Source organism: Microtus pennsylvanicus, chromosome 7, assembly GCF_037038515.1.
Source record: "Microtus pennsylvanicus isolate mMicPen1 chromosome 7, mMicPen1.hap1, whole genome shotgun sequence".
In the NCBI taxonomy this organism is placed as follows: Eukaryota; Metazoa; Chordata; class Mammalia; order Rodentia; family Cricetidae; genus Microtus; species Microtus pennsylvanicus.
The window spans coordinates 6,037,813-6,098,760 of record NC_134585.1 but is presented as its reverse complement, the minus strand read 5'-3'; the positions used below and the strand labels follow the sequence as shown (position 1 = coordinate 6,098,760).

The 60,948-nt window shown below is 50.4% G+C and overlaps 1 protein-coding gene across 1 annotated transcript; it reads right to left on the bottom strand.

Moving 5' to 3' along the window:
* Nucleotides 1-1,001: 1,001 nt before the first annotated feature.
* Tbc1d22b (TBC1 domain family member 22B) lies at nucleotides 1,002-57,741 on the bottom strand. The gene is made up of 13 exons (XM_075979744.1): nucleotides 57,530-57,741; nucleotides 41,623-41,679; nucleotides 38,116-38,423; nucleotides 35,425-35,604; nucleotides 34,519-34,589; nucleotides 33,242-33,370; nucleotides 30,834-30,899; nucleotides 27,773-27,887; nucleotides 15,360-15,466; nucleotides 14,562-14,637; nucleotides 12,070-12,197; nucleotides 11,779-11,874; nucleotides 1,002-3,028 (listed from the first exon to the last, which is right to left on the bottom strand). The coding sequence occupies exons 1-13, from the start codon at nucleotides 57,583-57,585 to the stop codon at nucleotides 2,900-2,902; spliced, it is 1,518 nt and encodes a 505-aa protein (XP_075835859.1). The 5' UTR covers nucleotides 57,586-57,741; the 3' UTR covers nucleotides 1,002-2,899.
* Between the last annotated feature and the right edge of the window lie 3,207 nt (nucleotides 57,742-60,948).

The following is a 60,948-nucleotide window of genomic DNA, read 5'->3' as shown; positions in this document are numbered from 1 at the left end:
TGCTTTACTTGGTTAGTGAATAAAGAAACAGCCTTGTCCTGGTTGACAGGGTGGAACTCAGGTAGGCAGAGAAAACAGAACTCAATGCTGGGAGGAAGAAGGGCAGAGTAAGAGACACTATGGATCCCCTGCCTGAGTCAGATGCAGGTTAGAATTTTATCCGGTAAGCCACTGCCGTGTGGCGATACACATATTAATGGAGATGGGTTAAACTAATATGTAAGAGTTAGCCAATAAGAACTTAGAGCTAATGGCCAAGCAGTGTTTTAATCAATACAGTTTCTGTGTGGTTATTTCGGGTGTAAGCTAGCCAGGCAGCCGGGACAAACAAGGGGCCTGCTCCACCAATACCGGTTCATTCTCTCACCTCCTCATGAGGTGCGCTCCTTCGGACATGAGAAATGCTCCACATGAAGGCTTTGACACAGCTGCACATGACCACGTGAGGTCACTCTGCCAGCACCCCCGGAGGAAATAGGTTACTCACTTGGCAGTCTCTTCCTGAGAGTAGGGGCTCAGCCTTTGCTGATGTCCCCTGGAAATGCCACTGGCCTATACAAGGCTTGACCCCATTTCTTTCATTTTTTTTTTTAGATTTTATTTATTGTGTATACAGTATTCTACTTGCATGCATGACTGCATGCCAGAAGAGGGCACTATAGATGGTTCTGAGACACCATTTGGTTGCTGGGAATTGAACTCAAGACCTCTGGAAGCCAGTGATCTTAACCTCTGAACTACCTCTCCAGCCACCCCCATTTTTTTTAAAGATTTGTGTGTGTGTGCACATGTGTACACATGTGAGCTACATGAGTAGTGCCTGCAGAGGGCAGAAGGGAGTGATGCCCCCGAGGCTGGACTATAGGCAACTGTGAATCAGCTGAGGTGGGTACGGGGAAGAAGAGTATACATTCCTAACCACGGAACCACTTCTCTAGCCCTTGACCCCTTTCCCACCCCCACCCCCAGCAAGAAAAACCCAGGGGAAAAGAAAAAAAGACACTTCATTGCAGGTTCCAGACCTCATGAGACGAAAGCTCACGATGGAGGAGGAAACACACCATTTATTTACAATCCACTCACTTTCTCCACAATTTCCCATACAAACATAAAACTAAAAAAATAAAACCACCACTTGGGAACACAAGTGTCTTTCTTTAGTTAATCTGTTTGAGGGAGGGCCATGAGTCCCCAGTCTGTGGAGACTACTGAGGCACACGGAAAGGTGGGTGGGGAACGGGGAAGAACGCCTGAGAAACAGCTTGGATGAGGGACCTAACTCACAAGGGCGAGGTGTGGCCTGCCGGTGGACTGACACAGGTAAGTGACCTCAGGGTGCCACCGAAAGGAACACTGCCTGGCTTCCCAAGTGGATGGATGGCTATTGGCCTCCACCCTGCCTTTCTCCACCAAACACCAAAACTCGAGCATGGGTCAGACACCTCACGAGCTGTGGGGAGTGTGATGGTGACAAGGGACACCTAGCGCCACTCTAGGAAGAGGCCCCCATCTTGGGGACACACAGGGATCCCTTCTCTTGGCACGGACTTGTCAGCCAGCCTCTGTCCTGACCACAGTGCTGACTTACACAGGGGAAGCCAAAGGATGGGGCCACAAAACCTGAGGGGGGGCTTCTGCCTCTGTGGTCCTTGCTGGGGAGGTGCTGGGGGTGAGTAGAAGGGAGCTCTGCCATGGAAGAGGGAAGGACAGGCCATGTGTTCAGAGGCCCAAAAAGGGACTGGAAACGGAAGGCGGAGACATTGACAGACAGCATGTCTGCTGGCCGCACCCTCCAGAGGGTCCCCAGGTCCCTCCCCTTTAAGCTACCAACCCAGCAAGTTCATCTGTGCTAATGACCTAGATTGCTTTCACATGTCAATGCACACTATAAATATAAAATCATATCTGCTACAAAGAGGACATAGATTTGTACACCTTTACCCATATACATAATAACACAATTTATACATAATATCTTGGAGTGGTTCACCCTGGAAAAGGGCTTGAAGAGGTGGTTAAAAAAAGAAGAAGAAGAAGAAAAAGAAAACAATAAAACAAAACCATCCTCTTTCTCCCTCCTCTGCCCTGGTCCCTCTCAAGGGACCATCAGATACTTGGTCCCTTCGGTCCTTCCCAAATAGTTCTGATGGGTTCGTCTGAACACAAATTCAGACATGTGGCAAAATGCTGATGGGCTTGCACACGCAAACACACACACACACCCGCGATCATTCGAGCACACACACATACACGCACACACACACAGACACATGCACACCATGTGAGATTCATAGGTGAGGAAAGGGGAGACGCAATCCCTAGCCCTTGCGTGTAGGCCTCTCCTCAGGGCTATGAACACGGTGTCTCCTCCACCTGAGAAGGAAGGGCTCACTCACTGGCTCAGCTGGGGCAGGGGGAGGCAGGGAGTGAGGGGGAGAAGGGTGGGTCCAGGGTCTTCGTCCCTGACCTGTGACCAGATCAAATGAGTCCCACAAAGCAACAGCACGAGAACGGAATACCCCATGCCGTGGGATGAGAATTTGTGTCTTTCCTGTTAAAAAGAAGAAAACAAAGTAAAAGAAAACCACACCAGCTGGGTCCTGGGCAGAGCCAGCGGTGCCTGGAGGGGCAGTGTGGGGCAAACCGGAGCCTCCTCTGTGTCCAGCGTCACCTCCTCCTCTGCCCCTCCACACGCACAGAATACTGACAGTGGTCCCAGACACATCCAGAGACACGACGTGGCGGATGCTGTGAAGTTAAGACCTGGGCGGTGGTGCCGGGGGTGAGCTTTGTACAGCAGGAGTGGTTCCTGGCCGGGGTCCACAGCTTGCACAGTGGCCACAGTGATGAAATTGCCATCAGAGATGGGGGCAGTCTGGGTCCCCGGGGGAGACAGCACCTATCGGCGGTAGTGGTTGGGGGCGTCTGCAAACATGTACTTGAGTCTGTATGCCTCAGCCAGCAGCAGCCCGATCTCCTCATTGCCCCAGTGGATCGTAGGCAGGTTCTGCAGCAGCATGAGGAGGCCCTGCAAGGCAAGGAAGGCCCTTCATCTCTTTACAGTCTGCAGCCGGAGGGAGGCCCAGAAGACCCTGCTGCAGGACCTGGAATGGAGCCCCCCTCCTGGGCCACATGAACCCCAGGGTCTAGCCTTTTGCCTCCTACACATCATGCAGCTCTGGGTCCCTTGCTCAGTCCAGGTGTTCAAATCCTCCAGAGTCTCCCACACACAACACTGCCTCTCCCATATATGATGAGCAGAGAATGACCACAGTAAAAAAAAAAGCAGAGGGTAAAATAAATACTCGCTCCCAGTTCAGTGACAGCCAAGGCTACACAGAGAAACCAAAACATGGGACTGGAGAGACAGCTCAGCGGTTAAGAGCACTGACTGTTTTTCCAGAGGACCCGGGTCCAATTCCCAGCACCCATATGGCAGCTAACAACTCTCTGTAACTCCAGGATCCAGCACCCTCACACAGGTATACATATAAGCTAAAACACCAATAAAATAAAATAATTTTTAAAAACCCAGAAAAACCAAGACAAACAAACAAAAACCACTGCTCTGGGGGCATCACTTTAGTCCTTTTCAATAGATCTGTTTCTTTTCTTTTTTTAGATTTATTTATTTATCGTGTATACAACATTCCTTCCATGTATGCTTACATGCCAGAAGAGGGTACCAGATCTCATTATAGATGGCTGTGAGCCACCATGTGGTTGCTGGGAATTGAACTCAGGACCTGTGGAAGAGCAGTCAGTGCTTTTAATCTCTGAACCATCTCTCCAGCCCCCATCTATCTGTTTCTTAATTGTACTTTGTTCCTTTTTCTTTTTCAGATTTTATTTATTTTGTTTTTTTGAGGCAGGGTTTCTCTGTGTATCCTTGGCTATACTGGAATTCACTCTATAAACCAGACTGAGAGATCATCTGTCTCTACCTCCAGAGTAAATCAGATTTTTTTTTTAATTTTTAAGTTTTATGTGCATTGATGTTTGCCTGCAAGGATGTCTGTGTGAGGGTGTCTGAAGTCCTAGAACTGAGTTACAGATGGCTGTGAGCCACTATGTGGATGCTGGGAATTGAACTTAGGACCTCTGGAACAGCAGCCAGTACTCTCAACTCCAGGCCCCAGATTTTGTGTGAATATGTGTGTGAGTATGTGTGAGTGTGTATATGAGTGTGTGTGAGTGTGTGTATGTGTGTGTGAGTGTATGTGTGTGTGAGTGTGTGTGAGTATGTGTGAGTGTGTGTGTGAGTGTGTGTGAGTATGGACCACCACAGAGGCTGTAGAGGGCACCAATCCTGTGCAGCGGGAGTTACAGTGGGTTGTGGGCCTCCTGACACGGTGCTGGGGTCCAGTCTGGATCCTCTGAGCGCAGGGCCTGCTCTAAACTGCTGGACCTTGCTCCAGGCTCTGCTTTATTTTCTGAGACAGGATCTCGTATATCCCAGACTAATATTGAGCTTGTTATGTAACTAAGGATGACTCTGAACTTCTGATCCTCCTGCCTCCAACTTGCAACCTGGAATTACAGATGTGTGTTCCACGTCTAGATTTGTCTGTTTCCTTTTTAGACGTTTTCATTGCGATTATTTCCTAAAGTAAGCACGTTTTTCTCCAGTGCTGGAAGTTGAACTCAGGGCTTCATCTATCATATGCTAGTTCTTTAATCACTTAAAAAGTATAGCCGGGTGGTGGCATACACCTTTAATCCCAGCACTTAGGAGGCAGAGACAGGTGGATCTCTGTCAGTTCAAGGCCAGCCTTGTCCACAAGAGCTAGTTCCAGAACAGGTTCCAAAGCTACAGAGAAACCCTGTCTTGAAAAACCAACCAACCAACCAAGTATAATCTTTTCTGGGCATAGTGGCTCACACTTGTGATTCCAGCACTTGGAAGACTGGCAGGAAAAAGGCCGCAAGACCCAAGTCAGCCTGGGCTGCAGAGTACAACTGTCTCAGAGAACTGTGGCCAACGACAGCCTTCCGGCTTCTTCTGTAGCATTCACGCTAAAACTGAAACAATACAAAGAAAACTAGTGTCGTGGTGGTGGTGGTGTGTGCGTGTGTGCATGCATATGTGAGAGAAAGAGAGAGAGAATTCTCATGGTTCTTTACTCAGCCTTCACAAATGAATATTTCAAAAGAAGCAATTGATCTACCCATCTTCCTTCCTTTTGTTAGATCCTTAATGGGTTCTTCATTTAAAATCATTCCTGTTGAGACTGCAGAGTTGCAACCCCTGCATTTAACGTGTCCCCTAATCTCACTGGGCACTAGCAGAATGTATTCACCTGCTACCAGCACCTGTCCCAAATGGTGAGTCCCAGTTCTCAGCTCTCTGTCAGGCTACTGCTCACTGCCTCCCCCTGCACACACATCCACACAGCCACACGCACTTGTTTCATGCTCATCGTGCCCCTGCCCCTGCACCCTTCCTGTCACGGGGACACCCGCGCCCCGGTCTCCACCTGCACCCTTCCTGTCACGGGGACACCCGCGCCCCGGTCTCCACCTGCACCCTTCCCGTCACGGGGACACCCGCGCCCCGGTCTCCACCTGCACCCTTCCTGTCACGGGGATACCCGCGCCTCGGTCTCCACCTGCACCCTTCCTGTCATGGGGATACCCGCGCCCCCGTCTCCACCTGCACCCTTCCCGTCACGGGGACACCCGCGCCCCCGTCTCCACCTGCACCGGTCCTGTCACCTGTCACCGGGACACTCTCTTCTCTACTTGGCAACCACTACTCAAGGCTTCAGCCCTGACCCCACAAACAACTCCATGGAGGTAGCCCTTGAAGGGACAGCATCAAAATAACAGTGAACATGGGACTTCAGTCATCAAATTACTGTTGCTGCTGCTTCATGCCCTGTCTGTATCTGTGTGTATATCTGTGCACCACGTGTGTGCCTGGTGCCTGCCGTAGGTCAAAGAGGACACCGGATTGCCAAGAACTGGAGATACAAGTTTTTAAGTCACCATGTGGGTACTGGGAACCAAACTGGAACATTCTTATTTTTCTAATTAAAGAAAGAATAGTCCTGGGGCTGGGGAGAAGGTGGTAAAGTGCTCCCTTGGGAAGCAGGAGACCCTGAGTTTGATCCCAGCACTGGGGGAAGCTGGTTAAAGTGGTGTGTCTATACTCCCAGCACTGTAGGCAGCAGAGACAGGACAATCCTGGGGCTTGGGGCCAAACAGCCTAGCCCAAACGGTGAGCCCTGGTTCTCAGTCAAAGAGCCTGCCTCAAGACACAAGGTGAGCTGGAGAGCTGATGCAGAGGCACTTGCTAGCCTCCCGGAAGAGCTGGGTTCGATTCCCAGCCCCTGCGTGGTAGCTTAAAACCGTAACTCCAGTCTCAGGGGACCCAATGCCCTCTTCTGGCCTCCAACGGGCATTAGGCACACATGACACACAAACATGAATGCAGGCAAACATTCACACATATGAAATAATAAATTTTCAAAACCAGAAATTAAACCAAGTGTGGTGGCATATGCCTTTAATTCCGGCAGGTAGAGCTCTCTAAGTTCAGACCAGCCTGGGTTAGACAGTGAGTTCCATAGCTAGTTCCAGGACAGTCAAGGCTACAAAAAGAGACCCTGTCTCAAAAACTTTCTTTAGGTTTGTTCATTCTGTGTGAGTGTGTACTTGAATGTGGAATGTGAAGGTCAAAGGACAGCCTTAGGACTAGCAGGTTCTCCCCTTCCACTGCATAGATTCCAGAGTTCGGTCTCAGTCAGGCTTGGCGGCAAGCACCTTTCTTTATCCACTGAGCCATCTCGCTGGCCTTCTTCACAGCCTCCTTAACAGAAACTTCTAGTATTTCCATAATGATTCCATGCTTTTATGTAACTTGCAAGCAAAACCAACCAACATGAGTGTTGCTCGGGAGAAGGGCGCCATTTCTGGGATGGGAGCCACCTCTGACTTCTAACTCTAGCTTTAGTAGAAGCTTTCTAGAAACTTCTCAATTCTATCCCTGGTCAAGCACAGAAAGAGGATTAGCTGTAAGGAGCCACTCTGCCACCTGGTGGAGCTCTTGGAACTGCAGCGTTCCACCTCTGCCTGCTCCCTGCCTCACAGCAGCTTAGCAGTGTTGAAAAAGTGAGAAACAGTCTTTCTTTCGATAAAAATGGTGAAACTGAATAACCACGGCAAGGGAGAGAGGTGCTGGTCACAAGTCAGGTGCGCTTAGCCCAGATAGCAGTCACTACCAGAGTCGGACTGAAGATTCTCTATAAAGCAGACCCTCAGGAGCCCTAAGCAGGATGCGCAGTCAGGTGAACTAGCACAGGCCTGGGCCTGTCTGCAGGGCAAGGCTGGAGGGAAGCCTGCAACTACCTTTCAGAGCTGAATGCAGAAGCGCCAGGCTCAGGCACCTGCTGGGAACCCAAGCATCCCAAAGAGAAGGGTACCGGACAAGGGCTGGAGTTGGAAACTAGACAGAAGGCCAGAGGAGCAAGCACTGGCTGCTCTCGCAAAGGACCCAGGTCCCAGCACCGATGTGATGGTTCACATCTGTAATTCTAGCTCCAGGGGATCTGATGCTCTTTTCTGAACAGCACAGGTACAGAAACACATGTGGTATATACAAACGTGCAGGCAAGACACTCACACAGAAAAATAAATCCAAATAAAAGCTTTTTAAAAATAATAAATCTTTTTTTTAAAGCTTTGTTTAATTTTCTGTATGAGTGCTCTGCATGTAGCTTGCATGCCAGAAGAGGGCATTAAATCCTGTTGTAGATGGTCGGGAGCCACCATGTGGGTGCTGGGAACTGAGCCCAGGTCCTCTGGAAGAGCAGCCAGTGCTCTTAACTGCTGAGCCACCTCTCCAGCCCATAATAAATCTGTTAAAAAGGAATTAAAAGCAAATGGAGTTAAAAGGTGAAAGACGGAGCTGGAGGGATGGCTCAGTGGTTAAGAGCACTGACTTCTCATCCAGAGGTCTTGGGCTCAATCCCAGCACCCACACGGCAGCTCACAATTGTCTGTAACTCCAAGATCTAACACCCTCACACAGACATACATGTAGGCAGAACACCAATGCACATAAAACAAAAATAATTTTTTAAAAGGTGGCAAAACTATCTGATTAAGTAAAATATCATGTATAGAATCACTGCACTGCAGTAGAAAATCTAGAAAAAAAAAAAGAATCACTGCACTGGGGGCTGGAGAGATGGCTCAGAAGTTAAGAGCATTGCCTACTTTTCACAGGAAGACCCTCTTGTAGTGATATTTCATTTGTATTTTAATAAATAAAGCTTGCGCCAGGTGATGGTGGCACACGCCTTTAATCCCAACACTCGGGAGGCAGGGGCAGGCGGATCTCTGCGAGTTCGAGGCCAGCCTGGTCTACAGAGCTAGTTCCAGGACAGGCTCCAAAGCCACAGAGAAACCCTGTCTCGAAAAACCAAAAATAAATAAATAAATAAATAAATAAATAAATAAATAAATAAATAAATAAAATAAATAAAGCTTGCCTGAAGATCAAACAGCCCCACAGGTCAGCCTTACAGAACAGGCAGTGGTGACACACACCTTTAATCCCAGTAGCCACACTAGTTTGCCATAGAAACCGGGCGGTGCACGCCTTTAATCTCAGTGGTGCACACCTTTAATCCCAGCCCTAGAGAAGAATATAAAAAGGGAGGAGACAGCTCACAGTCTCAGTCTCATTTTGAGATTCCTGGATCTCAGGATCCCAGGATCGACATTTCAGACTACGGTAGAGGTTAAGAGCCAGTGGCTGGCTGTCTTGCTTTTCTGAACTTCAGGCCAAACCCCAGTTTCTGTCTCTAGGTTTTTATTAGTCGTGTTACACCCTCCTTTCCCAGGGTTCCCTCCACCCTTCTTCTGGGCAGGATTCAAAGTAGCACTACACTTGGCCAGTGGTCCACGACTGTACCCTTGAGTCAAGGATGGATTTATTTACCTGCATTCTGTGGCTCAGGCCTAGTACATCCCACTGCCTTCCACTGTTTCGCTTAGGAATTCTGACTGGCCTAAGCCTGATAGTGCATCCCTGCAGCTCCAGCATTCTGGGAGCCTGGGGTGAAGTAGGGTGGGAGGAGAAGTTCAGGGCCATCCTTGGTTACATAGTCAGTTTGAGGTCAACCTGGGCTATACAAAACCCTATCTGAAAATGAGTAAATAAAACAAAGCCTCAATTCTCTCCTAGAAGAGGTCCTCTGTAGGGTGGGCATCTCCAAAGCTCGTGCACAGACAGAACGAGAAGCTCCCTGAGACTGACAGCAGCCCCATGACTCCCGGTTGATTCTTTAATGTGCATTTAAAGGGGCTCTGGTCCCTAGGCCTTGGCCTCTTGCTCAGTGTTTTCCATATGAGCACTAAGCATCTAAGGCCAGAGAGCACCTGCCTTGACCCATCCTCAAGTGACAAGATGGTTTCTTGGATCACAGAGCGAGCAGCCTCTGCCTGGTTTTGGGTGAGTTTCTTGTTCTGTCTAGGAGAGCTGTCTGCCAGCATGCCCATAGTCTGGCACGGCTCACACATTGCTGGATTTCTGATTTTTAGAGATGTTTCCCTCCTGCCCCAGTAGCTTACACATATCTGGCTGTGCTAAGGTGTGGTCGCACCACCCACAGGAGATGGTGACAGTGCCGACAGAGGCCAATCAATTTCCCAGGGCAGAGAACTCAGGGTTTCCGCTCAGGGTTTGAATCAACTACCTCTGAGAAGGCTTCCCCAGGGTCTCACATCCACAACCTGCCTTGGTGGTATATTCAGCTAAAGGGTCGGGAACAGAAACCAGAGGCTGCAGGGGGAATCCCTTGGCTCTCCCAGCACGGGTTGCTATTGCAGATGTAGGCAGCCTTAGCTCAGAAGAGCTGAAAATCCACCTTGACACTATGGACTTGGTGCCTAGTAGTGGGGCCTGACTCTCTGATGGGGTGGGACCAAAGTAACCCCCACCCCCATCTACCCCCAATCCCACATCCAAGAGTGAATGGGGCAGCTCAGGGCGGGATACACAGAGCCAGACTTTAGGACTGAGGCTGTGGATGTGGGATGAGGGAAGGGGGAAGGGGTGTTAGATAAACCCCAAGGTCTCCCAGAATCCAGCCCCTAGGATAGCGCATTTGCTAGTGAGTGGAGCCAGAGTTTAATTCCAGCATTGCAATAAACAATTTGTTTTTAACAAGCAGCTTTGTCCTGCTCCTGCATGGCCCACGACATGAGAGTGACCTCCTTTTCTCCTCCTCCCACACCCCTTACCCCTCTCACTCTCAGAGTCCTCCCTTGGACTGCGTTCCCTGCCGGACACAGAGCCTCCCCTAGGACTATGGTGTCTGCTGATGTCTGCACGGCTGGTTGGAGCTGTACTGACTGCTCCTCTATTTGGCAAACACCTGGCATAGTTCAGTCTGGGCCAAGTTCAGGATCTGGTGCGGCCTCTCCCCCAAGAGTCAGTCCCCTTTGCTTATATATGCTTCTAGGACCTGCACAGGCACCCAGAGGCCTTTCCAGGCCTCCTCCTGCCAGCCCAGACACCCCGAGCTAGGGCTCCCTACCTGCTATTATGACAATTAGGACATCTTAACTGCTGAGTCATCTCTCCAGGCCCCTAAACCAAAGGTTTCTAAACTCATGCATCCAGTCTGCCCCGTTTCTTAGACACTGGGACACTAACACTGACTTGCCTAGTCATCTCCACCTGTGTGTCTAAAGTTCTTTCTTTCTCTCCTTTTGCAGCAGGGCCTCCCATAGCCCAGGCTGACCTCAAACTTGCTATGAAGCCAGAGATATACTTGAAGCCTGCTACTTCCCTGAATGCTGGGATTACACCGTGGAGCACCACACCCAGCCTGAGACTTCACATTCAACACTCTCAGCACCAAAGCCCTGCTTTCCCTACATATCCGCCCCACTACACTCAGGAATCATTCTAGTGCATCTGTCTCAGTCAATCCAGATCCAGACAAAAGAAGCCGGCTCTACTTACAGAAGACCCCAAACATGGCCACTTCCACCTCCACTATCACTACCCACGACCAGTGCCCCTTGAGGAATTACAGCAGTGTCCAGGGTGGCTACCGTGGCCACACTCCCCACATCTGGTAGCCACCCAGAAACCGGGGCAGTCTCTAAGCTCACGCCCACTCCTATGACCCCTCTTCCCTCCAGGAGCGCCAGGGCGCCCTTCCTGATGGCTCAGACATGACCTCACCCACTTTTCACTGGCCACCTGCTTTAGGCCTCACTTCATGGTCCCTTAAATAGCCAGGCACGCAGCTGGCCTAAAGCCTCTACAGGGCCATTTCCTCCACCCTAGTGGCCATATGGCTCGCTCCCTTATCCTCCTCAAGTCTTTGCTAAAAGATTCCGTTCTTGGTGAGCTTACCCTGACTACTGCAGCCTCCCCTTCCCTGCCCCTGAGGGTCCCTGCTGCACCACGCGGGACCCAGAAGCAATGCTTACTATGGCCCAGCATCTCTAAGCCTCCTGCCTCACATCTGCTGCCTGTCTTCCCTCAGCACGTGTGCTCTGAGAATAGCTGCTTCACTTCCCAGGATGCCCTGGGTCTCAGGAGTGACTCTTAGAGCATGGACTCTTGTTCATGGCTGCATGAGAATCTCTCAGGCCTGGACAGCTACTCTGCAGCCTTCTGGGGACAAGAAACCTCCTCACTGGGAAGACCTCTGGCCCCACTGGAGGGCAGCCTCCCGAGTCCCCTGCCATCCCACTCCCAGACATGCATCCACAGCATCCATCCCTTCTGTCCTCACTCTCCTGGCCACGCACCTGAAAGTCTTCCTCGTCCAAAATCTCCTTCCTCCACTTGATCAAGAAGGCGGCGCACACATAGAGATGGAAGTGCGAGAACCCTTCTGGCTCAGACTGCAGAAGAAAAGAAGAGTCAGGCAGGGCTCCAAGCCCAGCAGGAGGCCACTGTGGGCCTCGCACTTCTGAGACATCTGGAAAGTGGAAAACCCGTGCCAGTGCCCGTTATGTGACAGAGCTGAAGATATTTCTGAAGACAGCGGCGGACAGAGTTGAAATGGACAGCCGGGAGAGCACGGGCTCCCTCCATACCTGGTACGTGTCCCACAGGCGGATGGTGCAGCGGAGAGGCAGCTCCCGCATCAGCAGGTTGTTCATCCACCGGAAGGCAAACTGCAGGTACTCCACCTCGTACCGCCTGAAGTGACTGTGTACCTGCTCTGAAAGGGACAGCAGTCAAGGGCCACCAGCAGGCCTCAGGGCCAGGTGCAGGTTCTGTTTCTTACCAGCCCCACCTCCTGCAGGCTGCCCTTCGGTCCCACCCTCTCAGTGTAGCTCACGGCTCACATCAGCACACAGCACCACCCCACTAGGCTATTCCCACGTGCCCTCTGCCTTCCTGGGGCTGTTCTGGCCACGAAACAAGGGACAGGAGGTAAATTCGGCGGCTGGGCCTAATAGAAAGGAACCCTGGAAGCCATCTTGGCCATTTCCCTTCAGCGTCCCCGACAGATGGCCAGCAAAGGTGAAGACTCACCAGAAGATTGGTTTTTTGAGGCAGGGTTTCTCTGTGTAGCCCTGGCTGTCCTGGAACTCACTCTGTAGACCAGGCTGGCCTCAAACTCACAGAGATCCTCCTGCCTTTGCCTCTGAGTGCATGGTGTATGCCACCATGCCTGGTTTTCTTTTTTTTTGGGGGGGGTGGTGGTGGTGGTGGTGGATTCTTCTGCATAGTTAGTAGAAACCAGCTGCCATCTGTCACTTAGCCCCTGCCCTTGGGCCTGTGTAGTACCCTGAGCAAATTAAACAAGCCACGTGTCTGCACATGGGTGTGTAAATGTAGGCGTCTGTGTCTGCACGTGGGTGTGTACAAAGGTAGGCGTGTGTCTGCACGTGGGCGTGTGCAAACGTAGGCGTATGTGTCTGCACATGGGTGTGCGCAAACGTAGGCGTATGTGTCTGCACATCGGTGTGTGCACATGAGTGCGGTCTGAGACATCAGATTCCCTGAGTCACAGAGAGTTTTGAGCCGTGTCCTGTGGGTGCTCAGAACTGAACCGGGTCCTCCGGAACAGCAACAACTGCTTGTAACCAATGAGCCGCCTCTCCGGCCCCCTTGAAGGATGGCTTTAAATCATTGTCTTCTCATTCATAAAATGGGATAATGTGGGGCCAGCAAGATGACTCCATGAGCAAAGGCATCCAGGACGTGAGGGGTGTGCTGTTGCTGCAGTCTTAGTTTTTATAGTGAAAAAGTACATAAGACAAAGATGTGGTGCACATTTATTTGGTTATGTGTGTGTGTGTATGTAGTTGGTTATGTGTGTATGTGTGTATGCACGCTTAGTTATGTGTATGTGGTTGTGTGTGTGTGGTTACGTGTATGAGATTGTTATGTGTGGTTAGTGTGTGTGTGTGTGTGTGTGTGTGTGTGTGTGGCCGGTTGGTATGTGTGTGGTTGGTGTGTGTGTGTGTGTGTGGTCTTGTGGGGTCAGAGGACAACTTAAGTTAGTCAGTTCTCTCCTACCGTGAGTATCAACTTGGCAGAAAGTTTAACCCAAAGAACCAGCTCTCTGGCCCAGTGTACACATTTTTAAGACTCCACTGTTTTTAAAGCCCCATGCCTTTATTTACTCGGGCCAGAAAAAAACAAAGAGATACAAGCAGCAGAAAGCGCTGACTCTGCCCTCCAGAATCCAACTGATGACTAATCCAGGAAGCCATAGAGCGCCCCAGAAGTTAGGACAGCAGGTGCCTCATACAATGCTCAGGGAAGTGATGGCCTGACCATGGAGGCTAGCAGCAGGGGCAGAGCAGTGAGACTCAAAGGAAAAAACATTCCGGCCACCACAGAACACAACTGTGAGAGACGTGGAGGTGAGCACTAAGACCGTAGGCCACGGGAAGATGGAGGGTGTTAGTCAGATTTGGAGAGCCTGTATCAAGCCTAGGATGCTGTTATGTCACCACTGACAGACAAGGTCAGCGCAAAGCCTGGATGCTAACGGCAATGGGAAGCCACTGGTGGTCCCAAACAGAAGAAGGGCACAGCCAGAACACTGCTCTAGAAAAACTAGTCCCAGGCTGGAGAGGTGGCCCAGCAGCTAAGAGCACTGGCTGCTCTTCCAGAGGACCCAGGTTCAGTTCCCAGCACCCACATGGCAGCTCACACTTGTCTGTGACTCCAGTTCCAGGGGATCTGACACCCTCACACAGACATACATGCAGGCAAAGCATCAATGCACATCAAATAAAAATAAATAAAACATTTTAAAAAGAAAACCAGACCCATGACAAGTAAAGAATGTAAGTCCTTCCAGGAGGAAGGTGTAGAGGAAAGGGCCCAGACCGGGGTTGTAGAGAGGGAAGGGGAGAGGGGGCGACTAGGACAGCGCTGTGGGAGAACTGAGAACCTGGTGACAGAAATGAGATGGGAAGACCTTGGGACAACAGCAGAGCTCACAGTCCTCCTGCAGAGCCCAGACAGGGCTGCAGAGGCAAGGTCACTGCAAGGACAAGCTGGGAAGGGAGCCGGGGAAGACCACATTGGCTACTGCTAGAGAAGTCTTGTTCTCTCAGCCTACCATCGATCCGGCTGACGAGCTCTTCCAGGGCCTTGACCTTCTTCTGGATCCCTGGCTGTGCAAAGGTGTAGTTATCCTGCAAAGGACACAGAGCCTGGGTGAGCAGAGTCCAAAGCAGCTGCCTACCACACAAGAGCTTGTGCAGACACAGGCCAGGTACTATCATCTCAGGTACCGTCCCTCCTCTCGTTTTTTGAGATCGGGTCTCACTGAGACTGGAGTTCACAGAGTGCGGTGAGCACCTCCCCAGTGCTAGGGATCAGGCCCAGGTTTACTTTATTAACTGAGTCTTCTCCCCAGTCCCTGAGGCACATTTAAAAGTAGACCAGGGGCTAGAGAGATGGCTCAGTGGTCAAGAGTGCATACTGTCTTCCAGAGGACCCACTGTGGTTCCCAGCATCACATGCAGTGGCTCCTGAAACTCCAGATGCAGCAATCCGACACGTCTGGCTCCCACTAGCACCTGCACCCATGCGCACATACCCATATAGACGCACGATTAAAAATAGAGGAAACAAAGCTCAGCAGTGCTACAGCTAGTGACAGCGTTTTCATAAAACTGTAGCACGTGGTGAAAGGCTGCTGGAGCCCTGCCCTGTGCTGGGCATAGTGAGAGCAAGGGCTAGGGCTAGGGTAACATGGTGCTCTCCTCAGACTCTGGGGGACACTAGACCAGTGTCTAGTGAAACTAATAGAAGAGGCAGAGAAGCACTGGCAGGGGCGGCCCTGCGGGACACAGAAGGGCTTATAAGGAAGTAAAAGACCTAAGGGAGCCCTGGACCAGCCGGGGCGGCTCACCTGGATCCCATCCAGCAGCTTGCTCATGCACCAAAAGCTGTCGGCTTCGATGCTTCGCAGCATGTCCTGAGACAAGTTGGTCACATCAAAGTTCTCCACATCCTCTTCTGTAAAACAAAAGGTGAAGAAAATCCAGAGCCTTATCTGAAAATGGAGAGAGAAAGTCGACTGTGGTCCATGGTGCATCTTGTAGTTCCCAGGGCTCTCACTGTACCACTGATGGCCATTTCTCACTCCAGCCCAGCATGCCTTGCTCTTCCTTGGCGTTTATCGTAAGAAAATGACCACTCAGGACTTTTGCTCAATGAGCTATCCCCAGCTCAACCCAAGGAACTCTGACTGCAGACGTTCAGTGAGCTGTCCGTCATACTCAGAGGACAACTGGGTCAGAGCCCCCATTCAACAGGGATGGACTCCCTTAACGCTGGCATTAGACTTGGTGTGGGTGGAAGCCTCTAGGATTTAATTCCATCATGCTGGTATTTCTCACTGATATAGGACACATACACACACAAGTTTTGTAGACAAACACCATTGAGAAACTCTGTATTTCTATACCATCATCTTGTAGATAAACACCATTGAGAAACACTGTATTTCTATACCATCATCTTGTAGACAAACACCATTGAGAAACACTGTATTTCTATACCATCATCTTGTAGACAAACACCATTGAGAAACACTGTATTTCTATACCATCATCTTGTAGACAAACACCATTGAGAAACACTGTATTTCTATACTATCATCTTGTAGACTCAGCCAAACTGTACATATAGCCATGCATGTGCAGGGACCTGCAGAGGCCAGACGATGGTGTCAGATCCCTGGCTGGAGTTCCAGGCAGGGCAGTTGTGGGCACTGAAACTGAACTCGGGTCCTCTAAAGAGCAGGGAGCTGTTTTAACACCGCATTCTCTCCAGCCCAAATGCCTACTAACTTCTCATGAAAATTCCAGCTAGTAGCAGGGATAAGGGGCAGGGTGTGGGACAGCTAGCTCACTGCACTTCCTCTGCCTACAGGAAGGATGGCTGAGCAGAGGGAGGAGTGTGCGCTCTGGAGGGCTTCATTCAGCATAAACAATCTGTTCAGAAGGATCATTAACCGTCCACTTGAGGAAACTCCACACATAATTGGAGCTCAACAGGAAAGCTCGCCAGCCTCGCTGCCCCAGGTGGGGACTGTGTCTGTGGTTGTCATGGAGTGTATGGCAGCCGGGACCGACTGCAGGGAGTGAGTTTAAGGGTGTTTTATGGCCATTTTAAGAGGCAATGCATCCAAAATGGGAAAACCAAAAAGCTCTTTATGAAAACAAAATTGGCCTCTCTGGGCTTGCCGAGAACACAGCTATTGATCAGCTGGTAAAATGCACTGGAGCCGCAGCTCCTCAGGCTGACTCTGCTCAGAACTCTTGGCCCCACAGCAGTCAGTGGCACACAAGCCTCACAAACAGTCTGGAAGCCCCGAGCAGAACTGCCTAGCTCTCCTCAAGCTGGTGGCTCACTGCTCCAGGCACTTCCAGGAGCCCTGGCAGGTCCTGGAGCAATCCCAGCCTCCACCATCAGGAAGGACTCAGACACTCAAAGCCATCAACTGCAGAGGCCTCACTGGTTCCCAGTTCATTCGTGTTCTCTCTCTCTCTCTCTCTCTCTCTCTCTCTCTCTCTCTCTCTCCCTCCCTTCCTCCCTTAGAACCCCTTGCATAAACTGAGCATGGCGGCACACATAGCACACACAGCACGTGGGAGGCAGATGAAGGAGGATCTCTGTGAGTTTGAGGCTAGCCTGGTTTACAGAGTGAGTTCCAGGACAGCCAGGGCTACATAGTGAGACCCTGCTCTAAAAAACTAAAAGTCCTTTGCATAGTACTTTTTCCTCACAGGAGTCCACTGGGGCTGGGGAGACAGCACAGGGTAAAGCACCTGCCGTGCAAGCGTGAGGGCCTGAGTGTGGAGCCCAGCACTGTCTAAGACTGTCAACAGTGAAAGCTCTCGACAGTGAGCACCCTCGACAGTGAGCACCCTCGACAGTGAGCACCCTCGACAGTGAGCGTCCTCGACAGTGAGCACCCTCGACAGTGAGCACCCTCGACAGTGAGCACCCTCGACAGTGAGCACCCTCGACAGTGAGCACCCTCGACAGTGAGCGTCCTCGACAGTGAGCACCCTCGACAGTGAGCACCCTCGACAGTGAGCGTCCTCGACAGTGAGCACCCTCGACAGTGAGCGTCCTCGACAGTGAGCACCCTCGACAGTGAGCACCCTCGACAGTGAGCACCCTCGACAGTGAGCACCCTCAATAGTGAGCACCCTCGACAGTGAGCACCCTCGACAGTGAGCACCCTCGACAGTGAGCGTCCTCGACAGTGAGCACCCTCGACAGTGAGCGTCCTCGACAGTGAGCACCCTCGACAGTGAGCACCCTCGACAGTGAGCGTCCTCGACAGTGAGCACCCTCGACAGTGAGCGTCCTCGACAGTGAGCACCCTCGACAGTGAGTGTCCTCGACAGTGAGCACCCTCGACAGTGAGCACCCTCGACAGTGAGCACCCTCGACAGTGAGCATCCTCGACAGTGAGCGTCCTCGACAGTGAGCACCCTCGACAGTGAGCACCCTCGACAGTGAGCACCCTCGACAGTGAGCACCCTCGACAGTGAGCACCCTCGACAGTGAGCACCCTCGACAGTGAGCACCCTCGACAGTGAGCACCCTCGACAGTGAGCGTCCTCGACAGTGAGCACCCTCGACAGTGAGCGCCCTCGACAGTGAGTGTCCTCGACAGTGAGCACCCTCGACAGTGAGCACCCTCGACAGTGAGCACCCTCGACAGTGAGCACCCTCGACAGTGAGCACCCTCGACAGTGAGCATCCTCGACAGTGAGCGTCCTCGACAGTGAGCACCCTCGACAGTGAGCACCCTCGACAGTGAGCACCCTCGACAGTGAGCACCCTCGACAGTGAGCACCCTCGACAGTGAGCACCCTCGACAGTGAGCGTCCTCGACAGTGAGCGTCCTCGACAGTGAGCACCCTCGACAGTGAGCACCCTCGACAGTGAGCGTCCTCGACAGTGAGCACCCTCGACAGTGAGCACCCTCGACAGTGAGCACCCTCGACAGTGAGCATCCTCGACAGTGAGCACCCTCGACAGTGAGCGTCCTCGACAGTGAGCACCCTCGACAGTGAGCGTCCTCGACAGTGAGCACCCTCGACAGTGAGCACCCTCGACAGTGAGCACCCTCGACAGTGAGCGTCCTCGACAGTGAGCACCCTCGACAGTGAGCGTCCTCGACAGTGAGCGTCCTCGACAGTGAGCGTCCTCGACAGTGAGTGTCCTCAACAGTGACCATCCTCTACAGTGAGCACCCTCAACAGTGAGCACCCTCGACAGTGAGTGTCCTCGACAGTGAGCGTCCTCAACAGTGACCATCCTCAACTTGAGCATCCTCGACAGTGAGCATCCTCAACAGTGAGCGTCCTCGACAGTGAACATCCTCGACAGTGAGCATCTATAATCTCAGTACAGGCAAGTGGAAATGGGGATTTCTGAAGCTCACAGCCAGTCAGCCTAGTTGAACTGATGAACTTTGGGTCTGGTGAGAGACTCTGTCTCAAAAACAAAGCACTCCAACCCCTAAAAACCCAGAATCAATTGCAGTCAATCATTGCCAACCTTTGGCCTCTGTACATATGTGAGCCCACACCCACACCTATACACACTCACTCCTACAGATACTATACACAAACCAAGAAAAAGTAAATGACCATATAGTTAGAAGAATAAGAAAGCACAGTTTTGTTTTGAGAGGGAGTCTCACTATGTCCCCCAGGTTGGCCTCGACCTCCTAAAGTCAAGTAATCCTCCAGCATCAACCCTCCGAGTAATCAAGAACTTTCCTGTATATAACTTCAGGAGGTTGGAGGGTCACGTGAACACTGCTGGTGCCAGGACTTGATGACAGCAGACAAGACCCTGAGAACACAATCCTCCAGATGGAACAGAGAAGGTGGAGGAAGCCAGAGCCTGCGAGGATACAGGCTCTCTCAGAGGCATGTGGAGGAAAGCCAGCCTCGGGCTCTCCTGGAGAAGAGACCCACAGGGAGGTGGTTCTGCTCCACAAGGCCCACATCTCTGCTTGTCATAGAAACATGTCATTTTGGAGGTACAGAGAAGCTGCTGGCCACAGAGGCACCATCACACAGGGCCTGCCAATCAGAGCATTGACGCTTAGCTCAGAATGACACATAAGGTCTGGCTACAGTGTGGGATAGCTGAGGCAGACGTGAGCTCGCGAGGTGGCTCAGTGGTTAAGAGCACCTGTAGATCTTACAGAGTTTGGTTCCTGACACCCACATGGAATGGCTCACAACTACCTGCAATCCCAGCTTCAGGGAAGCCAAAGCCATTATTCTCTGGCCTCCACGGGCACACATACACACAAATAAAAAACAATACTGTGGTACCAAGGGATACACTCACCCCCTCAGGGACAGGAAACCCAGCAGTGGACTCCTCAGGGAGCACTCACCCCCTCAGGACAGGAAACCCAGCAGTGGAGTCTCCAGGGAGCACTCACCCCTTCCCACAGGAAACCCAGCAGTGGAGTCTCCAGGGAGCACTCACCCCTTCCCACAGGAAACCCAGCAGTGGAGTCTCCAGGGAGCACTCACCCCCTCAGGACAGGAAACCCAGCAGTGGAGTCTCCAGGGAGCACTCACCCCCTCCCACAGGAAATCCAGCAGTGGAGTCTCCAGGGAGCACTCACCCCCTCAGGACAGGAAATCCAGCAGTGGAGTCTCCAGGGAGCACTTACATACAGGGATACCACTTGGCTCAGCACTCCAGCTATCTTTACATGGCTGCCACTGGGAGGACTTCACACACTCCCTGCCTGCCTCTCATACCAGAAGCTGCTTCTTCCAGGGAGCAGCTTAAAAAAAGAGCCGAGGTCCCAAGCGGGACTCATATCCAGAGAGTTCGTGTCAGTTCCACTCCTCATGCCGCAGACTACCGGAATCAGAGCTCTTCACTGTGTAATTTGCAACGGACAGGGAACCCAGGTGTTAGCAGTCAGTGTGGAAAAAGGCAGAGGTCCTGGGGATCTCTGTCTTGTTTCAACAAAATCTGGACAAAACAGACCTAGAAATTCCTCTTTATTGGCTTCCAACTGCCTCATTGTCTCTCCAGCCACAACCTCCCAGAGTCATCAGAATTACTCCACGGCAGTGGAAGCTGCCCAAGCCACAGTGAACCACCTGGCCCACCTGCACCTACAGGTACGCCTACAGGTACACCTACAGGTACACCTACAGGGACGCCTACAGGTACGCCTACAGGAACACCTACAGGAACACCTACAGGGACACCTACAGGGACGCCTACAGGTACGCCTACAGGAATACCTACAGGTACACCTACAGGGACGCCTACAGGGACACCTACAGGTACGCCTACAGGAACACCTACAGGGACACCTACAGGTACACCTACAGGTATGCCTACAGGTACGCCTACAGGGACGCCTACAGGGATGCCTACAGGGACACCTACAGGTACGCCTACAGGAACACCTACAGGGACGCCTACAGGGACGCTTACAGGGATGCCTACAGGGACACCTACAGGTACGCCTACAGGAACACCTACAGGGACGCCTACAGGGACGCCTACAGGGATGCCTACAGGGACACCTACAGGTACGCCTACAGGAACACCTACAGGGACGCCTACAGGGACGCCTACAGGGACACCTACAGGGACGCCTACAGGAACACCTACAGGGACGCCTACAGGTACGCCTACAGGAATACCTACAGGGACACCTACAGGTACGCCTACAGGAACACCTACAGGGACGCCTACAGGGATGCCTACAGGGATGCCTACAGGTACGCCTACAGGGACGCCTACAGGGACGCCTACAGGGACGCCTACAGGGACGCCTACAGGGACACCTACAGGGACACCTACAGGTACGCCTACAGGAACACCTACAGGAACACCTACAGGGACGCCTACAGGTACGCCTACAGGAATACCTACAGGGACACCTACAGGCACGCCTACAGGGACACCTACAGGGATACCTACAGGTACACCTACAGGGACGCCTACAGGGACACCTACAGGTACGCCTACAGGAACACCTACAGGGACACCTACAGGTACACCTACAGGTATGCCTACAGGAATACCTACAGGGACACCTACAGGCACGCCTACAGGGACACCTACAGGGATACCTACAGGTACACCTACAGGTACGCCTACAGGGATGCCTACAGGGATGCCTACAGGGACACCTACAGGTACGCCTACAGGAACACCTACAGGGACGCCTACAGGGACGCCTACAGGGACGCCTACAGGGACGCCTACAGGGACACCTACAGGGACGCCTACAGGAACACCTACAGGGACGCCTACAGGGACGCCTACAGGGATGCCTACAGGTACGCCTACAGGAACACCTACAGGGACGCCTACAGGGACACCTACAGGTACGCCTACAGGAACACCTATAGGTACACCTACACCTCTCTCTCTCTCTCTGGGCTACTGTTTTGAAGGGGATGATGTGGCTCCTGAGTGGCTACTTCTCCCGAAAAATGGTCAAGAAGCCAGAGGGCATTTTGTCACCACAAAACAGTTAAGATGACATGTCACAAAATCTAGCAGTCCCTTCCTGCCTTTTTCAGTTCAGCATCTGTTCTCCCAACCATAATAAAAAAATAAACATGTATTTTTTTCCTTCACTCTAGGATACTGGTTCTCAACCTTCCTAGTGCTGTTACCCTTTAACACAGTTTCTCATGTTGTGGTGACCCCCCCCCCCACCATACAATTATTTTGTTGCTACGGCATAATTTTGCTGCTGTTACAAACTGTAAACATGATGGGAGACAGAGGCTTATCAAAGGGGTTACAACCCACAGGCTGAGAGCCGCTGCTCCGGGACAATTTTATTAGCATTTAAGAGAAAAGCAAGAGGGGCAAGATGCAAATTCTAGCAGCTTCCAGGAGAAAGGAGATGGAGAAGGGGGGAGAGAGCCACTCTGTCAGCAATGGAGCCTGAAAAGCAGTCACGGCAAAGGAAAGGGGCCTCAGAGAGAGACTGAAGAAGTCCACCCACCAGCTGAGATGCTGGGAGGGAGGTCTTTCTGAAGGTATAATGTCCACACAGCAAGCTTCACCAACCACACAGATGCACAGTTCTATTCTGGTATTTCCCTACAACTGTGGTTAACAATAGCAAAATGAGGGGATGGGGGTCCACGACGTAAGAGTTTCCTCCTCAGCCACCCCCTGGTGGACCCCACGAAAATGCCCTGGGTCCTGACCTCCAGTGCTGCAGACTGAGATTGTTCACTCTGGGGCTCCAGATAACTGTAACCACACAACCACGCCTTCCCAGCTGCATGCACCAGGGCATGCTCCTTCCGCGGTGGAGCTCCACCCACAGTAAGAACAGCTATGGACGGCTGGTGCTGTCATTCCCAGTTTCTCCAGTCTGTGAATGTTCTTGTTCTGTCTTGTCGGACTTACAGTTTCCATTCTCTTTGAGCAAATGTCTAAGAGTGGAAGGCAGGATGCTTTGTTTGCTTAGGGTCCACATCCCAGCTCCTACGAGTCCACCTCCATGATATGGGAGACCGCCCTGACACTCACGGGGTACAGCCCACAAGTGTGATATGGCCCCCAGTGGCCACGTCTGACACAATCCCACACCTTTGGCGCATTCTGTGCCTAAACCATGGGATATGGGTCTCGGTCTATGTATGTGTGAAGCCACAACGAAGGCATGAGAGGAGGGGAGATCTTCAGAGTCTCTGGCCTCCAAGCATGAGAAGGGAGAGGGAAATGGTGGCATATGAAGTGCTACTGGAGAAAATAGTTCAGCTATGGGGTACTACTAAGTTCCAGGAGGGCATGATGGGACAGTAAGCCTTGGGGTCTTAGGGAGGATGACTCTCAGGAAACAGTCACTCAGGGGATAAGGAGGTAAAGGAATGATAAGGCTTCAGGTTTAAAATGTTGATTCTAGAAGCCTTGCCACCAAGCCTGAAGATCTGAATTTGATCTTGGAATTCACATGGTGCAGCTAACTGACTCCTTCAAGATGTCCTGTACCAATACACATACACCCCATATAGACACACACCATATACACACCACACACCTTAAATCCCAGCACTCAGGAGGCAGAGGCAGACAGATCTTTGTGAGTTTGAGGCCAGCCTGGTCTACACAATGAGTTCCAGGATGGCCAGAGTTAAAGTTTCTGTCTCAAGGAAAAAAAAATTAAAAATGCTGAGCTGAGGGAAGGAGGCAGAGAGCAGCACTCACAGAGCCCACGTCAAGCGGGAGAAGCTTGATTTTCAAGCTGGAAAGGGTCTCAGGACGGGAACCGCATGGCCAAGCCCCTGTGAGTGGCTGGAATGGAAGCCGGGAGCAGATACAGTGAGCTGAGAAGCCAGCTCTGCCAGTGCCTCACTCCAGGCCTATGGAAGTCAGGGCACAGCAGGGGAGAGTGAAGTTCAAGAAGCAGTTAAGGGGCTGCAGATGGGGCTCAGGGGCAGACTGTCTGCTTAGCGTGTACACCGCCCTAGACGCATCAGAGCTGTCTGGACACGCCAAAGTGACAAAAGTGGGTTCTGAACTAGTCTTAGCACTTCTGACTTCAATGACAGGCATTGTTGCCAACTCAGTTACAACACGGCCAGGTTAAGGAAGGGGGCACTCAGTCTGAGGAGTCTAAGGAGGATGATTGACAACTGCCTGCAGGAAACTATTCCCTCTTTTCCACCAAGCAAAAGGAACTTGGGGACTGTAAACTCAGAATAGACTTTCCAGGATTATTACTGGGTGTGTCCATAAAACTGGGTTCAGACAGGAGACGTAGCTTAAGAACCACACACAGTTACAGGATGGCATTAAACAGAAACAGTGTGCAGGGCTGAGCTCTCCTCACAGCACGGGAATCAGAGCTTGGATCCCCAAAAGCCATGGAGCTGGCTGGGGGCAGCAGTTCACCTGTGGACAGAGAATCCCGGAGCAAGCTGCCTAGGGAGACCAGCCATATCAGTGAGCTCTGGGTCTGATGTACAAACTGCCTTTTGGGTACGGAGGAAGAGTGACCAAGGTGCTCCTCAATACCAACTTCAGGTCTCTGTATGTAAGTACATGTGCACACACAAGTACACTCACTTGCACATACACATGCTCACACACACGTACCCAGACATACAAACATGGATAAACGCACGCATGCACACACGAAAATGGAAGAGAAAAAAAGACCCATGCCCTTCTACCCTTCTTCCTCCATGCTGGCTGGAATGTAGATGTAATGACACACATATGTACTCTGGATATTGAGTGAGAAGCTACACGCTGAGGATAAGACAAGAGAGATGGGTGTGGGACCTTTGTGCCCCAGACTACTTACCTGTGAGAGACAGGCTCTGCTGTCTTACTTAAAGCACTGTCGCACGGAACAAGTTAATCCTGATCCTCTCTGGCATACGCAGGGAGAGATGGTCCCACGGGAATGGGCATGAGTCAGAGGTCTGGGAGGGACTTCCCTCCGGGAGTTGTAGTACTATCTGATCATGCTTCTAAGCAATCTCCAAAGGAATTCCAGCTGGCTTGCTTCACACGGAGAAAGAGAATGAAGCAACTTGACCACTGATTATTTTGCTGGAAAGAAAAGGCTTCTTATGGTAGGCCATGGTGGGCTGGCAAGATGGCTCAGTGGGTAAGAGTTCTTGCTGCTGGGCATGACAATTGAGTTCGGTCCCCAGAACCCATACGGTATAAAGGGAGAACCAACTCCCATAAGCTGTCCTCTGACCTCTACACACCGTGGCATGCACACAGAGACACACAAAACAAATGATTCAATTTTTTAAGAATAATAAATTGGATGTGTCCCAAACCTGCTCTTCCATATGACATCCTTATCACTTGCACACGCCCACACGCCCTTTTCTACACACCTGCACACGGGAGCTGATGCTCACTTCCTCAGCTCAGAGCTGGACTGACAGGATGTGCAGGACACCACAGTCGCGGGGAACCCCTCCAGGACTGTACGCTGGGCCTGGCACAGCTGGCTTCTGCGGTAAAGACACTTCTGGGGCCAAGCTAGCTGTGGACAATCTCTCCACCAACTCCAGATGGATCCAGTACTAGGTTTGCTGCTTTCAACTCTTGTGAACAATGACAGAGCACAAAGCAAGCTAGGGCGCTAACTGCTAATTTATAAAAGCCAGAGAGGGCCAGTAAGATGGCTCAGTAGGTAAAAGTGACGGCCACCAAGCCTGATGATACAAGTTCAAGGTACCACTAGAGTCCTATGATCCCCACAGGTGGCAAATGCATACACACACACACACACACACACACACACACACACGCACACAAACTAAAGATTGCTTTTAAAAGGAGTAGAGAAAGATAAAGAAAAGGCATGTAGTTTATATATAACGTTGAAACAATCTGCCATTTAGCTGGAGTAATTTTAAATCCTAATTCCTGACATACAGGAGAACAAAGTATTAAGAGAGAGAGACAGAGAGAGAGACAGAGGGAGAGAGAGACAGAGAGAGAGAGACAGAGAAAGTCTTTGTGTTTGGTTTTCAGCACCCACATGGTGGCTTACAACATCTATAACTCCAGTTCTAGGAGAGCCAACACCCTTCTGGGCTACACAGGCTACATGTTGCACTGATACACATGCAGACAAGGCAAACACTTAGATACATGAAGTAATAAAAGTATTTTCTTTTTATAAAGAGAGGCATACACTGGGTAGAGAGCTGGCTCCGTGGCTAAGAGCACTTCCTGCTCTTGCAGAGGGCCAGGGTACAATTCTCAACACCCACACTAGGCAGCTGTCAAGCCCCTGTAACTCCAGTGCTAAGGGATCTGCTGCCCTCTTCTGGCCATTGAGAACACCTACACTCACATGGTAAACAGACAAGCAGCCCGTGCACATATACAATAGTCAATTTTAAATGTTTTTTTTTTTGTTTGTTTGTTTTTCGAGGCAGGGTTTCTCTGCGACTTTGGAGCCTGTCCTGGAACTAGCTCTGTAGACCAGGCTGGTCTCGAACTCACAGAGATCCGCCTGCCTCTGCCTCCCGAGTGCTGGGATTAAAGGCGTGCGCCACCACCGCCCGGCAATTTTAAATGTTTTAAAGAATCATCAAGGACCACGGAACTATGCTCCCTATTCTGACATGGGGGCTGTGCAGGTGGCACCATTAGATCCCAAGGATAAGGCTCTAAGGTCAGCTGTGATCATGTCATGAGAAGAACAAAGGCACTAAAGTCAGAGAATCTGCCTTAGAGCTTGTAAAACTCATTAAGTCGCTCAGGCTTTGAAATAGGTTGAGACGTCTGCCTTACAGAGCTGCTGGGCCAATGTGATAAGCACGACATGGCACTGTGCAATGGTAAAGAGCTTTAATTCGGGAGTGGTGCGTTCCGGGTTCCTCCCAGTGTTCTTTTCTGTCAGTTAGGACTCTTGCTTGTTTCTTCACTTGATCTTTAAGACAGGATTTCACTGTGCAGTCCAGGCTACAACTTGGAATGCCCGGCCTTATAATGAGGTTATAACTGTGCCACCTGATTGCTCCTTCACACATTTCGATTCCAACAGCCTTTCTCTGTTCCCTTGACAAAGAGAACAGCACTGGGCACCCATGGGTTTTCTTGAAATCCCTAAGCACAGAAACTGAGGAAACCCAAGGGAAAACCAAACTCTTTGGCTCCTTTAAGAGTCTGCTTGAGCTGGGCGATTGTGGCGCACACCTTTAATCCCAGCACTCGGGAGGCAGAGGCAGGCCAGCCTGGTCTACAAAAGCAATCTCCAGGACAGGCTCCAAAGCTTCAGACAAACCTTGTCTCGAAAAACCAAGAGTCTGCTTGAGGACTGGAGGAAGAGGCTGTGGCTGTGGATAAGCCTCAGCATGGTTAGGACAGAAGAGTAGGGGGACAGCAGGGTCCCAGGGCACCTTCTGGCCAACCCCGCCCTCCAGCATCCTCTGCATGCCCACAACCTACTCCCGAGATCCAGCATGGATGCTGGTACTTAACCTCAAATGTCCACATGGGCACTGGGTCTGAGACACATCTGGAGAACCCTAAAAATAACCTGATTAAGCCATCAAGCTCTTTTCCTGAGAAGAGAAGGGTGCCTGCTTGACTGCCGCCCTGGGGATACCAGTCTTTGTAAGTGAGATGGGTGATCGTCTCACGAGATAAGCTCCAGGCTGCCTCTGCTGCCCAGACGCTCTGCCTGCCTCGTGCTCAGCAAGACGCTGCTCCAGCAGCACACTCGGGAAGACAAACAAGCAGATGGCAGATACAGTGACAGCACATTCAGCATGGTGTAGTGCTGCTTACCCACATACTCCGAGAGGAAGACCACAAAGAACGGAGTGACCAGGTCATTGATCCCCTGGACATAGCCACTGGCGGGGTGTCGGATGGCCCAGATAAAGAGAATTCTTTCAAAGATCTAGGAAGACAAGAAGGAAAGGGGACGTGTTAATCTTTGGACATACTTCTCCCTCCACTTACCACATCACCATCTATTTTGGGATCAGTGAAAGGAAGGGAAACGCAGAGAGCTGGAACATGTGCGCTGCTCTGCTCCAAACTCCTCGCCCTCTGTCTTTTCAGTGCCTGGGAACCACAACGTAAAAACTGGAAACAGCGGTGCTAGAGATTACAAACTCAGCACTTCTCTACTTCTGGGAGCAAGGTATCGCACAGGCCAGCTCTGGTGTCTTTCTGAATCTTCCCTGTCACTAAGGAATTAGAGGGAGCAGCACTCTCCACCACTCTCTCTCTCTCAGTGGGGGGAAAGAGGTCAAGACTCAGTTCTGTATGAGGCCCTGGGTTTGATCCCCAGTGTCACAAAAATCAAACAACTGTCTCCATGGCAACCCTTTCCAAAGGACTTATAAAGGCACCCGTCACTCCAAAGTCTCAGCCTCGGTGATGATGGGGGAGAGTCTTCTGTTTTTTTTTTGTTGTTGTTTGTTTGTTTTTTTGGTTTTTCGAGACAGAGTTTCTCTGTGGTTTTGGAGCCTGTCCTGGAACTAGCTCTTGTAGACCAGGCTGGTCTCGAACTCACAGAGATCCGCCTGCCTCTGCCTCCCAAGTGCTAGGATTAAAGGCGTGCGCCACCACCGCCAGGCGAGTCTTCTGTTTTGTGTTAATTTCATTGGTTAAATAAAGAGACTGCCTCAGCCCTTTAATAGGACAGAAAATTAGGTAGGTGGAGTAAACAGAACAGAATGCTGGGAGAAAGAAGCTGAGTCAGGGAGTTGCCATGATTCTCCCACTCCAGACAGACGCAGGTTAAGATCTTTCCTGGTAAGCCAGCTCATGGGCTACAGAGATTATTAGAAATGGGTTAGATCAATATGTAAGAGCTAGCCAATAAGAGGCTGGAACTAGTGGGCCATGCAGTGTTTAAAAGAATACAGTTTCGGGCTGGAGAGATGGCTCAGTGGTTAAGAGCACTGTCTGCTCTTCCAGAGGTCCTGAGTTCAATTCCCAGCAACCACATGGTGATTCACAACCATCTGTAATGAGATCTGGTGCCCTCTTCTGGTGTGTGGGCATACATGGAGGCAGAATGTTGTATACATAATAAATAAATAAATCTTTAAAAAAAAAAAAAGAATACAGTTTCCGTGTAATTATTTTGGGTGTAAAGCTAGCCGAGTGGCGGGACGCAGCCCGCCGCCGCTCCTCCTACAACACGGTGACTGGCTTTTACAGGGCCAACTATACAAAGCTGGCAGAGCCTCTTCAGGAGAATGAGTGATGGAGACGCACACACATGATACTCAGAAGGTGCAGACAGATGCAAATGAAGACAGGAAGCCCGGCTGCATGGGGGAAACACAGGCTCTGCACTGTTAGGAGGGTCTGCAGTTACTGCTCCTCAGGGAGAAGAAGATGAACCTGAAGGGTTTCCCACACCTCTCCCCCACTACTGGGGCAAGTCAGACTCTCTACACATGATGCTCAAGCAGCTTTCAGCACTGTGGCTGGGGTTAGTGCTCTGCCTCTGTTTGCTAACAATGACCACACCCTCCCTGTACACAAGGGTGGCGCGAGCAAAACTGAAGAGAATAAAGCATGACTTCCACCTTGGCATCCAAGCTCCACTAGTGGGGACACCCGTTAAGCCACTGCCCACATCTCTAAAACGAGAGCTGGCATGCTGGGGTGAGGCAAAAATCTCAACATCGCAAGGTGGAAGGAGGAGAAAGCAGGGCAGAGCCTCAGAAACTGAAGGGAGGAAAGAAATGCATTTCAACTTCCTTTGTGCTGAAAGTTACGACAGATCCCGGCAGGAGAAGTATCTATACTTAAATGGACCCATGAACATTATCCAAAGCTACAGATTATCCTTCCCATCCTCCCTCTCTATTGTGAAGAGAACGCAAAGCTCCCTTCAAAAGCCCCGACACTCCATGTCCTGACTGCAGGAGAACCGCAGAGGCAGCCGCTGACCTCATGAGGTGATCATCCCGGCTGGAGACAAGTTAAAGGGCCCACTGGACCCTTCCATGTGCTCCATTACCTTGAGGTCTTAAACATCACTACCAGTGCCGCTTCTGGATTTAATTCCAAAGGAATTAAATATTAAATTGAAACATATTTGCATACCCATGCTCAATACAGCATTAATCACCACAGCTGAACGGGACACGTAATCCACGTGTCCATAATATGTGCTACATTCATGATGGAATATTAGTAATGATGATGGAATATTTAAAGTCGGTGGATCTCTCGGGTGGAGAGATGACTCAATGGATAAAGGGACACCTGTTGACAAGACTGATGACCAGGACCCACAGAGTGGAAGGAGAAAACCAACCTTCGTCAGCGGTCCCCTGTGTCCCCAACCCCCACAACACAAATAAATAAATGTAATACAAATTTTTAATGAAGGGAGTTCTGACACTGTGAATTCTGCCAGACCATGAATGACAACTGCTATACATTGTACCGGAGGTCTGGAGTGCTTACATCATACACAAGAAACAAAATGATGGCGGCAGAAGAAAGGGAATTATTATTTAATGGGTACCAAATTTAAGTTGGGAAAATGGAAAAATATCTGGAAATGCATGGAGTGCCTTGAGTTGGGTACTATTAATTACCCACTTTACACAAAAAGGAAGAGGGTGGCAAATTGATGTTATATATATTTTATCACAAAAAAAAAATCACCATTTTAGCTTTAGAAAGTATAACAAACCTGAGAACAGGAATTTTAAGGTAGGATGCTGACTGCCTCCAGCCTCGGGCCAAGCACTACTTGGTACCCAGGCCTATCATGAAGGGCGGATGAGAATATGTGAGGACTTGGACATGAGGCACCAAACAGGAGCCACTGGCCCCAGGCAGGAGAACCAGACAGTAGGGATCCGCTCACCTCCTGGACGAGTGGCTGCTGGAACAACGGGATGAGAGGATTTGTCCTTGGAATGTCAATGTGAATCTGAAAAACAGAAGCCACAGCCCAAACATAGGGTCAGAGTGTCTAAGGTGTCAATCAAAGGAGCGCTTAGAGCACAGTTTGGCTCTAAGAGACATACTGACACAGACAAAGCCCAGCGAGACCCCATGTCACCCTCCAAATAGGCCACTTCATCAAACAGAAGGCTTCTTGCCTGAGGCCGCACGAGGCGTTCCTCTGGTTCTCTCAAGTTGGATTAACTCTGGGACGGTACCTTTTTACCTTTTGACCACGTATGCATCCCTCTTTCAGGATCTTACTCATTCATGATTCCTAAGAGTCTAGTGTGGTGGTGCAGGCCTGTATTCCCAGCACTCAGGAGGCTGAGGTCTGAGGACAGCCTGGTCCACCAGGCCAGCCTAGGCAACATAGTGAAACCCTGTCTCAAAAACCATCTGTGTGTGTGTGTGTGTGTGTGTGTGTGTGTGTGTGTGTGTGTGTGTGTGTGTCTGTGTATGTGCGCGCCCACGCACGCAATAGTAATTACAGCCTTCCTATAATCCCAGTACTTGAGAGACAGAGGCAGGAGTTTGAGGCCAGCCTGGTCTATGAAGTGAGTTATAGACCAGCCAGTGATACATAGCAAGACACTGTCTAAATAACAAATAAAACCCACAACTACGGCTAAGAATAAAAAGGGCTCCAACTGTTGCTAAGAATGTGCTGGAACAGGAACCAGAACAGGACTGCTCATGAGGTCAGCAAGGACAGAGCGTCAGGGCAACTGGCTTCAGTCACCAGAGCCGAAGCTCTCACTTCTGCGCCCACGCGGTCATGTAGTTAGCATCAGCTCTGAGGCCTTTCCAGTGCCCTAAAGACATTGTTCACATCAGAAGAAGTCACGAGGTTTCTGGGGACAGCCATGCAGCTCTCCCTCCTGTGAGACTGCCGCTGGCAGACACTTCTGCAGGTCCTAGGACTTCTGCAGGCAGAGGGTGCTAAGTGGGCACTGTAGCAGTCACAGGGCTCACTGGTGCCAGTCCAGGTGGGACTCTCCACTTCTGAGCCTTCTGTCTCTGCTGTGTGTCCCATGGCCCCTAATCCGCACGGGATAGTCAACCGCGCCTTTGTGACCAACTCCTACACCTATCGGTAATACAAGAGGGATGTGTGTGTGTGTACGCACCTGTGTCTGTGTGCGTACGCACCTGTGTCTGTGTGTGTGTACGCACCTGTGTCTGTGTGTGTGTACGCACCTGTGTCTGTGTGTGTACTCACCTGTCTGTGTGTGTGTACGCACCTGTGTCTGTGTGTGTACGCACCTGTGTCTGTGTGTGTGTACGCACCTGTGTCTGTGTGTGTGTACGCACCTGTGTCTGTGTGTGTGTACGCACCTGTGTCTGTGTGCGTACGCACCTGTGTCTGTGTGTGTGTACGCACCTGTGTCTGTGTGTGTACGCACCTGTGTCTGTGTGCGTACGCACCTGTGTCTGTGTGTGTGTACGCACCTGTGTCTGTGTGCGTACGCACCTGTGTCTGTGTGTGTGTACGCACCTGTGTCTGTGTGTGTGTACGCACCTGTGTCTGTGTGTGTACTCACCTGTCTGTGTGTGTGTACGCACCTGTGTCTGTGTGTGTACGCACCTGTGTCTGTGTGTGTGTACGCACCTGTGTCTGTGTGTGTGTACGCACCTGTGTCTGTGTGTGTGTACGCACCTGTGTCTGTGTACGCACCTGTGTCTGTGTACGCACCTGTGTCTCTGTGTGTGCGCACCTGTGTCTGTGTGTGTGTGTACGCACCTGTGTCTGTGTGTGTACACACCTGTGTCTGTGTATGTGTGAAGATTTGTACACACATGAAAGACGAAAGCACCACCACTGGCAAGGGCTAAAGCACATCTACTGAAGGATGTAAGCAGCACATACCCACAGCCCCGACAAGAAGGAAGCTGAGGCAGGTTCATCGTCAGCCTGAGTAGAGTGAGGCCTTGTCTCAGGGAAGAAAAAGATCAGGAGCTGGCTCAGCAGCTAAGAGTGCTTGCTGCTCTACCTGAAGACTTGAGTCTGGTTTTCAGACCCACATGGGGCAGCTCACAACAGTCTCTATTCCAGCTCCAAGGATCCAACACCCTCTTCTGGCTTCCACAGACATCTGAACTCATGTGTGCTTGTTCATACACATCCACACACATATACACAGATAAAAATGAAAATAAAATTTAAATACACACAACACACACATACACAGTAAGTTCAATTTTAAAACGCCAGAGTCAGAGCTGCTGGATGAAAAGAGGCAAGGGAGCCCTAGACACACAGGACATCGGACTGCACCAGGAGGTTCCAGGGGCACTGCTGGGTACCTCAGCTGGGGGCAAACTCACCTGTCTGTAGGTATCCTGATGATGCTCCTCATTGCGAGAGTCGTAATACTGCTCAATGAAGCCAAAGTACTCCTCCCGCTTCCGCTGCAGGGTCAGCTTCCGCCGCTCGGTGTTTGCAGGGAGATAGCCCTAAAGACAACACTGCCTGTCAGAGGATGAATTTTCACTTTAGCCTGAGCAGTGGCTGGGAAACCACCAAGGAACAGAAAGAAGACTGTGGAGAGGACAAGGTGGGTTCTTTTTGGTTCAGGCCACGTGGTGCTTGCTCTCTTCTGGTTAGTGGACCCTGGGTGGGCAGATGAAGGGAGGCCAGGTTTCCAAACTTGCCTATGGCTTTGGTCCCACGCTTCGCACTGTGGAGCTCCCAGAATTGGTCCCACTGAGCATTAAATGGAGGTCAGAGGGAGGGAGCTGGACCCAAGTCACAGCCTCCAAGGGAAATAGAAGGACCTGGCGACATCTGTGACACTTCTTGGTACAGATTACACATTCTTTTCCAGAGTAACAGTGGGAACCATCGGCTCAACACGCTGAATGGAATCAAAAGACTAGGACAGAACTGGCACCCTGGCTTCTGTTCTTATTCCCAGCCTGGATCCCATTCTTCCTCCTAAGCCTCCTGTTCCCTTTCTGCTTGCCAGATTCATTCTGAGCAGCATTTGAACTTACTAGAAGTGGTAGAGGCACTGACCGCACAGCTGTAAGACCAGGGGCTGGGGACAGTGACAAGAGACCCCCCACACCCTTAAAGGCATATGTAGCACATTCCATGGTGAGTGCCTGGAGAACTGGCATGGGCGCTTGTGTGATCTGGGGAGCGCACATAGCATGCAGGCCTTTGGAAGCCTTTACTAAGTGAATGAGCATCCATCCCAGAGCAGGAGCTGGGGTGCTGCTGAGCGTGGTCAAAGTCAGGCTTGTCTGGCTTCTGAGAGGCCGGTGAACTGACTTGTCAGAGCTGGGAGATGGATTTCGAACACTCAGGAGTGTCGATGTTTGCTCTCAGCCAGCATCCTGGGGTCCTCCTGTGCTGCTAGATCCTCCCCACACTGCTAAAAAAGTCAGCTTCTGGCCTCCTCTGCATACGTCTGTAGGAACACACTCACCTGCAGGCGTGGGAATAAACTCTCAAGCATGTGTCTCTTCTGACACAGCCTCACAGCCTGCAAGGTGGCGGGACTAGAGAATTCTATGGCATAAGATCAACATTCCCAGACCAATCTTGGCAGGCAGAGGGTTGTGTGATGCCCACGCTTCTCACGATGGGTAGAACTCACCGACAAGAGTCTCCAGGTGACTGGTCGAACTTCCCTGGGAACGCCTGGCCAGCTCCACTTCCTCAATTCATCTACAACAGAAAGTAGCTTCCCTGAATCAGGGCTTCCACAAAGGACCAAAACAAACCTCGGCCAGAAGTCTCCTACCAAGACAAGCAGGGAAAGGCTCTATACCACAGCCCTGAGCTGCCGGAGGCCAGGACACCTGCAGCAGTCACTGGCTCAGAGAAGCTGTGGGCGATCACAGGGAATCATGGAGCTGGCCTGGTCTAGCTGCCTTGAGAGGCAGGCATCACAGGTTTTTCAGATTAGAGACTGTGGCTTCTGAGGCACTAGAGAGACCAGTGCACTCCCTCAGGCAGCAAGGCATTGAGGCCTCAGTATATCTCTGCATTTCCTACAAGTCAGAGAAGTATACAGAAGTCTGACAGGACAACTGGTCTGAAGCATGAATCTTGTGAACCCTGAACAGCATGTAACATGGCCTGCAAATATCACTGTATCTTAGCAACCACCAGTGTATTCTGTTTCTGATAAGGGTATAAAAAGTCTGAGTGCCTGCAATAAACTGTCAAAGCCCCAGTCCTACTATGATCCCACCAACCTAACCCGGGCAAGATTCATTTCTCATTGTCAGTATCAGGCAACCTTGGCCCAGGAAGTAAGCACTGCACTTCCAGGTGTGGACTTGTGTGAGAACCCCTGGAGGTAGCAGAGATGGAGCACAGGGACCGCACTGACAGTCACACTGACGGCAGTCCCTAGTCTCTGATAACAGACTTCTAACCTGTGCATCACGGCTCTGGCCCCAGACAAAGTAAAAGAAGGAAGAGAAGAAGCTTCTGTCCTCTGAGGACCCCAGTCACCACAGCACCACCTACTTGCCCACGGCTCCGGGGAACTCACCCAAGTCGGTGTTGTGGCTGGAAAGCAGCTGACGGAACTTTTCTAGGCGTGTTTTCTCCCGGACTGTCATTGGAGGGGCCCCAGAAGCATTCTGATCTGAGATCCGGGCGACAAGGGGGATGATGGGCCGCAGAGGGAGAGACTGCTGTTTGTGGAGTGGGTCCCTCAGGCGCGTGTCACCTGAGGGGATTTCAGAGAGAGAGAACTGCATGGGAAGTCATGGGTCAGACACCTAAGCCTGCTCACGATGTGGTATGGCACCTCCTCCAGGCAGGGGCTGGGCCTGTGGCACTGCCTGAGGATCCAGCTGAGGGGCAGTGGGAGGGTAAGGCCCAGCAGGGCTCTGCTCCCGTGCAGAGGAAGGGCCACACATGCACCTGCAGAGGGCAGCTGTGGCCAACTGTGCTGGGGCCAGCCAACTCCAGATGTTGCAGGGACTTCTGAGAAAGTGTATGGTGAAACCAAGGGAGATGATGCTCTTTCTGCCTTAACCTGGACCTCTCCCCAGCGGCTTGGGGTGAGTGGTGGCCTCACAGCCAAAGGCAGAGCTCGTCTCCCCCATGCACACAGAGTGCATGAAAGGCTAAGCCGTGACCCTGCCAAGCACTGGCTGTCCTCTACAACTGCCGTTGGCCCAACAGGAGCCCTTCGAGGCGGGTAGGAAGCCCTGGCTTCAGGCAACCCAGTGCTGAGGATCTGGCTCCTCTGGGCTCCACATTCCCACTCAAGTGAGCTGGCTTCGGGTTCTACCATGCTATCTCTGAAGCAGTGGAAGCAACGGGCTGAGCTGTGCTCCTGCTGTAGATGGTCTGAGCAGATAGTGGGTGGGGAGTTGCAGTGCAGGACTAGCTCATGGGGTGCTCACTACGTAGACAGTGCTATGTTATCCATTCTAGCATGGCCTCTCACAGGATGCCTGACACCTGCTAAGAACTGACAACTATTTTACAGAAGAACAAACTCAGCCTGGGGAAGCTGAGGAACTAGGGAAGCAGAGGTGATGCCCTGGGGCTGTCTGACTCCAACACTCGTTATAATTAATTGAAACAGAGAAAACTGTTGCAGGAACAGCTTTCTCAAGCTTGGGTCACATTCCTCAATATTTGCCTTAAATGCAGGCATTAAACACTAGTCAGCGCTGCAGACGCTTGTGACAGCTGCCACAGGCACCTGGCTGGGGCGCCCATGGTGACAACTGGGGTCTAGAAAATGCAATCACTCGGACTGGAGAGATGGCTCAGTGGTTAAGAGCATTGCCTGCTCTTCCAAAGGTCCTGAGTTCAATTCCCAGCAACCACATGGTGGCTCACAATCATCTGTAATGAGGTCTGGTGCCCTCTTCTGGCCTGCAGGCATACATGCAGACAGAATATTGTGTACATAATAAATAAAAATATTTTAAAAAAAACATTCAGATTTAAGACAGTTTAACAACGGATCACAGAGTAGACAGTATTTTGCAACTTAAAAAAAAATGCAATCACTCGCAGCAAAGCTTAGACAGATGGACATCTCCAGCATCTGCTGTTTACAGGCAGATGCACACGGAGGGAACATCCACAAGGGGACATGTGGGGGGCCCAGTTACACAGGGCAGCCTGCAGGGATCATGGCAGGGCCCTTCCTGTCATTGGGAACCTCAGCCATAGCTTGGGCCACCTGGTCAATCACTGCTGAATGCCTGTCTCAGACTGGCACTGTGGGTTCAAGCTGGGCCCTGTCTCAGCAAAGGCAAACGACAGAATTACAGTATAGACCCTACAGCCAAGCTGGCACAGCCTCACAAGGACTGAAGCTGTGAAAGAAACTCACAGAGCCAGAGGCAGGACACACGCTGGGACTCTGGCATCCTCTGTCCTTTATGTCCATGACCTGTAACCAGGATAAAGGCACTTTCCTGCCCAGCTCGGAGTAGCTGATTTACTACATAAAACCCTTTGGAGCAACATTAAGTAAGCACAGCAAATGGGTTCTTAAATGTACACAGAAAGTACCCAGACAACCAAAACTACCGTAACCTCCTATAGTAACTGAGGCCAGTTTCCCAAAATAAGAAAACAAAAAAGCCAGGTAGTGGTGGCAGTGCATGCCTTTAACCCCAGCACTTGGGAGGCAGAGGCAGGCAGATCTCTGTGAGTTCAAGGCCAGCCTGATCTACAGAATGAGTTCCAGGACAGCAAGAGTTGCTATACAGAGAAACCCTGGGGGTGGGGAGAGAACAAAACGGGTCTTTCCTCCCAGCCACTCAACCTGGTGGGTGGGTGACTAGCAGGGAGCTGTGACCTGGAAAAAGGCCTCCAGAGGTGGGCAGTTATTCCCCAGGGCTGAGGAGGTGAACCATTTGTGAACTCAGTCACTGACACCTTTAAATACAAGTCAGTGTCTGTAAACCTGACCAGGACTAGAGCAACGTCAAACAACCTCATCACGGAGAACTGTGGATGCCACTGCAGGGAAGGGAGAAGCAGGGGAATGGCAGGGAATGTTGGTGTGCTAGGAAGTAAGGACCCAGCAGGAAGGGCAGGGACAGCCTGTGACCAGTTAGGCCTGCTGGTGTCACAGCTCAGGCGTGAGGGTTTTTTACTGGTTTGTTTGTTTGAAATCGTCCCATGGAGATCTGTGCAGGAACGTCTTTCTCTCTAGCTGCGCTCTACTGAGAGGCAGAGCCTATGGAGGGCAGGGGGGACTCACTGGAGTTTCGGGAGAGCTGGGCATCACTGCTGGACTTTATGACCTTGTAGCTGGCAGGGACGTCTGATGTTGTCGACTGGGACCGTTCAGGTTTTACCCTCAGCTTGCTATGGTTTTCCAGGACTTGGGCCGCAGTTGCCAGAGCCACTTTTGAGTTCAGAGTTTGGAAAGGAGGTGAGGAAAAGTCCTCTTCCTCGTCATCGCCAATGTCCCAAGCGTCACTGGTATTCCGGGCAAACTCATGGAAACTGGAGGCCTTCTTGCTCTTCAGAGGAACTGAGTTGACTTTGGACCGTTCTTTGATGAAGCTTCAAGAAAAGAGACGGCATTACTGAGCACGGCACCCCTGACCAGTCCATCAGCATTTGTCACACGACATAACCAACTGCCCCAGCACACACTGTACTCGGAGCAAACGGCCCAGAGCCGCTGCTCCTAAAGAGCGTCCCACAGATGCAGAGAGCCAGGTCTCAGCTCTCCACACGCTCTCTTATTCCCAGCATCCTCCAACTCATCAAACTGTCTGGTCAATTTAAGCTAAGAGAAGTGAGGAAGCCATGCCACGCTGGTAGCTGCCCCATGGCCCTCCTAGTCACTGGGCCCTGCGAGGTTCCAGTGACAGGAACTCCCTCTGCCTGAGTCACTGAGTGACTAGGGGGACTACAGCCTGCCCGCCACACCTGCCCCACCCCACAAAGGACAGACATAAGCAAGAACTAAGTCTTAACTGTGGACTCCACTGAGGTGTCGAGTCGATTTGTTACTGGAGCAGGAGTAAGCTGCTGGCAGGGATGAGGGACGCGAGGGGGTGGAACGTTAACTGTCCATACACACAACCTTAATCTCAGAATGAAAAGACTCCTCTCTTTACTCTGCTCTGCCAGCAGAGAAAAGAAAGTTTGAGCTTGGTGCTACTCTGAGGTGTCGTCCTCCCTCCCATCCCGCTTTTAGAACAATTAACTTCGGACTTCACAGAGGAAGCAGCCATGTGAATGTCTACGATCCATGGGAACTGGCCCAGAGTCAGGTAAAAACATCATTAAGACCCTTCACCCAGCCTCTCAGCACTGTACAACAGAGCAGGCTGTGCTAGAAGAGCAAAGGCCCCATTTTTAAGGTGTTCTCCCCAGGGGATCCAACACCTCTGACCTCCTCAGACACCTGCACTCATGAGCACATAACCCCAAACACAGACACAAACACGCAATTTAGTAAATGTATCTTTGGGGTTGGAAATACAGCTCAGAGGTTAAGAGCACTGGCTGCTCTCGCAGAGGACCAGGTTCAGTCCCCAGCACCTACGTGGTGGCTCACAACTATCTGAATTCTAGTACCAGAGGTTCTGATGCCCTCTTCTGGTCTCCTCAGCCACCAGGCACAAAAAATACTGTGCATATACATTCATGGAGGCAAATACTCATACACATAAAAAAAGTAGAAAATGAATCAAGCCAGGCGGTGGTGGCACATGCCTTTAATCCCAGCACTTGGGAGGCAGCAGCAGGTGGATCTCTGTGAGTTTGAGGCCAGCCTGTTCTACAGAACTAGTTCCAGGACAAGCTCCAAATCTACAGAGAAACTCTGTCTCAAAACACCAAAACCAAAACAAAACCAAACCAAAATCAAAAACAAACAAAAACAAAACCTCTTAAAAACATGAACAGATAGATTTGAGACTTGAAGAGTGGCCATAGGTTACAGTGTTGAGAACACAACACTGCTCTGCTTTTCTGCAACAGCTGCTCTGTCTATAGAACTGTTCTGGCTGAAATACGGGCCATACATGTTTAGGAGGACATGTAGAATTATACTGGAAAAACGTCTGATACTGGTTAACTGATGTAAAGCAACATTCAAACAGCCCCCCTTGGAGCATCATATGACTTCGAGTGAGCTACTGCTGTAACCTGGGACCAGCCGCACAGTATCGTTTAGAAGCCTGTCATGGCAGCTAGTGGCTGATGGGGCTGCTCAGCAAATACACTGGTTTTATTCGAGCTATAAAAATTATTGCAGGCAATATTGCCGCTAATAGTAATAATTTAGCAAATTGGAGTCGTGTACATGGACACGAGATGACTTAGTGTGCTCATGCAGTTTAGATAATTAAGGACCGGATGCAGAGGCTTCTACCATGATGGAGATTAACCGTGTGGTGATAAATGACGGTCTGGAGCTGAGCAGAGAAAGCAATCAAAACGTCCAAACAAAGGCACTAAAACAAGGGCAATAAATGTTTTATGGCAACAATCTGAGATTGTAAAACAGTCTGGTGTTCCACTCATGGGGCCTCCCGTGTTCGAGACTATTAATACTGAGCCAGCACATACATGAGACAGGGAAGCCATGAATCAGAGCCAGTTCGTTCTGATTTGTGAAGCCAAGTAAAGTCAACTGCAATATGACTCCGTGAAGTGACCAGGGGGCATCCTGGGCTTTACTTTATTTATTTGTTTGTTTGTTTATTATGTATGCAGAAGAAGGCACTGGAACGCATTACAGATGGTTGTGAGCCACCATGTGGGTGCTGGGAATTGAGCTCAGGTTCTCCGGAAGAGCAGCCAGTGCTCTTAACCTCAGAGGCATCTCTCCAGCCCCAGGCTTTACATTGTTAACAGGTGAGAAAACAAAGCTATTAGAATTTGCTGGGCAGTCTAGGACAAGGTCATCTTCCTGAAGATCTGCCCTCAACACAGAATGAGCGAAAACTCAGGTGATGACGGGCACAGTAAGGTGAGTGACCAGGACTCAGACATAAACCTGAGTATTAAAGTGTGCCCACTGCTCTAGAATGGATGGAAGGTGGATTTACATGTGAACGCCAAGGCTCTCGGGCAATTACAAAACTAGCTGGTTGGGATGTAATGGGATGCTTCTGCTACAGCAGCAGAACACTCAACTGCAATGCTTACATGGCACAGAGCAGGCTGTCAGGCCACGGGGACACCTCCCGTCTCTGGCCTTTCCTAGGAGCTTCAGTCGCTTATCACAGCCCTGGGCACCTCACCTCACTCACTCCCAAGTTCAAAAGGAAGCAGGAGGCAGGTGTACAGCGCTTAAAGTGCCTCCTTCGTAGAATTCACTCATTATATTCAGACTGTCTGTCTGTCTGTCTCATTAAAAAGAGCTTCCACAGAGCTGGAGAGATGGCTCAGCTAAGAGTGATTACTGCTCTTGCAGACAACCTGAGTTCATTCACCCCTACAACTTCAGAGTTCCATGGGATCCAACCCCCTCTTCTGGCTATGTGGGTAGGCACACACACACACACACGTAAAAATAGGATAAAAATCTTTGTAAAAGTTTTCACGCCAGGCGGTGGTGGCACACAGCACTCTAGAGGCAGAGGGATATGGGAGTTTGAAGCTAGCCACACAGTGAGAAGATTGTTCCTGGCCTACCCAAGGCAGAGAAGCAGCTGGAAGGCCAGAGAGGAAATGCCACCTCAGCAACTAGAGGAGGTGGTGGGTGAGGGAGGAGACAGTGAGGGATAAGGTCTTGACTTACTTTTTGGTGAGCCGAGGATCCAGAGGAGGGTGCTGAGCTCCATACACAGGCTGAATGCTAAAAGCAGGGACACAAGTTTAGTGAAGAAGTTAAACGTGCCAGCTAAAAACTTGGTGACACACTGGACTCTGAACTCATGGGACTTGGAAAAGTAGCCTGCTTCCAAGAATGACACCCAAATCATCCCAAAAGACAGCAGCCTACCCTTCAAGATGGCCCTTGACAATGCTCATTTTCCTTGGGAAAATTTCAGTACCTTAGCATTCCTGCCCAGTGGGCAGTCCTGTCTTTACAGAAAGCAGTATGGACCCAGAGAGACGCCTTGCCCAAGAGCAGTGTCCATGTCCAACGACCAGTCTAACTTGTGAGTGGGACTTGTGAATCCTGCAACTTTCTTACCTTTTGAGAGGTTTGTAAATTGTGTACCTCCCAGAGTTTTAAGGTCCTCCTGGCTCCAAGAGCCAATGTTTCAAAGGGGGAAGCCTACATAGTATCACTGTTAAGATCTGCTTAAATCTATGTTTAAAACCTCTTTTTCAGGGCTGGAGAGATGGCTCAAATGGTTAAGAGCATTGCTTGCTCTTCCAAAGGTCCTGAGTTCAATTCCCGGCAACCACATGGTGGCTTACAACCATCTGTAATGAGGTCTGGTGCCCTCTTCTGGCCTGCAGACATACACACAGACAGAATATTGTATACATAACAAATAAATAAATAAATAAACAAACCTCTTTTCCATGAACTCCAGTTCCACTAAGAATAAAACAAAAGCACAATGTGGCCATCTCCAGGAGGAATGAGATATGTATAACCTAAGACCCAGTATTTTCACTCCCAAATACCTATATTTAAAAATAAAAATGAAACTGGTGGCCAGGCAGTGGTGGTGCACACCTTTAATCCAGCACTCAAGAGGCTGAGGCAGGCAGATCTCTGTGAAGTCTGAGGCCAGCCTGGTCCACATAGAGAGCTCTAGGCCAGCCAAACACACAATGAGAGATCCTGCTTCCCTCCTCCCGAAAAAAAAGGTATTTGTATGTTTGTATGTGCATGAGTGCTGTGCCTGCATCTATGCCTGCACAACACTTATGTGTCTGGTACCCAATGCAGTCAGAAAAGGGCACCGGGTCCTCTGGAGTTTAATTTACAGACAATTGCAGATACTGGGAACTTCTGAACCATCTCTCCAGATCCCCCTCCCCAGATACTTACATTAAGAAAACTACACGGGCATGTGTATCAGGAGGCATATTTAAACCTATTCAAATCACCAACATTCTTCTGGATCTCAGGAGAAACACCTTAATGTCCTTCTACACTGACTAGTGAAACAAACTATAACATGGTAACAGAACATCCCGTACTAGGGACACTAGGAAATAAGTCTGTGAGCAACAATGTGAATCCATCTCTAAGTGTCCTAGCAAAGGACATCTACATGCCGGGCAGTGGTGGCACACACCTTTAATCCCGGCACTTGGGAGAAAAGGCACAGATCTCTGTGAGTTTAAGCCCAGCTTGGTCTACAGAGCGAGGCCCAGGCTAGCTAGGGCCACATAGTAAGACTGTCTCAAAACAAAAAAGGAATGGCTAACAGTCAAGGACATGGCTCTCTGTGGAGGGAGGGTGTAGAGAACAAATAAGAAACACAGGGGTTCTGGGGAGTGAACACGCATGCTCGCGTTGATTATCCATCAGGTCATCACGTCACACATTTGTGTTTCATGTACTTTTCTGGAGTGTAATATGCCACAATAACTCTTAACAGTGGGAGTGAGGGTGTCTCTGACTCTTTTGCCTGTTCTTGGGACCCCTTTCCTCTTACAGGATTGCCTCACAAGCCTTGCTATGGGAGTTTATGTGCCTAGTCTTATTGTATCTTGTTATGATGTGCTCAGCAGGTATCACTGAGAGGCCTGCTCTTTTCTGAAGTGAAATCGAAGAGCAGTGAATCTAAGGAAGAGAGGAAGTGTGAGAGAGCGTGGGGGGTCGCCGCAGTCAGGATGTATTGTATGAGAGAAGATTTAAAAAAAAAAGTGGATCTTCCACTTAAAAGAAAATTGCAGCTAGGTGGTCAATGCCCATGCCTTTAATCCCAACAGAGGCAAAGGCAGGCAGATCTCTGAGTTTGAGGTCTACAGAGTAAGTTCCAGAACAGCCAAGGCCATACAGAGAAACCCTGTCTCAAAACAAACAAACAAACAAAAAGGAGAAAGAAAATAAAAAAGGAAAAACCCTCACAGGTGTACCTAGCCATCTGGATTGAGTAGATTCCAGATGGAGTCAAGCTGACAACAGAGAACAGCCTCACAGATGCAGAACTGTAGCATAACAACTCCATATATTTTGTAAAACTATTAAAATCAATGTGTTCACATATTTATATCTATGATACAGGGACACACCAGGAGCAGAGCTTTGATGGTGAAGCTGCAGAACCGGGCAGGCCTCAGGGAGAGTGTTCTCCCTGACGTAGTGGCTTCTGTGGGCATCACCTTTTTAAGACACAAACCAAGCAATCCTGAGAGCATTGAGAGGCCTGGCTCAGCTCCTGGTGGTGGTGAGCAGGCTGTGGGTGGGACTGCACACATGAGAACTCAGCCCAGCACACACTGCCAAGAGACCCTGGCTTGCTTCCTCCCTCCCTATTTATGGTTTAATCTTCACTCAATGTTTAGGAAACAGAACTCAGAGTTTACCAAATCTGTTTCAGATTCATTTGTTCTTATTCATGTATCTGCCTGTGTGCCTGTGTGAGCATGTATGTACCACTTGCAGGCAGACCCTCAGAGGTCAGAAGAGAGCCTAAGATCCTCTGGGACTGGAGTTGAAGATAGTTGTGCGCCCAGGCGCTCTGTGAGAGCAATGAGTGCTCTTAATCTCTCCAGTCAAGTTCACCCTTCTGTTTCTTGTGACAGAGGAAATCCTTAAGAAGCTTTCAAAGAAGACTGTGGGCTGGCCAATCACTTCCACACGATACCATTTTTACTTTTTAGAGCAGCATATATAAGGTGTTAGACACTATTGTGGCAGTTTCAAACCAAGTGAAACACTGTTTCTTTTAGTTCCGAGGGAATCGTCTCCCGCTGAGTCTCAGTTCTGGACATTCTGGATGTAAATCTGTTGCTCCCTGAACCGTTCTGGAAGGTTACTAAGTGATTCATCCCACAGGCTGCTACAGAAACACTAACACGGAAAGGCTACGCCTGTATATTCCTGGCATTTCCTAGGCAGAGGAAAAGGACATGAAAAAGTCGAGAGGTACCAGAGTACTGGGAAAGTCTGGCTCGCAGAAAAGAGAGGGAGGCTTACAAAAATTAAAAGGCAACCACAATACCGCGGGGGGCATGGGTTTGCGTTTTAACATTTTCAGATTCTCGGACTCAAGCCCTTGAACCCTTAAGTCCAAAGCACTCTGGAGTCAAACATTAAACAATAAACAAGGCAGGAGGCTTCCCACCAGGCCAGTTAGGTTAGCTGACTGGATAAAAAAGTAAGATCCTCCGATCCTCACAAGAAAAGGCTAATCGTACAAGCCTTCGGGCCAGAGGCCATCAGCTACAAGGAAGAGCTCGCTCTTCCGCTCACGAGAGTCTATTTTTCAAAGATGTGCTGGCTGCCAGAAGTGAGATAAATGATGGGCCTCAGCAGCAGAGGCAGCGGAGCCCACATTGAATTTGTTAGCGTGTTCTTAAACCAGACCATGATGTATTTGAATTGGGGTCACTTTGCATAATAAATCAGTTCGCTGAACCTCAACAAAGACAGGCGGGAAGTCAGAGAAGGGGGAGAAATCAAGACTATCACAGGGGCTGGACGAAGACTACAGAGCTGGAGAGCTGGAGAGCAAAGGTGCCATTCCCCTGTGAGGGGCTGGAGAGATGGCTCAGTGGTTCAGAGTGTTGGCTTCAATTCCCTGAACCCACACAGCAGCTCACAACTGTCTGTAACTCCAGTTTCAGGGAATCTGACACCTTCATACCAAATGCACACAAAATAAAGTTAAATAAATATTTAAAAGAAAAACAATTCACCTATGAGCCTGTGCCAACCAGGTTCCTTGAGAATTCCACATTCAATACCAGGGAAAGCTGGTCTCCACTCCACTTTTAAATAGACATTCATCATTTGCAGGGGTCAGGGTGAGTGGTAGTACACACCTGTAATTTTGGAACTTGGGAAGCTGAGGCTAGCATTGGCTACACAGAGTATACCAGGCCAGCCTAGATTACAGTATGAGATTCTACCTCAAAGGAAAAAAAATATATTTTTGCTCAAAGTGTAAAAGCATTTTACATCCATTTTCAGACAAAAAGAAAATGTGCAGGGGAAAAAAATCAGCACCATGAAGTGGTGAGTCTGACCTCACTTTGACAGTTGCCAGGCTTCCTGCCCCCGAGGAACACAGATCATCAGGGAGACCAATGTGGTCTGTGGCTGTCCGTTCCTCCCCTCCTCCCCTAGGAGCTCACCACCCCTGAGGTATAGGAATGCTCCAGGCCATTCCCCTCTTCCTTTCACTGACTTCTTTCCTTTGTTGTTTTTGTGTGCTATGTGTGATGTATACCTGTAAGAACAGGTGCCACGGCACATGGGTGGAGGTCAGAGGGCAGGTGTCACGGCACATGGGTGGAGGTCAGAGGGCAGGTGCCATGGCACATGGGTGGAGGTCAGAGGGCAGGTGCCATAGCGCATGGGTGGAGGTCAGAGGGCAGGTACCACGGCGCATGGGTGGAGGTCAGAGGGCAGGTGCCATGGCACATGGGTGGAGGTCAGAGGGCAGGTGCCACGGGACACGGGTGGAGGTCAGAGGGCAGGTGCCATAGCGCATGGGTGGAGGTCAGAGGGCAGGTGCCATGGCACATGGGTGGAGGTCAGAGGGCAGGTGCCACGGGACATGGGTGGAGGTCAGAGGGCAGGTGCCATAGCGCATGGGTGGAGGTCAGAGGGTAGGTTCCACAGTACATAGGTGGAGGTCAGAGGGCAGGTGTCACGGTGCATGGGTGGAGGTCAGAGGGCAGGTGTCACGGTGCATGGGTGGAGGTCAGAGGGCAGGTGCCATAGCGCATGGGTGGGGGTCAGAGGGCAGGTGTCACAGAGCATGGGTGGAGGTCAGAGGGCAGGTGTCACGGCACATGGGTGGAGGTCAGAGGGCAGGTGTCACGGCACATGGGTGGAGGTCAGAGGGCAGGTGTCACGGTGCATGGGTGGAGGTCAGAGGGCAGGTGTCACGGTGCATGGGTGGAGGTCAGAGGGCAGGTGCCATAGCGCATGGGTGGGGGTCAGAGGGCAGGTGTCACAGAGCATGGGTGGAGGTCAGAGGGCAGGTGTCACGGCACATGGGTGGAGGTCAGAGGGCAGGTGTCACGGCACATGGGTGGAGGTCAGAGGGCAGGTGTCACGGTGCATGGGTGGAGGTCAGAGGGCAGGTGTCACGGTGCATGGGTGGAGGTCAGAGGGCAGGTGTCACGGTGCATGGGTGGAGGTCAGAGGGCAGGTGTCACGGTACATGGGTGGAGGTCAGAGGGCAGGTGTCACGGTGCATGGGTGGAGGTCAGAGGGCAGGTGTCACGGTGCATGGGTGGAGGTCAGAGGGCAGGTGCCACAGTACATGGGTGGAGGTCAGAGAACAACTTTCAGGAATCACTTCCATCATGGGTTCTAGAGATCAAACCCAGGCTGTAAGGTCTGTGGGAGCAAGTCTCTTTCCCACCAAGCCCAATCACTAGACCTAATTAATGTCTATGTATCTCCCTTCTCCTTTTCTTCTTTTCCTTGTTATGCTGGAAGATCATGGGCTTCAGCTCCGAGAGGCAAGCACCCTAACACTGAGCTCCAGGCCCAGCCCAGCAGGCTGTTCTCACTTTGCCACGTATTTCTACCCAGCTCCACGTCTACTTTATTTGATTACAAACGTGACATATGCTTAGTGGAAGAACCGGAAAGCCGGTCACTTGTTGACCTTCAGCAGGGGAAGCACAAGTCTGAGCAGCTTTTCAGTTTGTAGCTAGCTAGCTGTGGTCTGTCTGTGGCTCCCTCACGGCACGGAAGAATGCAGCACACACCAGCAGGCACTAGGTCCCGAGTGGGTAAGGTCAGCACTCACAGACCCAGGCTCTGCTTAAGCCGCCTCTTCTCTAACAGACCTGAAAGCCAGAGATTGGCATGCTCCGGCTTGGAGAACACCGCACACGCTCTGAACAGATAGCAGGAAGCCAAGGGCTAGCCTCAGCCACGCTGAGAAAACAAACCCACAGAGAGTGTTGCCAGAAGTATCTTGGCCAGTTGCAACGGTGGGAAAGCTTTGGTGGGAAAACCCAGCAGGTGTCTGGTGTTGACACGGAAGCTGAGCAAACACCAGAAAAGAATTATCCATCTTAAATGCCAAGCCATTTGGCAACAGGACCCCATTCACACGGACACTCTGTGGAAGTCTTCCAGACCCCAAGGCTCGCTGCTTTTCAGTGTGGGGATAGAACCCAGGTACTGACCAGACTACTACATCCAAAGCCCTCAGCTTCTCAAACAACTTTTTTCCTTTAACTCCTGCTCCCATTGCACAGATTCTCAGACCAGAGAGTGAGGGCCAGTACTGTAACTTCTTTTAATTCTGACTCCCTTGACTTTTTTTTTTTTTTTGAGATTCCATATGGAGCTGATCATCCTACCTCACCTCCCCAGTGCTGTGATTACAAGCACACACCACCACCACACATGACTTTATGTGGTGCCGGGGACCAAACCCAGGGCTTCTTCATGCATACTACCAAGTTATCTACCAACTGAGGTATATCCTGGCCCTCATTGCCTTTAACAACAAGCCTTTGGGGGCTGGAGAGATGGCTCACTGGCTGCTCTTCCAGATGACCCAGACTCAAATCCCAGCACCTACATGGTGGCTCACAACTGTCTATAAACTCCAGTTTTAGAGGATCCAGTGCCCTCTTCTGGCCTCCACAGGCACTGCATGCATGGGCACGCACAACAGGAAAAACACCCATACACAGAAAATTTTAAAAAATAAAATAAAATCTAAACTACTAAAAAGCTTTTTGGTTAGAGGAAAGAGAAGTAGTCCCAACAGGCCTGAGGTATGCGTCCTACACCCTCATGACTAGTGTCCACATTCCTTACACTGCTCCTGAAACAACCAGGACTGAGAAGGGCGAGAAGCACCAAGAGGGAGACCACTGGGGTGGGGCAAGGAGTCCTCAAATCTGCTCCATGGCCTCCCCATCAGGCCTCATTTCTCTTCTCTACAGGGTCTTAGCCTCAAATTCTAGCATCTGGTAATTCTGCCACACTCAGCAGTTCACCAGGGCCAGAGATTGGCTACTTTTAAAGGAAGAGTCCATCTTCTGCCCAGCCCTCAGATCTGCCCAGCAGTCATGCCCAGCGAGTGGGAGCTGACGCACAATGTGGAATGTGATGCTCAGCTTCAGAACTGGTCAGGATCTCATGGACCACCCAATCCAAGCCTGTCATTCCATTGGGATGTGGGAGTCCCCTCTGCATGCTGTGAATACCATTCGTTAATAAAGGACTGCTTTGAGCCTAGAGCAGAGCAGGGCAGAAAGAGCTAGGCAGGGAAAACTAAACTGAATGCTGGGAGAAAGAGGAGTGGAGTCAAGAGAGAAGCCATGGGGCTGCTGCCAGAGACAGACATGCTGAAACTTTGCTGGTAGGCCACAACCTCATGGTGATGCACAGATTAATGGAGATGGGTTAAATTAAGATGTAAGAACGTGCAAATAAGAAGCTAGAGCTAATGGGCCAAACAGTGATTTAAATAATATGGTTTCTGTGTGATTATTTCAGGAGTCTGGGCAGCCGGGAAATGAACAAGTGGCCTCTTATTACAATACCATAGATAAGGAAATCAAGTGTGGCAGAGCTCAGTATTTTATTGTAAAACTTGATGTGGTGGTTTGAATAGGTATGGCCCCACAGACTCATGTGTTTGAGTGCTTGGCCCACAGGGAGTAGCACTATTAGAAAGCCTTGTTGGAGTAGGTGTAGCCTTGTTGGAGGTAGTATGTCACTTTGGGGACAAGCTTTGAGGTCTCAGAAGCTCAAGTCGTGCCAGTGTGTAGGGGATCAAACTGTAGAACTCTCACCTGACATTGGTGGCTCACACCTTTAATCCCAGCTCTCAGGAGCTAGAGGCAGACGTTTCTCTGTGAGTTTGAGGCTAGCCTGGTCTACAGAGTGAGTTCCAGGACAGCCAGGACTGTTTCACAGAGAAACCCTGTCTTGACAAACTAAAAAAAAAAAAAAAACAAAAACAAAACAAACAAACAAAAAACCCCATAGAACTCTCAGCTCCTTCTCAGCACCACATCTGTCTGCATGCTGACATGCTTTCCATGATGATGATAGACTAAACCTCTGAAACTGTAAGTCACCACCTCAGTTAAATGTTTTCCTTTCTAAGAGCTGCTGTGGTCATGGTGTCTCTTCACAGCTACAGAAACCCTAAGACAGAAGTTGGTACCAGGGACTGGGGTACTGCTGTGCTAGGCCTGATCGTGTTTTTGTTTGGAGGAATGTGGACTCAGGGACTTTGTGTTAGGAAAGCAGTGAAATGCTTTAAACACTGTGTAATGGGTCACACTAGTGGGAGCATGGAAGACAGTGGTGCTGAGGTGATTTCAACAGTGGGGGTCTGGCTCAAGAGGTTTCAGAGGAGAGGAATTTTAATATGTGGCCTAAAGACCGTTCTTGTGATAGTTTGGTGGAGAATGTGGCTGGTTTTGCCCTTGTCCAAAAATCTACCTGAAGCTAAAGAGCTTTGAATTAATTGCCTTAGCAGAGGAAATCTCAAAACAGCCTAGCATAGACACCGTCATGTGGTTACTGGTGTCCATTCTTAAGAAGATTTATAATGACAAGGACCAAGCTGAGCAAGGAAACATACAAAACACACAGATCGAGGAGGAAAGGGCACCAGGAGTGGAATGGAGCTAGAACCTGTGTTCAAGGAGAGAAACAGATTAGAGAAGAGCTGGTTGTTGAATAGAATAAGGGAGTGGTGACCTCAGGGCAAGACCTTACCCAAACTTCCAACTTGTGAAAAGGAATGAAAGAACAGTTTAGGTCCAGGCATGGTGGTGCATGCCTTTTAATCCAAGCACTAAGGAGAAAGACGCAAGCCTATTTCTAAATTTGAGATAGCCTGGGCTACAGATTTGAGTTCCAGGACAGCCAAGCTAAGGCAATGAAGGAAACCATGGAAAACAGAAAGCTAGTAAAGATATAATTAAATGAGGTGACCAGGTTCCAGCCCCAGCAAGCAGCACAACTTGGCAGTTTCAGCCATGTGGTCCTGGCTTTAGAGTCAAGGATAGAAGACAGGGGTTATGGAGTCTTCCTCTGTGACTAAGAAAAACTGCTGAGGCCAGGCACGTGTCAGGGTTGTCCCTGAATAGAGGCACAGAGAGGCCATTGTGTAACGCTGTGAAGGTGAAGCCTGGGTTGCCCTGGAGACCCCCAGGTGTTGGAGATGCCAGGGACGCTGCTAACAGGGAATAGAACCAGTTCAAGAGAAAGAGGTGTGTTGGAGTCAGCAAAGCTCAAAGGAGTGGAGCTCTGAAGAGTGCTTTGACAGCACACACGGAAGTGCAGAGTTTGGAGTTTGCCCAGCTTGGTCTTGCATTGGTCCAGTGTTTCCTCACTGTCCTCCCTTCCCTCCATTTTGAAACACTAGTGCATATCCTTCGCCATTATATGTTGGAAGTGTGTGACAGTGTGTGACCTCCAGCTCACCCGCCCTCTCAGAGAATCTCCAACAAAGGGAAGGTACCAAAAAGCCCACATTCTTGGTGGCTATAGCAGCTCTTCCCTTGAAGTTGCCATCAGCCCAGGTCCCCACCTAAAGCATTCAGCTTTTGACCATACTTGGGCACAGCCCAGCCTGTGGTGGACGCATCATCACCCCCTGCCTGCAAGCTATCTACTCTCCCTGCTTTAGTTTGCCCATGTGGCTTCTCCAGCCTCCATCTCTGGGACTGGAAAACCCACCTAGGAATAGCTTTGCTCAAATAAGCCTGTTCTTCAACTTTTTCAATTTGGCTTGGTCTGGCTTATACATTGGCAAAGAAACTACTGGGGTACAGAAAATAATCTGTTTTTTATTTTGATTTTATAGATTGCAACTAATAGAGTGCATGAATCTCAGAAAAGACTTTTAAACATTGTTGAGACTGTGATAGACAATGGGGACTTTTGAAGTTGGACTAAAGGCATTTTGCATTATGTTATGGCTACAAGCCTATGAGGGTCAGGGAGTGGAATGTGGTGGTTTGAATAGGTATGGCCCCATAGACTCAGGCATTTGAATGCTTGGCCCACAGGGAGTAGAATATTAGGAGGTATGGCCTTGTTGGAGGAAGTGTGTCACTATAAATCTTGCCAGTGTGTGGCAGTTTCCTTCTCCAGCACCACGTCTGCCTACACACTGCTGTGCTTCCCACCATGAAGACAATGCACTGAATCTCTGAAACTGTGAGCCGCCCCAATGAAATGTTTTCCTTTATAAGAGTTGCTGGGGTCACAGGGTCTCTTCACAGCAATAAAAAACTCTACGCCGGGCAGTGGTGGAGCACGCCTTTAATTGGGAGGCAGAGGCAGGCAGATCTTTGTGAGTTCGAGGCCAGCCTGGTTGACAAGAGCTAGTTCCAGGACAGGCTCCAAAGCTACAGAGAAACCCTGTCTCAAAAAACCAGGAAAAAAAAACCTAACTAAAGCACTCATTTTTTATTACATTTTGTGTGTGTGTGTGTGTGTGTGTGTGTGTGTATAACACACAGATGGAGGCCAGAGAACAATTCAGGTAGTGAGCTCTCTCCTTCCACCATGTAGGTCCTGGGAACTGAACTCGGGTCTTTAGGCTTGGCAGTAGGTTCCTTTGCCCACTAGCCACTTCACTCGGCTTCTTCTCTGAAGATCAGGACTTGGGAGTGACCCCTCCTCCCTCCACCCATTCCCTATGTTCAGTGATCGGCAAAGTCCCTTGGATCTGAACTCAACTGGTCTTTCCTACTCCCTGACGGCTTCAGGCCTTACTACCTTGCTCACTGTGAACACAGTGACCACCTAACTTGCCTCCCGCACCTGTCCTCCCAGAACTCAGAAGTGGTACTACAAGGTTTGGCAAAGTGTAATCATGTAAGAAAGGTTCTGTCCCAATATCAGGTCACCTTCCTGCAACTAAGCTGGCAAAAGTGGAGGTGGGAGGAATTTTAAACGCCCTATAGCCCTATGGCCACTAAGACGCAGGACCCAGTAATCCACTTTCTCAGGTGGACTAGAATGAGTTTCCCTGGTGCTGGGACTGACCCTTGACCTCAAGGGTCAGCCACTGAGCTACATCCCTAGCCCTCATTTTAGGTTTTTGAGACAGGTCACCTAGCAACTGGGATTTGAAGCCAGGCAATCGGCTGCAGAGGCTGTGCTCTATCTAACACGGGTCCTTTCCATGACAATGGCACATGCTGCTTATCTGCCCACACTGACACAGTGCCCTAAGCTGGGTGTGCTGGCATCGGGGCAGAGGCAGGTGGATCTCTGGGAGTTTAAGGCCACCCTGGTCTACACAGTGAGCTATATAAGACACTGTCTAAAAAGAAATATTTTTCAGAATATCTTTTCAGAGACAGGAGCGAGGCTCAGTGGTTAAGAGCATGGGCTGTTCTTATAGAACCTAGGTTCAGTTCTCAGCAGCCACATGGCCGCTCTCAACCATCTGCAGCTTCAGCTCTATCTGATGCCCTCTTCTGACGTCTGCAGGCACTGCACACACAAGATTTGCTTACGTACATGCAGACAAAGCACTCATATGAGATAAAATAAACCAATCTTTTAAAAAGCATTCTCGAGTTGGTGGTGATGGATGCGCAAAAGCATCTGCCCTCAGGATGAATTGGCTGCACTCCACTGGACCCTGCATTTGCGAGTGAGCGTGCATTTGCGAATGAGCATGAGGCTGGGATGATGGCCCACTGCTGGAAGTAAACATCACTCTTGCAGAGCACCCAGTTTGGTTCCCAGCACCCGCATGACAGCTTACAACTATCTTTCATAATCCAAGTTCCAGGGGGCTCCAACTCCCTCTTATGACTTCTGTTACCAGCCCCAGGTGTGCACAAGGTGTACAGGTATACATGCTGGCAAAACACTTAAGAATCAGTCAAGGCTGGTGGCACACACCTTTAATCCCAGCCCTTGGGAGGCAGAAGCAGGAGGATCTCTGCAAGTTTGAGAGCAGCCTGGTCTACACAGTGAGTTCCAGGCCAGCCAAGGGTACTTGGTAAAACCCTGTCTCAAAGGACAAACTAATTAATTCATTAAATCTAAAAAAAATAAATAAAGAGTGGCTGGGTGGTGGTGGTACAGGCCTTTAATTCCAGCACTTGGGAGGCAGAGGCAGGCAGATCTCTAAGTTCAAGGCCAGCCTGATCTACAAATAGAGTTCCAGGACGGTCAGGGCTACACAGAGAAAACCTGCCTCGAAAAACAAAACAAGACAAAAAAAAAAATAGAGTAAATTTAATATCTCAATAATGCTACCATCACCCAGCCAAAATAAATTTTTAAAAATATTTAAAGAAACCAGGTGGTGGTGGTGCACACCTTTAATCCCAGCCCTTGGGAGTCAGAGGCAGGTGGATCTCTGTGAATTAGAAGTCAACCTGGTCTACAAGAGCTAGTTCCAGGACAGGCTCCAAAGCTACAGAGAAACCCTGTTTCCAAAAACAAAAACAAAATAAATAAATAAATATTAAAGAGTCCAGGGGCCGGGCGGTGGTGGCGCACGCCTTTAATCCCAGCACTCGGGAGGCAGAGGCAGGCGGATCTCTGTGAGTTCGAGACCAGCCTGGTCTACAAGAGCTAGTTCCAGGACAGGCTCCAAAACCACATAGAAACCCTGCCTCGAAAAACCAAAAAAAAAAAAAAAGAGTCCAGGGGAGGCAGAAGCAAGCCGACCTCTGTGAGTTCAAGGCCAGCCCAGGTCTCTGTAGTGAGCTCCAGGGCAACCAGGACTAAGTAGTGAGACTCCGTCTCAAAACAAATAAAGAAAATTGAAGGAAAGCTTTGTTTGCTTTAAATTAGGGCTATTCTAACTTCTCTTTATTGTCAGCAAAGTCACTCCATCCGGGCCAAAGAAACGGGAAGTAGCAGGCCAGGCTTGAGCTTTCCTCACCTTTCAAACTACCCATGTGGGGACCCCTGCACTTGCTCACTCATCTGCCAAGCCAGGAGAGAAGGTCTCTCTTCCAGACTGAGGGGTTCAGAAGTCTAAGTCCATCTATGGAAGTGAGCACCTGCTTTCCCTGATACCCCTGAGCTCTGGGACTCTCAATCATCCCTCACCAGGCAAGGTATTAAAAATGTTCATGGATCATGGCAACATTCTTATGCCTCAATGATAAACAAGACAAAGCTAATACGAGGGGGGGGCTGGGAAACATCCTTATAAGTGTCTCCTTGCTCTAATAACAGCAGTGTGGTCAATAATAGCTGTTTATGGTCCAAGTCCGAAGGACTAAACAAACCTTGTTGCGGTTCTTTACAAACGGGGCATTTCATTTAGCCTTCCCAGGAACCCTGAGGAAGGGTTTTTATTCCCGGTTTTTAGATTAGAAAACAGCCTAGACAGATTGTTAATCATATGGACAAGAGAATCTGAATAACAACAACAATAATAACCTGAACTCCAAAGTTCTTGCCTCTACTGCTCTGTTTCAAAATGAGAAAGGAAACTGGGCAGCAGTGGCGCACGCCTTTAATCGGGAGGCAGAAGCAGGCGGACCTCTGTGAGTTTAAGGCCAGCCTGGTCTACAAGAGCTAATTCCAGGGCAGGCTCCAAAAAACCCCAACATCCCCCCCACCAAAAAAAAAGATGAGAAAAGAAGCCTGAGGTCTGAAGGAACTGCAGATTCTTCCTATACAGCAAGAGTAATATTTCTGGGCCAACAAGAGGGCTCAGCCCCTGAGGCAGTGGCGCACACCTTTAATCCCAGCACTAGGAGGCAGAGGCAAGTGGATCTCTGAGTTTTAGGCCAGCCTGGTCTACAGAGTGAGTTCCAGGACAGCCAGGACTACACAGAGAAACCCTGTCTCAAAAAAAAAAAAAAAAAAAAAAAGCAAAACAAACAAGATGGCTCAGCAGGTAAAGGTACTGGCTGCTAAGCCTGATGACCTGAGTTTGGTCCCTGAGATCCACAGGTAGAAGCAGAGAACTGACTCCCACAGATTGTCCTCTGACCTCCACACGAGCACTGTGGCAGGCACACACCTACACACATTACAAATGAAGTAGCAGATAAATAAACATAATTATTTGAAGTAGTACTGTTAAAAAGCTGACTTGCTATAGGTCCTGGAGAGGAAATTAAGAAAACAAAAGGCCATTAATGCCTCACATCTGGCGGTCAGAAGGCACGAGGACCACCCATCTCCCACTGCCCCACCACTGCTTCCTGACGGGATCGTTTTTTCCAGTGATCACTATCTAAGATATCAAAGCTCGATGATCCCGCAGTGGCAAACTCACAGACACACAGCTGGAGAACTTGCTCAAGCAGGAAGGAAAATAAATCGGTGGCAGGAAGTGAAGCTTTATCTAAAAACACAGAGTGTCACTGTACAGTGTGTGAGCACCGCCACCCCACAGCTCCTTAATCCCACGCTACCTTTGCCTCCCCTGGCTTTCGATTACGGGTGTGCTGCTGAAAGGGGGCTCCTAAACTTTCTCCGTGTCTAGCAAGTTCCACAGCCGACACTGACTCTCTCTTAGGCTCAGTGGTAGAGTATTTGCTTTGAACAGTGTGAAGAGAGATGGGGAGAAAGAGGGAGAGGAGGAGGAGGCAGAAGGGAGAAGTTCTGGGAGGGAGGGAGGGAGGGAGGGAGGGAGGGAGGGAGGGAGGGAGGGAGGGAGGGAGGGGAGAGAGAAGTCACAGGTCAAAGGATTCCACCTGAAGGAAGAGACTACATAAATCACTCAGGAAAGACAACATGTGGGGAAGGGAACGTGACCAGACAGAAATGCTAACACTAAGTAGCTGTGGCAGGCAGAAACCATAAATTCTGTAGGGAAACACATACTCCTTTCACTTTTCAAGGCGCCACCCCAAACAAACTGAAGCAGTAAACCAGCTGCAGAATGACGGACGGACGGACAACTGCTCCGAATGTCAACACACACCAAGAAGAGAAAGAAACACTAAGACAATCAGTTGCCCGGGAGGCCTGCTCTCCACCAAAACAGGACTGAAAGAGTGTAATGCGTCTACACAAAGGGAAGAGTACTTCTCGGGTGGAAGAGGTTAAACTGGGTTGCACAAGTGATTAAAAAATGCCAAAGGAGTAACTTTACTCTCCATCCTGGGACCACTCTGCAATAATTTCTGAGAAAAGGGTCAACGCAAGACAAAGTAAGGTCAGGCTTGAGAATTCCCCTCACTTTCCCGGTTCACACCCCTGCCGGCCTGCCCCAGGCTAGCCCACTGGAACCCCTGGGGAGTCCTAAGGGGGACCCAGGACAAGGGCCAACCCCACGCAAGCGGCCACCCATGCTGTCGGTGACCCCGGAGGAGTTCTGTAGAAAGTAGGAAGCGGTGGTGCAGGTGGTCCTCCAAGGCCAGGCTGACAGCGGCAACTCCCCCAACTCCGCTGCCCCCACACCGGGTCCCCGGACACCTCCCAGCTGAAGTTCCCCGCCCCAGACCTCAGCCTGCACCCCACACCCAAGCTGGCCAAGCTCCTCTTAGAGACAGCTGCTCCAGCCTGGGCCACCCCGCCTCCAACCCTCCAGCCTCGAGGGGCGCCCCAGGCCCGCCGGATTCGGGGATCAGGATGTGGAAGGCTCTGGGTCCAATCCCCACTCCCCTCAGCGTCCTGGGCTCACCTCCCCGGCAGCTTGGCGCTCCTCTTCCAGAACTGCTTGCTGTTCTCGGCGGCCATCGCTCCGGCCCCGGGGGTAGGCCTGGTCGGTGGGTCACGGGGGCGCCCCGCGACAGGCCCCCGGGACCCCGCAATCTGAGGGCCAGCCCAGGCCGCTTCCCCGCCGCCGGTCACCCGCTCCCAGCTCCTGGGGGCGCCATCTTGGATGTGGGCACTCCCCCCGCCCAGCGGCGTTGCCATTGGTGGGCTGAGCAGGCCGGTGGACGGATGGACCAATGAGGATCTGGGATCCTGCGGGCCGCTGAAGCCCCGCGGCTACGTCAGGGGCTGGGCACACAGGTGGGCCGGGGAGGCGGGGCTTCGATGGGCAGGAAGGCGGGGCTGAAAGTTCCTACTCAGTGGAAGCAGAGAGCCAGGTAAGGGAAGAAAGAAAAGGGAGATGAGACTGCCTTTGATGGGCTGAGGTTCTGGGTGTCATTGGGGAGGAGGGGGCGGTAAGGAGATACCAGAACATTTATATACAGAAACCTTTAACCTACAAGTAAGGCCTCCTGTGATAACTGTAGACCATTTTTGAACGGCTCCCAACTCAATGGTACCCAGGGTTGTTACTCCCCCTTGTTCCCTTATGATCCCAATTTCTTAGAAGATATCTTTGGCTGTAGTCCAGGGTGGGTAATTGTTGCCTGAGCAGCAGTTGGCTCCTCAGAACCTCTCTCTCCTCTGCTAACTGAACTCCGTGCTTCAAGTGATATAATCCCCTCTTCGGGTCTCATCCTGGTCATGAGGACGCAGATACTTAGAAACCATGCTGAGGAAATAGGACTTCTCCCTTCCAGTTCAGATTTCCAGTACCATGTCCGCTAAGGATGTCGGACGTCTCCATGGCACCGATGAGGAAGATGAAAGATGAACCCCTTCCCTTCCCAATATCCTTAACTCCCCTTTTGTTCGGACAAGGGACTGTGGACCTGTGCAGGTTGCCCACCCCATGCAACCACCCTATGGGTTCTAAATATTGAAAAGTTTTTATTTTTAATTACATTTATTTGTGCATGTGTACGTGTACGTGTACGTGTGTGTGTGTGTGTGTGTGTGTGTGTGTGTGTGTGTGTGTGTGTAGTGTGGAGAAGGTCAAGTTGCAGAATTCAGTTCTCTCTTTTCACCACTTAGGGCCAGGGAATCAAACTCAAGTCCTCAGGCTTGGCAGGAAGCCCCTTTAGCCCCCTGAGCCAGCCATCTTGCTGGCTTAACATTTTGGAGAATTCAGACAGGGTTTCTCTTTGTAGCTTTGGAGCCTGTCCTGGAACTCACTCTGTACACCAGGCTGGCCTTGAACTCACAGAGATCCTCCTGCCTCTGCCTCCGGAGAGCTGGGAGTGTGCCATCACCGCGGGCCTTTTCTGTCATCTTACCTGCAAGCACTGCACACTAACCCCTGAGAAAGTGGAGACAATTTCCTCAGGGTGGGGGGATCGGGTGAAGGGATGGGGGAGTAGGGGAAGGGGACTGGACAGTCTTTGCCTCTCCTAATAACTAACAAGAGTGTGACTCCGCCAAAGCTCACCTTGGAAAGCGGATGGGTTAACCAGGTTGACTTACAGTGTGTGTGAGGGCTTAGTGTCAGGAGCGTGGACGACCCTAAACAGCCTTACTGGTAAGTCTGCACCGAGCGTGGATGCTTGCTTCCCCATAGCCACCGGCATGGAGCCCTTTGCCAGCCTGTGTACTCTAGCCCCGCCCCCAAACCTCAAAAACATGTTCAGTTAGGCCAAAACTTTGTACAAATGACTGGGAGGAGCCGGGCGGTGGTGGCTCACGCCTTTAATCCCAGCACTCGGGAGGCAGAGGCAGGCGGATCTCTGTGAGTTCAAGACCAGCCTGGTCTACAAGAGCTAGTTCCAGGACAGGCTCCAAAACCACAGAGAAACCCTGTCTTGAAAAACCAAAAAAAAAAAAAAATGACTGGGAGGATTATCTGGCCCCCCAGGTCAGGGTCCCAGGGCCCTCCCCATCACTCCCTCCCTTGTAAGAGGGGATGTCAGCTGCCATCCGTGATAATCCTTTGCAAGCAGGTAGCTTAAGTCCTGAAGATGGTGGTTATTTGACTCTCAGAATAATGTTGTACAAGAGAAGAATATACTGAAGTCTTGTTGCAACTAATGCTATTGTCTTTATTTCTTGATATTTTTATGTAGACGGAGAGTGCTCTTTTGTTTCCCAGCCATTCATATCGGAATAATCACACAGAGTCTATATTAATTACAACACTGGCCAATGACTCTAGCGTATTCCTAGCAAGCTCTTACATATTAAATTAACCCATTTCTATTATTTTATATTTTACCATGAGGCTCATGGTTTGTTACCTCTTGCTTCCTTGGCAGCTCCATGGCGTCTGCTTCCTTCGGCAGCTATATGGCGTCTCCTTGACTCTACCTGCTTTCTCTCTATATCTCTGTTCAGATTTCCCGCCTGACTTTACTCTGCTAAGCCATTGGCCAAAACAGCTTTATTCATCAACCAATAAAAGCAGCACATATACAGAAGGACATCCCACATCATTTTTATATGTATTTATTTTTACTTTATATGTATGAGTATGTTGCCTTATGAATGTACTGGAACTGGAGTTCTAGACAGTGATGAGCCACCATGTGGGTGCTGGGGATTGACCCTGGGTCTTCTGGAAAAGCAGCCAGTGCTCTTAAGGCTGCGCCATCTCTCCAGGGTCCTTTGTCTTTGTGCTAAATGAACTATTGCTGGCCTTGTCGGCTTTAGAGGAGCTGACGTCATGCTGTGGATAGTACATGGCTGTAATTCTAGCGCTTGGTGGGGGCAGGGACTGAGGGAAGAGAAGAGCTGCAAGCTCAAGGCCTGCATGGGCTAGGACTTCATAGCAAGATCTCCTTCCTAGAGGAAAAGGGGAGCTAAAGTCTGGTACATGTGTGGCATATGTATGTCTGTGCATGTGTGTGAATGAGCATGCATGTGGGTGCACATGCGTGTGGAGGTCAAAGGTTGATGTCTATCACTTCACCTCGTATTTTGAGCCTGGGTCTCTCCCTGAAGCTCACTGATTGCCTAGAATGTCTGGCCAGTGAGACATCACCTGTCTCCATCCCCACTAGTACTAGGGTTGCTGACAGCTCATGCTTCCACGGCAGGCACCTTAATGACTGAATCTCCAGCCCCTTTGGTAACTTGAAGGATAATTTTCTTGACTTCTAGTTTTCTTTCCTTGGTGCTAGTTCAGAGCTTACTATCTTTTTGTTATTATTATTATTATTGATTTTTGGTTTTGCAAGACAGGATTTCTCTGTGTAGCTTTGGAGTCTGTCCTGGAACTCACTCTGTAGACCAGGCTGGCCTCGAAGTCACAAAGATCCGCCTGCCTCTGCCTTCCTAGTGCTGGGATTGAAG

Excerpts from the sequence above, each read along its gene's own strand:
- Tbc1d22b (XM_075979744.1), bottom strand. The coding sequence starts at position 57,585 with ATGGCCGCCGAGAACAGCAAGCAGTTCTGGAAGAGGAGCGCCAAGCTG. Across the intron at positions 34,590-35,424 it reads CAGCCACAACACCGACTTGG|ATGAATTGAGGAAGTGGAGC; the intron begins GTGAGTTCCCCG and ends TTTCTGTTGTAG. Across the intron at positions 3,029-11,778 it reads TGGACGAGGAAGACTTTCAG|GGCCTCCTCATGCTGCTGCA; the intron begins GTGCGTGGCCAG and ends CTTGCCTTGCAG.